The following is a 72089-nucleotide window of genomic DNA, read 5'->3' on the forward strand; positions in this document are numbered from 1 at the left end:
GTCCAGTGGATACATGTTATATATGACGGCAATGTGCCTGCTAGAGCCTGCAAACGATCACTTTTCCAAATGCTAACTGCTGTTAGCTCCCAGTAGCCTCTGTGGCTGCTGTCATTTCCTGTCCCTTAAGTTTCGTTTTACTTACATTAGGACACCAGGGAACTAGTTTATCTTGGAGAAATAGGATATAATATGAGATCTTTAAGGTTTAAAGTTGAAATATGTGAACAAGGAAATGAAGTTATATTAAAAGCCAGGTTAAAGAATTGTGATACTCTCTGCAGATTTCCACACACTGATGTTGCCAGATAGTTTTCATTTGCAGGCCTCAAACTCTCTGTTTATGTTTTATTTGTCTGCACTGTGTGCGCTCTTACCTGACAAATCCATCCATAAACTGCATCTGGTCCAAAAGTCATCGCATCTTCACTCGAACCTCGTCGGTTCACCTGATCTCCAGCAACTCCCTGTTGATAAACATCGCCGTCACATACGATTAGATTCTGTTTTTCACTTCCAAGGCCATCAACAACCTCGCCCCTCAGTACCTCCTCGCCGACCTCCTCCACAATAACACACCTACCCGTTCTCTAAGGTCTACTTCTTCCATCCAACTCTCAACTCTGGCTCCCACCGGCCCGTTTCACCACCACGGGGTCGAGAGCCTTCGGCCGTCTTCGGCGTCTCGTCTCTGGAACAACTTACCACATGACATCAGAAACTTTGATTCTCTCACCTCTTCAGACAGATGATTCACTCTCATAGACTTGGTTCATAGTTCATTTACTTTATTCTCTCATCTTCAGTTTGTTTTTATGATGTTTCTTGTGTTTTATTGTCATTTTGTACTGTTTTCATATTGTTTCTCATAGGAAATAAATGGAGATAAGTAAAAAATTATCACAACCTTTGGAGCCTCACGGTGTCGTCATACTTTAACATATTTTGATATCTCTAACGGTTTTTAAACAATCACAGTTTAGATTTTGGGACGTTTTCAGATTTTATAATGAAACAATCTCTCAACAAACTCTTCTCCTGCACACAATTTACAACCTACACAGATATCTTTTTTTGCATAAAAATTTTGTTGTGGTTGTTGTCTAACCATGTGTGTTGTTTTCACTTCATATGACTATACATATTTTCTTAAAATCACCTAAAATTGTTCTGACCAAACCTTCCACTGAATCCCATTTAAAAAATGAAAAAGAGGGTTATTTATCTGTCAATTTACATTAGTTTTTCACAAATTTAAATGTGGGAGTTCCTGAAAGCCTCATGGTGTTACCAAACCAAACATTTAATCTGTATCATCAACCATTCATGAAATATGACAACTTTAAAACACTTGTTGTCTAAATATTTCAAGTTTTAAATGTTCAATCCACACAAATGTTACTCCAGTGATACTCATTTACCAGCTCAAGTGCAGTATTACTCACATAATCATTGTTGGTGGTTATCTAACGTCAAGGTTCCCAACCTGGTGTCCAAGAGATGGCATGGGAGGCGCAGATCTTTGTCTGTTCTGAGGTTTAGAGCTTATTAAAGTAAAGTCATTAATTTATCCAGATTAAATGTAGAAAATCCCAATCACACCATCTGTAGAATAATCAGAACGTGGTAGTAGCCAAATTAAAATCCATGTTTTGGTCCACCACACTTTATTACCAACACACCTGTGACCTCTGAACTTCTGTGACAATTACTTGCGTGAGCTAGTCCCGCCAGGTCAGTAGCAGCTATTCTTGATCACGTTCCTGTTGTCTGAAAGCAAAAAACAACAAAATATCACGTCTCAGAAATGTAAAAGTAGCAGAGACTCACCACTATCAAAAAAGAACAAACAACAAAGCAATTACATTGATTTTGATTTTAGGGAATCCATATACACTGTGAGAATAGGAACAAAAACCTACAACTGCTGTTTATTTTTTGTAAATAAACGTTTCTAATTATTCACGTTGTTCTTTTGGTGTGTGTGCATTGACAGGGGGAGGCCATGGTTTCAAGGGGAAAAAAAGGTTGTGGAACCACTGATGTAATGTTTTTTTTATAGCCCGTCATCGTCGCCATGTCGTCGCCCTCTCGCCGCGTGAGAATTCTCGCAGCAGCCACACTTTCACTTTCAACTGTTGCCAACACATGCAAATGAACCAAATAAGTTTGATGTTCATAAAGAATAAAACAGGTAGCGGGACAGTAATGTGTGTGGGAAGGGTTTCTGCAGGAACACAGTACAACGTCAGGCGTATGATTGATTTTGATAACTATGTCATTACAAGACAGTATTCGGCCACAGTAGAACATAAATAACCTTCCAGGATTTAGACTCAAATGTAGCAAATTTACACACAGGAAACTTTCAGTTTACTTTTCAGTTTTCAGTTTCAGTTAAAGTGGACATATTATATCCTATTTCTCCAAGTTAAACTAGTTCCCTGGTGTCCTAATGAACATGTCTGTGACATGCTTTGGTCAAAATACCATAAGGATGAAGCACCACAGCAGTTCAATCACCCTGGCAAAACAGCCCTTTTCAGAACACTCTGTTTAGTAGTATCTCTTTAGGTCCACCTTAAAGGTCCACCTTAAAAAAAAAAGCAAAACTAAACTTAAGGAACAGGAAATGACATCAGCCACAGAGGCTACTGGGAGCTAACAGCAGTTAGCATTTGGAAAAGCGATCATTTGCAGGCTCTTGCAGGCACATTGCCGTCTTATGTATCCACTGGACAGATAAATCCTCTGAGGCTGGAAGTTTGTGTAGAACTCTGTGCTGCACTGCGGAGCCAAGAATAGAACTTTTACGCGACCTCCGGTTTTCAAATACCGTTTTATCTCCTGTACTTAGACTGAGGAGGACCACAAAACATGACTGAGTCATTTTTTCACACCGACTGATAGGACCACCAGAGTCCCAAATATATATATATAATATATAAGTATTTAAATGATTAAAAAGTTGATTTTGCATTATACGTCCCCTTTTAAAAACACTAAATGCACCAGTTGTTGCTGTTTCACATATTTTACACGTTATGTTATGTATTTTGCTTTTTTGTGAACAGGGCAAAAAAAAAAAAAAAAAAAAACGCTTTGGGCAATAGATTTCCTGCTAAACAGACAGGAAAGAAAGCTCATGTCACTAAGTAACTGCTCCGGGATATTTTCTGTCTTTCCCGTCTGAGCATGTGGACTAAAACCAGTGACGGGGAAAGTAAGAGGAACTCAGTTGCTACATTAACGCACATCTGTACAGTGAAGTTCACCGACGGTCTCGCCAGATGGAATCAGAGCCCAACGCTGCCAGAAGCAGGCAGGAGTTTTGACGTCTTGCTCAAGGACAAATCAGCATGGTTGTAAACATTGTGTGCAATATGAAAGAGTGACTGAATACGGCTTCATCATAAAGACTGGAGGAAGTTTTTTGAAACTTTTAAATATAAAGAAAGACAAAGTAAATGCAACTTTTAAAATGACTTGTGGTTGCTAAAAATGATTATTAAATGATTTATAGGTAGACTTTAAAAAAAACAGATGATGCATTGTTCAGCTAGGATCCATAAATGCTTGGTTATGAGTTGCTTTGAACTGCTGGTGTTTTGTGGGCTGACTCAGAGTGTTCTTCATCTTCTATTTCATAAGTATGTTTTTTTTTGTTGTTGTTGTAGTTGTGTAAGTTGTAGCACTGTGTCTGTCTTGGCCAATTTTAAACCAATGCAACTGCCTTTGGAAGGCGCTGCAAGGATGCATTAGCAAGAAAATAGTATAAATATTAATGTAAATGTTTGCATACGTTTGATTCCTGCATAAAACACTTAGGTTTGTAGTCGTTATGCATTTAATCAGTGATATCAGTGCTGACCCTCTTCTTGAACTGGATACACGGATACAATCTGCAGTTAAATGTGTGTTTTAATCATTTGTTTATCCAATGTTTAATCTGTTTTATCTTTTATTCTAACCCTAACCTTTCTTGAGCACCATATTCTTGCTTTATGTCTCAACTGTTGCATTAGTTCTTTACTATTTTCCCACATTAAAAACATTGACATCAATGGCTGAATATTTCTTACAAAAGTTGTAAAAGTTGTATCTTCCGACCCACGAGCTATATACCCATTTTTATCACCTCTCTCACGGTTCTTTTCCTTCCAGTCGAGCTGCGCCTCATCTAACCTTTTTTTTTTAAATGTACATGGTTGACCTTTTAATACCCCAATGTTCCTTCAAGGTCGTCGAGGTCCGTAGACCAGCTGCTCTTAGTTGTCCTGGGTACACGCACGACTGACCTCTTTCAGCTGTCCCGGCCCCCACTTTATCTTCTTTTTACTCCTTGGATTTTAATTTGGAACGAGACGGTTGTGTTTACATCTTATTGTGTCTGTGCTGTTATTAAAAAGTGCTATATAAAGCTATTAGCAATTTCCAATCATTTCTGCTACTGAGTAAAGGTTGAGGAGTACGAAGACACATTATTATAACAACATTAATTGTATTTTTCTGTCTTGTCTGCAATTCTGTTAGCTCAGCAAACGGCACCGCGAAAGGCAAGTGGGAGGAGCCACAGATGACGAGGAGGTGCGTAAGTACGTAAACATAAAAGTCAGACATGATCAACTGCATTATCGGTAATACGCTCATTTGCGAGGTTGCATCAACGCGCCCACGTGTGGATTACATCAACATAGTCGAGAGCAGCCATCGAGGAGAAGCACGCTATAATCACGACGCCGCAACTCACTGAACTGCTTAATAAAATGACTTACAGTCGTTTTTCACTTCATTGAACAATGCCATTTCGCAGGCACAGATATACACACACACACACATAGTAGTCCGTCCCTGTGGTGCAGCGGTACATGCGGCTTACACGCAGCAGCTCTGGATTACTCGTGACTGCGAAACAGTCGGGGAGCGCAATCTACAAACGACACACAAAGAACGAGTCAGATGCTTCCACCTCGGCAGAGGTATCAGTGAAGTGTGATGCCGATGATCGGCGAGTGACGGGATGCACTAGACGTGGGGAAATGCTGACGGCACTTCTACAAGTTGAGCCTTAAATTGTCTTCTGCATACTTGGACAAAATTCTGTTTGAAGCAATTAACTATGAGCTGCTCATCCCAGCGTTGGCAGCTACAGTATATCCTTCCCAATTTCAGTGGCTCGAGAAAATGTTGCAGAGACTTTTCCCCGTCAAAGACGTTTGTAATCAAGTGATTTATAGTATACAAAGGACCTTAGAAGAGACTTTAAAAAAATATATATTTTAACTTCTTCTCTGTCGTCTCTGTTAATTTTACTATCTCAAGAAAAAGGACATGTCTTACATCACCATTACTGAAATGGATCATATGAATCCTTCCACAGATTTGAAAATCGGTGTCATGTGCAGAGGGAATGTCGAGAGTTTGTGCACGCCTGTGTGTTCGTGCACATAATATGTGTGTATGCACGACATGAACCCCTTCCTATATAATGCACTTGGTGGCAAAATGGGTGGATTCTTCTTCCTCTGGTTTCCGACAGAAAGATGACAAGATTATTATCAGCTCTGGGACACTGTCAGCAGCAGCAGCAGCACCAGGGATAATAACCTACCTACTGAGCCTAGCTTAGTCCTGAGAGGCAGCCGCTGGTGAGGTACAGCGCACGAGAACTACACTTCAGTGACACGTCTGTCGAGAAACGCAGAGAGAGGAAACTCGCCTCCCGCGGATGCAAGGAGCTATCTTCAACCTTTTACCGTATGCTGCAGCCTCACCTAGAGTGGTGTCATGCCACTGGGTTTATAACTCCTGCAACTTGTGCATAGGAGGTGGTACAAAAACATCAGTCAATTGGAGGGAGCATGGCTTGACTCCTCCTGGTCCCCTTTTGTGTTCTGTACAGGGGCTGGTGAGCAGGAGGTTGACAGTTGCCTGAGGCAATAGGGGTGAATTGTAATGTGGATTTTTTTTTTTTTTTTTTTTGTCCTGTGGTGTGGTAGTGGGCTTATAAATAAAAAAAGACACACAGCTGCTATTTACAGATATCTTCCTTCGCTTGAGTGTGCAACAGAGCCACACCAAGTGGAATACCAATTTTCCTTTACCAAAGTGTAAGTGGTGGATTTAAAGATTGGGTGACAGCTCTCCAGTGTGTAGTTATACTGCCTCCTTGTGGACAGTCAGTGAAAATCACCACTGGCTACATACAGTAACTCTTGAATGCTCAGCCTTTCATTATAGAAACAATGGAGAGGGGCTGTCCGTGCCTTTGTGCCATAAATTATGAATTCAGAATACCATCTATGATCCAGGTCTAATCTCCGAACATAATGTTCCGGCGGCTGGACTGAGAATATTGCACCTTACTTATGCCCATTGTGTTCTAATTAAATGCACGTTGGCCATAATAATATATAACGGTAATTATCATGCACGTGTAGAGGACATTACATTTCCGAGAAGCTTATAAGTGTGAGCTTTGATATGGGCGACGGGCAGAAAGCATCAAAACACACACACATCTTCTCAAAGTGTCCTTTCACTTGGTGGAGTGAAGCAAAGCCTCCACACGTGTGAGCCCCTCAGCAGCAGCAGCATTAACTGAAGACAGAAATGCAAAGTCTAATTAGACTTAATTAATTTACTCAGTCAGTAGCCAATTTTGAGGCACTTGAATCTGATTAGTTCAGTTTTTTTGTGAGACTTTCTTCTCTTATCCACCAGACCCAGCTGCAAGAGTGTGAGTTTCTTTTTTACTTTTTTGCTTTAGTGAAGCATTTTGTGACATTGACTTCCTCCAAAAAAAATCACAACCTTAAGACACGAATCGCCGCCTGAGTCAAAGGTGTTCGCTCAGATTAGCACTTCCATCTGTCGGGACATCAGATTAATCAAATCCACACACCTCAGGTGTCAGCTGTTACCACTAAAAGATGCCAATCACTGGGAGAGGAGCGTGGGACGGAAAGCAGGTTTCAAATAAATCTATACTGTATTGTCGCTGCCAATCAGGGACACATACACGTTGCCTCGGTATAATTAAACGACTATTTTTCCCATCTCCTAATTTCAATAAATGCTTGTGTGTGTACTACACGATCACGATGGGAAATAATTTAATTATCACACGATCAGACTTTTAATTATATTAACATATTTTATCACGTTTTGTACTCATCCAGAGGGATATTTAACTCTGGCAGATAATTACTTTACATAACGCACGCACACACATAGACACACACACACTATAAAATGAATGAGAAAATAATCTCACTGACCTGCACCAGAAGGACATCTATAAACATCTGGGGCCTGAAGGATTGACCGTAAACCCACAGTAAGTTAATTTACTTGAACGTGTGTTGCAGCTGTAAAGAGAATAAAAATGACTAGGGATATAAAAACAAAGCAATAAAAAAAAACTTAAAGACAAAAAGTTTATGATAGAAAATGTTTGGATTTACATTTATTTTATGTATTCAGACACAATTAAAAAATAAACATCTATATACATATCATAAAAATGGAAATAGCAGCAACATGTCTAAGATAATAACTATTCAATGGAACCCACACTCTCCCGCAGCCACTCCACGTTGTGTTTAGGTGTTGTTAATGTCCCCGGACGGGGGGGAGTGGGTCTCGCGAAAGAACCACGGGAGGCAGAAGAGTTGATATTTGCTCAGCACACTCTCAGTCTTATTGTTTTAACTGTTTTATTGAACACTAAAAGTGTGGGAAAAGTTTAATACATGAACAATTACAAAAGACACAGATATTTCCAAAAATGTGACAAATGAGACCTCGTCTGTACCTTCTGTACTAAAACCTCTCTAATTTTGTTCTGCTTCACTTGATCAAAGTCAAACTTTGCAGAGATGATGTTCACATGTTGTACTTTGATTTGATTGAAGTTTAGAGATTCATCTGCATAATTCCAAAGAGATACTCATCCTGATATGGCCTCTTTTTTTTCTAGGCAAACCTGAATTCTTTGTGTGACATCTTCATTAACTCTTCACCAGTAACACGTGCACTGATATTTACACGTATTAGCAAATCCTACAAGTGTTCTTTTTGCTATGACACCCAGAATATTCAAATAGACATTGTGGTTGCAGAGATATACTCATTTCATTTGTGTGCAACTTTCGAGCAGAGACCTACAAAATAGGCTCAGGGCTTAAAGGATTCAGCGATGGTTGTTCATTTTGACCTAATACATTTTTAAAATGGCATCTTTTGCTGGGTTTTTAATGACACAATACTTGAATGAATACTGAATGTTGCACCTGGCAAATACTCCATGTGACAAAAAAAAAAAAAAAAACTCAAACCAAGCATGAAAAACTAAGGATGAAAAGAAAAACTAACTAAAACTAATGAAAAATCCCAAACCATTCTAACCTCGTTCTTGTGTGAGTCGGACAATACCAGGGTATTTTCAGCTGTTCAGCAGCTGGTTTTAAGGTCTAACATTGACACAATAAAACAGGCTTTTTTGAAGCTTTCCACAAAGGTCGCTTATAGCACGAGGTTGCAAAGCAAGATCTCAACCTCTCGATCTCACACGATGGTTCAGTAGACCCTCCTTTCTAATTTCCCCCCGCAGTCGTCTATAGTGCTAAAATGTGCCTTTGATTGATTGTGTCAATTACAGGAAGGCTTAAAGGGACAGGAGGGGACTGTGTTACTCTCTCAAATGACTGTCAATGGATGTGATAGATTATTTTTAAAGCTCCTTTTAAGTCGGTCTGCAATATGTGTCCTTGTATCAGCTGAGACCGTATTACCGGAGCTGCAGCTGTCAAAGAAATCTGTTTATCTTAGCTTAACGTGGTTTTCAAAGACCAAAAAAAAGAAAAAAAATTCAAACACAAACGTACGACGAGTGACTGTGGAGGATGACGCAGGAGGAGACTTTATGAGCACTTTCTCAAAGAGCGTGTCATATAAAGCCAAAAACTACTGCTTGCAATAAAGAGGTGTGAGTCACTCATCCAGATAAATTAAGCTTGTATAAATGTGGGTTTTAAAGATTTATATTAGGAACAACTCACGACTCGTGGCTGGGAACCTTCCTTTTGAGGTTTTTGGTCCAACATTGACGCGAGTGCGTGTCATCATTTCTGCAAATCGTATGCCACAAATCTCCAGCTCCACAACATCCCAAAGATCTTGTTGAATTCAGATCGCTTTCACGACCAGGAGAAGCAGTTAAACTATGGTAAATAATGCTGCATTCCAGAGCCCATCCAAACAAGTTGGACGTGGGACTTATCCTACCTCCAACGAGAAAAAGTGCACTGGAATGCCTGTCGAAGTGGGACCTCCTACTCGCAAAGTTGGGGCTGATCGACCTACCCCGACTTCACCAAAATGACCTCAGAGAATAATGGCGGCTCCCATGGAGTCACATGAATAGGCTATAAACTTTACTTTTCTGCGTGTAGAGTTGTTTTAGACAGAGCAATTTTATCACAACTTGTGGCGTGAAATTATGTAGTTGTTGTTATCCGTTAGCATGAAGATATGTAGGGCTACGGTAAAAGTATACTCATGACGTTATATGTATGGCTTTTACATATACGGCTTGCTTGTTTATGTAAGTAGACTGAATTGCTGACAGTCAAAATGCCTCTTCACACATAAATCTAAAGCGCCGATCGTCCATGTTTTCTAACATTCGACTTCAATTGCTTGAAGTAGGAGCTAGAACAATTCAGGTAGGATAAGTCCCATTTGTTTGGATGGGCTCTGGAACGCAGCATAAGCCTTTTCCCACGGCAGCCATTTTGACAAGTCACAGAAGGAAATCACAGGTGGAAACGATCAAACGAACGATGGCCGCGTTCCATTTAGCTCCTTCAGTCTCAGCATGCTGGTTCACTGTTGCACTGTCCTTACTTAGATTAACTGAACAGAGCCTTTTGTTCCTGTGACCAGTATCACATGGGCTCCTCTTATACAAAACCATAAAAATACACAAGGTCAACACCAGTAATAATTAATGGAAGATTAGTTCAGAAAGCCAAAATGGGCTCCATCAGCTTTGGTTTGAATCCCAGTTTCACCAGCACTCCGGCCTCCACCCACTGTCCAGAGACAATCAGATCACAGTTACAACAGCATGTGAGTGTGAATCTCACTGGGGGTTTGTCCTTTAAATAGGTTGGACCTTGAATGATGGATGGATTGATGGGAAAAAAACAACCTAAAAATACTGACACTATCTCGACACAAGGCATGTGAGGTCTGTGGAATCACACTGTTAAGACCAAATTCTGACACCTTCAGCAAAAGTCAGGCTTTATCAAACCAGGCTGTGTGTGTTTTTTTCCTCCCGGTCTTTAACTGTCCACATTTGTTGAGTGTGTGTTTAGTGGAGCCTCCGCTGACAGGAGTGGAACACAATCTTCTGCTGTTAGAGGGCCATCCAAACGAAGTTTTGACATGCACCCTGAAATGCTTTTTTTTTTCTGCTCACAACAGTTTTAGATTGGTCTTCAGAGGAACCTTAAGAGACTCTGTCAGCTCCAAATAACATGACTTCTGTCCACTGAATATTTTGTTTTGTTTCACCTTAGTAAATTCAAGAGTGGAAAAAAAACAAAGATTAGCAACTAAAGATACAAGTGGGTTAGGGTGTGACTATGAATAAGTAAGCGTATCAGTGTCATTCACTGCACATATTTATTTACAACACATCATTTGTACATTTACTGCTCAGAAAGATGCAGCAGAGTGTTGCATTCAGGGCACAGTTAAACCTCTCCCAAAAAAAGGTACAAAATCTGGAAAACTAAATAATTTGGTGTAAACTTTTTTTTTTTTTTTTTTTAATCAAGGCAATATCATCAAAAGTTGAACTGAAAGAAAAAGGTCAACTCTCAGACGCAAGTAAACATCTTACACAGTCACCACGTGACCCCATGTGGTTACAAAAATATGTATTTTGAAAATATCCTCATAAATACTGTGGTACAAATGATGCAATATTCATGTACTGTAAAGCTTATAATTCCAGATACATAACAGAGTAAGTGTCGCCTTAACTCTTTCACTTGTGTGGCAAAGAACTCAAAACTTCAAATGTGTTTGGATGCTCATTATGAAGCACCGCAAGTTTCCGAACACATTTCCCACTCGTCATTCAAAACCCCGAACGTCTGAATTTTAATTAGTCCACATTTTGAACAAGCTGACAAGAAGCGAGAGTTCAAACTGAGGCCTCTTGTTCACAACTAGCAATTAAGAGGCAATAAAGTGGCTTAATTATGTTAAACTGCCAACCCAAAATTTACTAAATATTCTTTCAATTATTATTCTTTGAAAAATCATGTTCACCTTTCAAAGCCGTTAATACTAAACAAATATATATATATATTTATTTTTTGCTGTTTTCTTTTGCTTCTTTGTTTTTTCTCTTTAATGTTTTATGGCTGAAAAATTATTTATATATATATACTACAGGCAGAATAAATCAAAGCACCAGAGTGCAAAACACACTCAGCCCACCACCACCACAAACGAACAACAACAACAACAACAACAAAAACAAAAAAATAGTGCTACATTTTAACTGCTTGTATTCTCCACCATAAACAAAGCTTTGGTCAAATGGCAAGTAGGCAAACCAAAGAATATTTTTTTATCTTAAATTTCAAAACATTTCACAGAAATAGTGCTTTACATTTGTGGGGTGCAAAAAACAAACAAAAACAAAACAGAAAATCTGTGCTTGGCGCCAGGCAAAAAATGATGATGATGATTCGGAGAACAATCCTCAGGCAACAAACTTGTTCTTGGTTGTGGATCCGCTCTTTGTGGCCGTGTCGGCGTGCGACTGGTATCCGATGATCGCCTTCGGCGGCACGCCTAATCTCTCCTTATACACACGCCTAGACAGGAAAAAAAACACGAGATTAACATGTGCTACATATTAGCACGGAATCTAAAAATGTGGAATTCAATAAATAAATAAATACGTTACGGTGAAATACTAATCTGGAACAAACACAAAAGCGACACATTTTAACCGTTTAACACAGAGGGCGTCGCAGACAACGCGTTTGCGTAAACATGATTTAAGTTAGCGGAATTATGCGACAATTTGTGCCATCGGCAAAAGTTGCAAGTCAAAGCCAACATAAGTTTATCGCTGTAATTTCACTCTCGCTGTTGCAGGAAGCCGACAAATCAGTTGGAAATAAAACACCTGTACATATTTTTTTTTGTTGTTTTTTGTTTTTTGACATTGAGAAAAAAACTCAAACAAATGGTATTTAATGTACGGCTGCGACTAACGATTATTTTTGTTGTCGACTAACCAATCGATTATTTTTTCTATTAGTTGATTAATCACCATTATCTTCACACGTGTGCTTTAATTACAAGACATTTATCACAGTTAAATACCCAAAACAAATGATCACAGATTTCTTACAGCTTAAATATCAAATGAATATGCTCCAAATCACACAGTTGATGTGAAAGAGGTTTACAATTCATTATAAACGACAGGGTCTGCCAAATCATGCCAAAGCAGCTTCGCCTGTAATTTTGTACGCATTAATGTAAGTGAACGAGCGTTCGCTAAGCTAGCATCTGCCATGATTTTCCGACTGATAAACGTACAACACAAACGAATTATGTACTTGAATCATAGGCCGATGGCTAATTAATAAATGGTATCAACGTTATTTGTGAACTCACTTCTGTTTCGCTGGTTTATTTTCAGTGAAACGTTCCGAAACTTTAGGAACTTTGAGTCATCTGAGTTTTTGAGCCTCTTCGTCTGTTTCAGCCAAAAATGTGTGCGTCGTTCTTCTCCGCTTCCTTGCGGAACGTGAACAGCGAGCAATACTGCCCCCAGCACTCCCTGTAGCTAGCTCTGGATAGCTCGAGTGCGTTTTTGGTCGTGTTTGTTTGAACTGCAGTTACCAAAAATAAGACAATTTGTTTTTCTTTATTTTAAATTGTTAATACACTAATTGTAGCATGCAGTAAACTGTAAATAACGGCCAGATATCAAAAGTTATTCTGGAAAAATTGGCAAAGGCAATTTTCTGGCCCTTTTATGGTTTTAAGTGTTAAAGGGTTAGTACCTGGGGATAAAAATCTTTACCCGTCATAATAAATCTATTCCTTTTCCACCTTGAAATGTATGAACAGATGCCATATACACACAACACTATAGACCCAAACAACAAAATTGATCTTTGCAGGATGGGAAAATGAAGCATTAGAGCCAATATTCTACATTATTATTACTGTTATGGTGTCATCTGCATGTGTTCACCTGATTGTTCTAGAGAGCGCTCATTAATTCAGCAAGCCATATTTTATTTAGCGTAACTTCATGTCGTTTACATTACGGTTGACGGCTGCTAATGTTGCATCAGTAACTGAATCATCCTGCTCTCACCCTATGTGCGTAATGGCCTCTTTGTTTTCGAAGTCTGTGGTCCATATCGCTATTTTATCTCCTTTGGCTCGTACGTTGATGACGGCCCCGCAAACGTCGTCGCTGTGGTCGTCAAACGCCTCACCCACGAGACACAAAAGCTGCAGGAATAAGAAAGCAGCTCATTCATTTACAAGGTCTCTTCATTGTAGAGCACTTTTTTTTGTTAATAGCTGGTGATCTCTTCACAACAGACATTCTGACTTGGCACAGCTGGGAACGAACAGGTGCTACCAAGAACATTTAACAATGGCGCCATTCCTTTCAAGCGTCCCAGTGAGCCATCACACTGTGGCAGTGAGCCAGCAAACACACACACACACACACAATACCACAACCCTGAAACCAAACCAGCCAAATGGAACCCAGCCATCTTTCTTTTTTAACACCTGTGCTGCACCGTGTTGTGATGTGTCAAAAAGTCTTTGTCCTACAGATAAAGTAACAATGGCAAAGTCAAAGTCACTCATACACAATGGGACCATGCATACCGTCTCCAACCAGAACCGGTCCAGGTCGGCTCTGCGCTGCTGTTTGGACAGCGTTATCAGCCAACGGCCGCCTCGTCGGTTCCGCTCATCCTCCCACATGGGCTCGATTCCGTCCTGTGGCAAGGACATTTTACAACGTATGGACAAAATACATGTTGATATTTACAACACTGTGAGTAAACAAGTATCTGTAATGGGAAAAAAATGTCAGTTGCCATTTATGCAAGGATACATGCAAATAATAGTTCAGTTCCATCATTAATACTAGAAAAACAAACTTTAATTTAATAATTTAACAGGTGGAGTCAATACTTAATAAACCACATAGTGAATAAGAAACATAGCATAGATTCAATGCATGTTGATTGACTTTGACATCTTACTATGCAGTTCAACCGGTATGGACACGTTCTCCATTTCAAGAAGCATTTGTAAACAAAGGGAAACATTCTAAAATGAAGGGGAAAAAAGGTTACTACACAATATATAATCAGTACACAGGAGTGCCTTAGAGGCCTATTAAGAGCAGAAACTTGTCTTAATACCCACTTTTATTCATTGGCTTTCAACCCAGCATGAGACTCTGCTCTGGTTTTAGTTTTTAACATTGTTATTGTTCAATTGCTTTTATGTTTTATGTCTTACGTTCTATTCTTATTTATGCGCAGCACTTTGTTCCTGCTGTGGCTGTTTTTAAAGCACTTTATAAATAAAGTTGAGTTGAGAATGAAGTTTATGTTATGTTAGGTTGATGCATAAATGTTATTTAAACATCCAGAAACAGGAAATGAGTAGATGGTAGAAAGAAGGTTCTAATGTAATTGTAAAGTGGATTTTATAGATTTAGTTGTCACTGAGGCCATGGGAATTTGTTGCTTTGTAATAGGTTGTTCTTTCCTAATAGACTAGATTTGTAATACATCATAGTATACTTACATATTTGATTCTTAACAAGTGGACCTTTACATTATAGGTAAAAACAAATTGACACCATTAAAATATATGTACATATATATCCTTACCTTAAACAGTGAGTAGTCACAGCCAGACATCAGGTTACTTGATAGCTGAATATGGTTGTATAACCTGGGAAGGAAGAAAGAAACAAGTTCAACAATACGAGCTTTGATAAAAAACATGGTGGAATATGACTTTTAACCTCACACATGATCACACAGTAATATTGTCTGCTACAAAAGGTCTCATCATAAATACTAGGGCAGCAGGTTATTAGAGATAACTTTGCTGCATAGATACAAGTGTTTGTTAATGTTCAGTAAACAATAGGCTGAATTATAAATATATATAACGGAAACACGAACTAGGTTATAAGCTATTATTTATTGCCAAGCGCAAACAGCTTTATAAGCCAGATGAAAAGGAAGTGATGATGGGTAGGTGTGTAAAGAATAATAAAGTCTGGTTGGCCGACATTCACGCACGTGTACCCTTTATTTAATTTTTAGTTGCACAGTATAGCCGATCATAACCATTCGATTACTTTATTAGTACTTTAATGTCATGTATAATAAAGTTTGGGAGAAAAAGTTCTGTTTTTAAGATGAAGAACTGGGCAGGAAAAAATGAGAGGAGGGAAATGATGAAGAAGAAAGGCGCTGAAAAAACCACAATGACCTGAAATAAAACAAGCGTTGCACCAAGTGAATAGCAGAGGAAATACTGAACCTGTTTAATTAACGGTAGTGTGAGAGTTGAGATGTCAGGCACTGCACAGTGTTCGCTGCAGGGGGCGCAAGGCTTGGTACTAACAGCAGGAGCACGCTGCTGTCGACTCAATATGGACGGGGCGGCGCGTTTATCGCAGTTCAAGCGTTTGTTTGCAATATGTATGTTGATATCGCAAGGATGATAGATTTACGCCATATTGCGCAGCCGTATACTCCGTACATTATCACACAGCTCTTAGTGCAGTCATGTGGAATAATATATACACACTCACGCCCAGAAGTCTTCCACCGTGTCAAATTTAGAGATGAGACGAAGGTTGGCCTGCCATGTTTTGCTTTTATCGTTCTTGAAAAACCAAAGAGCCCACCTGCAAATCAGAGAGGAGTTACTTCAGACGACAGCTGAACGTTCTGCCTACAGATATGTTTCGCCAGAAGACATGCAGCTTTTCTGTGCATCGGTCTAATGTACTTCATAAGATGCTTGTTTACTTTTATCTGGATTACAGCATTACCAAATAAGGGCCAACTGTGTGTTACCTGGCACACGACGTTTAACAAAATATATGACTATTAGTACCCATATTAAACGAGTGTTGAAAACTGAGCTGTGGTCTTACTTGTTTTGTAGTGGGTGCTTGATGTATGCTTCAGGATTCATAACCTTTTGAATAGATGTTTCACATTTTTCCTTCTCAGGATTGACAGGAAGAGAAGTTGACACCTGAAGAACAAAAGCGCATCAAAATAAGACCTTTCTAAAAATAAAAAAAATAATGTTTTCTGTCTTTTCTACCATCTGTGACGGCAGCTGTTGTTCGTTTGAACATTTTACACTTTAAGTCATGATCTGAATCTTTGTGATTGTATGTGTGACAGCGTGGGTTGTAGACTGGGGGGGGGGGGAGTTCAAGTTGTTAAGCAGACTGGCACAGCAGGAGTGTTGCAGAATTATTTTTGAAGCTCTTGATCTATACACATCTCAGTTACTTGCACAGTTCGACACACTTGTGCATAGATTAGATCTCTATTTATGCGAGTCGAGATGGTTAATAATATAGTATATAATCAAGTATATAAGTAAGTATATACTTGTTACAACTGGTTTCTACATAACGAGTCCTCCTTAATTTTTGGAAAACGATGTAGTGTAGTTAATCCCGCCTTTCGCCTTACATGTGTGTTACATTAATTCATGAATCAATGAATTAATGTAGTCTAGTTTGTCAACAGCCATGAGCCTGCAAGACTTGTTTATTTTTGAATCTTGCGTCATCAACATTCCCACAGTGCACACAGGAAATTATCCATTCTACACGAAGGCCAACACATGCACAACATGGTGCTGAGCAGCCGACTACTGCAGAACACACAAGGTTTTTTCATGCGGAGACAAACATTCTTGTGTTTGTCACCGCATGGTTCAGGTATCTCAGCCCTTTTTTTTTTTTTTAAAACAACAAAGCAGGTTAGTGATATTTTCCTCCTCAATATAAAAACATTTTAACAATACTGATCAGTAAAGAGGGCTAGTGTGCTAAATGACACAATTTTTTTTTTGTTTGTTTTGTTTATAAAAGGTGTTTGTATATACTAGGTTGTGGGGGGTCGCCCTGGGCACCATACAGGCTATATCCGCCACTGTTAACGTCCGTCTCATGTTCACCGACAGTAAACACTGTTATGTTAACTCCAAATGATGTCATTTCAGAAAATCAGACCTCGTAAAGTGGACTTCATAAAATAAAGTTATGTCCTCGTTGTGCGCGACATGGAACGCAAACGTTTATCAGACAAATTCGGACTTCATTCATCCGAACACCAGCGTTCATCAGGGACAGAGACAGTCAGGTGCACACACTCGGTCAACAATGCTTCGCTTAGCCATCGTCTCCATCTCTGTGTGAAGTAAACTTCAGCTACAGTCGCTGCAATGTACCATCAATGTTTATAAAACTTAAGGAAGAAGCGGATAACATTTATCTTCTATGTTGATATAGTAATGTTTTTAGCTAGCATGGCACGTCTCCTGTTCCCTGCAGAACACTATTTGACGTGAAAGTTTACACAAAAAAACACACCGACGCTGACTGTTTTTCATTCAAACGTGTCAATATTTGTACGTTATTGTGTTTGAGTTTGAATGTTGGAGTCACTCACCACAAGAGCCGTCGCCATCTTCAAGGAATCATTCAGTTTGTTTTTGGGCGTGAGTTAAAATAGCTGATTGGGCCATCTGGTGCTGCTCAGCGCGCATGCGCAGAAAGACAACAGGTTAAAAAGTTGTGCTGTGAATATTCCACCTGTTATTATTTGTCATGAATTACGTTGCTTTGAGTTCCTGCATTTGACAAACAAACACAAACTTAAATAAAAGTACATCATCTGCTAAATTCACTTTAAAGTATCAACACTTTCAAAACAAAAGCAGTAAAAAAGATCCCATGAGACAATGTTAGCATTTAGCATAATGTTATCATGATGTCATTTGAACAATTCAACCTCTTTTATAATTCATGTTTCCAAAACAAATGTTCATGTTTCACATAACTTTTAAGATCAATCTTTATATTATAAAGATTGATCTTAAAAATTATGGGAACTAATGTAGGAACAGTGATAGTCCAGATAAGATTATATATACACATACGTATATATATATGTATGCAACAACTTCAAATATTTGACTGTGTTATTGCTATTAATTTTTACTCAGGATGAAGCTGTGATACTAATAAATAAATAAATAAATATACAGTGTACTTGTATATATATCCACCTTTCTATCGCTCAAACTAAGCTGAAGAGTACTTTAGAGTACTTCAGAGTACTGTGTGCTGTAGTATTGCTGTATGGTTCGTGTAAAAAAAATTGTTTCCTTTATAAAAGCATCACCGTACATTAAATGTACAACAACAACGAAAAGCTTGGAGCAAATGCATTTTCCCAAAAAAGTTTAATAACATTGTTTTTCTTCCAAACAGGTATTCTGCTGCTCATAGAAAAGATGTTCTAATAATAAATGTTATGTTTGGAACAAGTGCAGAAAAAAGTATCAAGTGCTGCAACTAAGGAGGGAAGATTGTTTGAAGGCTGGATGTGAAGGACGTCAATGCTGTAGGCACTTCAAAAGGTCAGCACTGTGCGGATACTGCAGTAATAGAAAAAAATAAATGTTATTTTTGGTAGATAAAAGAACTGCGAGAGACAATGACAGCAGAGTAAGACGATCAAATAACTGTCCTCCTCACCTCTTTCCTGCATGCATGAGGTCAAATCCTTCATTGATTTGCTCAAAGGGCAAAGTGTGGGTAACAAACTCATCCACCTTCAGCTTCTTGTTCATATAGTCGTCCACCAGTTTAGGAACACTCTCCACACTCTTCCAGCCTGCGGGTGAATATAAACAGTAATTGGAACTTGAATATAAATTCATTTTCATTTAGCCAACACTAAACAGTATCAATAATCTAAACAAAAGCCTAAGGCAATGAGATTATTCCCCTGAAATCTATATTAATAGCTGGTCACATTTTGTAGAACTAAAACCACCAGAAATAATACCAAACTGAATTTATATTTTTATAATATTTGCACCATTTATATCCTGAACCTAAAGCTCATTTTTGCTGACAACCTCAGGGCAAGGACAAGTCTATGCCTACACTTGTCTTTCAGCCAAATAAAAAGAAAAGTTTTAGCTCCATTTTAAATTCAGCAAAATGGAAGTAAACACAAAAAAAAGGCCCAAGTGCCCATTGATTTTTACATCAGCCTAGAACTGCCTCCTGCCTCAGCTTATATTATGCAAAGGGGTGTTGAACTCGCTGGCATTGGCACCTGCTACCAGATCACATTAAGCCCTTAATAACAAAACTCACTAACAGAGTCACTCACCACCAAAGGCTGTCCCCCTCCACACACGGCCCGTCACCAGCTGGAACGGCCTGGTCGAGATCTCTTGTCCAGCTCCGGCTACGCCAATGATGACACTTTCACCCCATCCTTTGTGGCACGCCTCCAGAGCAGCTCTCTGAAATAATGATCAAGTCATTTTCGGTTTTCTTTGCTCTGCCAACTTGGGAGTGGATGCTGCTTGTGCCATCTTTCAATTACACAGAAACAAATGCACATCTGCTCTGGCTCTGTGGCACTACGGGCACCAATTATGATGATACATGGACACTAACAACATTTTACATGTTGCCTCTTGTTGTATTTAATATTTCTTTGTGTGTGTAGAAGCTGTTACAAATTAATTGCCCCCCCGTGGAATTAATAAATGATTTGATGTTTTGCAAATAACACCAAAAATTAATCTCACCATGATTTGCACATTTCCAATGCACTCAAAGGAATAGTCCACGCCTCCGTCAGTCATCTCCACCAGCACCTCCTGGATGGGTTTGCTGTGGTCTTTGGGGTTAACAAACTCGGTGGCGCCAAACTCCTTTGCCTTCTCAAACTTAGAAGGATTGATGTCCACGCCAATGATCCTGGTTGCCCCAGCAACCTTGCAACCCATAATAACAGCCAAGCCGACAGCTCCGAGGCCAAATATGGCACACGTGGAACCAGGCTCAACCTGAGCGTGCATGACAGAAGAGTGGGAACATGAGAAGTGGAAACGATTACCTAATGAACTCACAACAAAGATCATGTTTATGTCAAGACATCTAAGTCTTTGGCAACATATTCACATATTCAAGCCTGCATGATTTGTATTGAGGACACATTCTAGAGAAAAAACTTGGAATTAAAATCTCTTTGAATCTGAAATTTTAATCCCGATTAAGTTATAAAATATAAAATGCTTCGACATTTTTCAGTGGTGTCATCTTTCTTCAGAGACAGATGTTTTTTACAAAACCAAGGAGGCATTATAGTCTCATAGTTTGGCCAACAGCCTGTGTTATCCTTACCTTGGCAGTGTTGAGAGCAGCACCGTAACCTGTAGAAATGCCACATCCAAGAAGGCACACTTTGTCCAGCGGTGCGCTCTCGTTCACCTTGGCCAGAGAGATATCGGCCACCACGGTGTACTCAGAGAAGGTGCTGGTGCCCATAAAGTGAAACACTTTCTTTCCCTTGCAAGTGAAGCGTGAGGTCTTGTCAGGGAGCAAACCCTGGCCTTGGGTCACTCTTTAATGTGGAGGCACAGCAGGGAAAAAAAAAACATTTAAAGATTAAATACTTTTGCAGTGTAGCTTGATGTAGGGCAGACAGAAATTTAAAAGCTGTGAGACCGACTAATGAGCCACAGAGGAATAAGGTTTAACATTTCAGTCTCATCAGTCTTTACTAAAGATTAAAATGTGTCAGAAGAAGTTACCTTATTTTCTGGCAAAGGTTGGTCTTAGGATTTTTGCAGAATTTGCATTCGCCACACTGTGGCACATACAATGGAATCACAGTATCACCTTTAACAAAAGAGAATAGATTAAAATCAGTCAAATAGTACTTATTGGGCACATAACATATTTCAGTATTATGGCTGGTGGGGCTTCCTACCTGGCTTGAATTTGGTGACACCTTCACCAACACTCTCAACCGTCCCAGCACCCTCGTGGCCCAAGATGGCAGGAAAAAGTCCCTCAGGGTCACTGCCGCTAAGAGTGTAGGCATCTGTGTGACACACTCCAGTGGCAAAAAGCTGAAAGGCAGAGAGTTTTTCGTAAGTTTATAGATAAGTATAAATGTTTTAATGAGTCTAAAAATCAGAAAACATGTAATCTGAGTAAGTAGAAGTAATCTGATTATTGCCAATTGTGAGAATAAAACCATTAACCATTCTCTATGATCTCTTCTTACAGCAGCAGTGTAGGGGTGACAGCATACGGTTGTTGACCCCCTCTCCCCTGGTGTGAACAGTCACACACCTACACTTGTCTCTCTTTACAAAATGTATTCTTGAAATGGACATTTGCAATCAGCTATGATCTTGCTCCCAATGCATATGATATTAAACTTAGTACAAGTCTGTATCAAAACATTCCATGATTTCTAGATTTAATTATGTACAAAGAACACACACACTGCTACTGTAATGGCACTACAGTGCAATACCATAAAACCATGATGTGGTCATGAAGGCAAGGACATAACATGACAGCCAGTGGTTTTAAGATACCTTGATACGGACTTCATTGGCATTAGGTGGCGCAACCTCCACCTCTTCGATGGAAAGAGGCTTCCCGGGTTCCCAGGCAACAGCAGCCTTGCACTTGATCACCTAGAAGAAGAAAAGCAGAGGATTATTAACTAACTGCAGCCGGTCTTTCCACCCATACTAGTTGTTCAGTAACCTAGTTGGAAGCATCCCAAAGCTTACGTAAGTGCTGCAAACGTTCACTGCTAAACGTGAAACGCAATGTTTACGCAGCTAAATAGGAAAAGACGTAGCAGCCATTTCCTTTCACTAAAGTGTATACATGTTGTCCGTGACATAACGTTAGGGGCACGTGAACAGCAACCTGCAAACACCAGCTGTGACCAGATTTAACTGAACACGGATTCGTTATACTTTAGGTTTTTTCACAGCATGCGAGTGGTTTTACATTAGTTCCAAGAACCTTGAGAGTTATTAACACTATAAAGAAGCTGGAATGTACAAATGCACGAAGAGGCAACACATTTTAGCTGTGTTATTGAATATTCAGAAGGAAACCTGCTCACTTTTCCTGCTGTCTCCATGTTCTTCCACCGTGCACGAGAGGACAGGGGAGGCGCGCGGCCGTAAAGGAGTCACAGTCCGGACCAATCAGAGAGCAGAACGAGAGTGACGCAGCGGAAACAGGAAATGTTGATTCTATATGAAAATAAACAGTACATGTCTATACACATTTACCAGACCACCTGTCATTAAAACTAGATACATAAATGTTTTTCGAAATACTTCTGTACAGGGATGCAAGTAAATAAATCTTAATCAATAAATAATGTGCTTTACTATATTTTTATGTTCATCTATGTGTAAATGTGTATAATTCAATAATAATAATAATAATTCAGCATTGAATATATAGTTTCAGGTTAACAGCTTTCACATTCTGGTGTATTAACCATTACAGAAACATATTGACAGATTTTGACAATTACTTAATCAACCAACTTGTTTTTTCTATATAAAAGTATAGGATATCTCATATATGAACTCTCCAAAAATGTATTTATAATGCATCCTCACCCTAAATCTGAAATACCAGCAAAAGTTTTTTTTATATACATTACCGTGCAAAGAAAGTTTCAACTTCCATGTTACACCTTTACATGGAACGCTCATTGCCAAACTTGGTGTTTGAGATTTACTACTATAAATTTAAAGTCATCGAGAAATTAATCCAGCGAACAAATGTGGAAATTTGATTTCTTATTCTGAGCAACATATTGCAGCACATGTATACCAGAGAATTTAAGAAAGACACAGTTACAAAACACCTTTTAATCAAGGCATTTAACAAAAATGTGATTTTACAAATGATGAGCATTAAAAAATGTTTTAACTAACATTGAATAAAGTCTGCATAACTACACATCAGATAGGAGTAATGCACAGAAATGTGTGAATGTGTCCCCTGAATTGTTTCCTTCCAAAAACACAAAGCATCTGTCAAGGCTTAACGCAATGAGCACAGGATTAATGGCATTCCTGTTTGTAAAGAGAGGCTAAATTCATTCATTACAGGCAGAATAGGTCCCTGTTATGTTACACATTTTAAATAACAAGCACAATAGTAAATTGCACCTTCAAAACTGGTACAAAAATAAAATGAGAAGTCAAGTTCTACAAAGAAGAGGCAAAGTCCATATTCTGGGTCCAACAGGCGAGTCACTGGCATGGAAGTGTCCCAGTGATTCTGCTGGGTGAGGTATGGACAGAAATGAAAAAAATCCACCAGTTCATCACTGCCAGATCATCTCCCACCTACAAGTTGACAAGAAAAAAATGAATTAACCTTTATAAACTTACTACACAACAACATCGATAAACCAGGAAAAAAGTATAATGAGGAAAAATAACCCAAAAAACAACCAACCTCTGAATCCACGTCCACCACCACCTCCTCTGCCTCTGAAACCACCACCGCGTCCACCACCTCCAAAGCCGCCGCCACCACGGCCACCGCCTCCAAATCCTCCACCGCGTCCGCCACCTCCAAATCCTCCACCGCGTCCGCCACCACCTCTGCCACCTCGAAATCCACCTGGGGGAAAAAGCAGAATAGATTTAATTACAACATTCAGGTTTTAATTTTTACACTAAAGCCACAGCAACAATGGGTGACAGATAAGCCAGATTTTGGTGCCTTACCTCCACGACCACCACCTCTTCCTCCACCTCGGCCTCTTGGTGGCCCCTTCTCTCCTGGAGGCCTAGGGAGGAATCTCTGCAGTGGGAGCAGCTTCATTGGATCGATATAAAACTAAAAAAGAAAACAGTGTAAATAAAAAATTAGTAGACACAGAGGAACATTGCCGTTTAATATTCAAATGCACTACAGGTTATTTAAATGTGTACCTTCTGTAGTTTCTTGAATGAAGATGCCTTCATATTGTCAGAAAGTTTGACTGAAAAATACTACAGGGATGGGTTAAGGAATGATAGTTATTATATTTAACTTACAGAGGTTTATTTGATCCTGAAGTTCACAGTAAAACATTTTTTAAAGAAATCGGTGACAAAGGATACAAAGTCCCGGAGCTGGCCGAATATCTCGTCCACCTTCCCAATCTGCTCCTTGTTTTCCAAGTACACAGGGGCATTGAAGTAGGGAACTTTGCTTTCTTCCGTTGTACACTTGCACACAATTTCATCTTCACATGGATGCATGAACTCCCCCAGTGCTGCAGAGTAGAGATTGAGACACATTTAGTTTTGTATCATAGTGTGTAGTCATTACAGAAAAAGTTAGATGTTGTCTTTTCTTCAGTGGAGTTTAGGAAGTGGTTGAGAGCCTTGTCTCACATTTTGTGTCACTGTTGCAACATCAAAACAGAAATGACGATGGGATCTTTGAAAACTCACCAAGAACTTATCAAAATGAAATCAGATAAAAACCACAGGATTAAGACTAAAGCTCTATACATACATCACTGCCCTGCTTCATATACGATATACTTCCGTCCATGTGTCCCATTTTTAAACCACACTTTGGTGCACTTATCTTGTCACACGAAGATAACGCATGCAGAAACCTCACAGTGGTTGTCACATTAAAAATAATGTGAAAATATAAACTGTGTCACTTTTAAGTATCACAGACAACAGACTAACTGCCTAACCTTTGTACAATCACTAATTGCCTAATATATTAAGTTAAAACCCACATTAACATAAATGTTATTTAGGAGGAAATGCCACCATGACATCAACAGGTAAAACAATTTTAAAAAATCTTGGTTGTTGCAGTGTTTGTACAACTTATGTTGAATATCCATGTGTGTTCATATCATTCAGTGATGTCATAAGAAAATGTCTGCTTTTATTTATGGAAGTGTTCAATTGCTACAGTCTTGTTGCCCATTGTGCTGCATAGGGTCACCACACCTTGGTTGACAACAAATTCTAGAACTTTGCAGGGCCGATTCCCTCAAATTCAAGGACTGAATGTGTGGACACGTCTTAAAATAGGAGGAAAAATTGTAAGAGCCGCTTCGCCCATGGCGTCCACTTTTAATGATATGCAACACGCTCTGCATCTGGCCATGAGATTGTTCCTTGAGATCTTGGTCAAGCCTGTCTTTTAAATATTTGTTGTGAGGCAGAAAGTCCGACTCAATGTTTGTTTAGCATATGCATAGATAGATCAAGCAAGCAATGCAGCAGGAGACATTTACCTAAAAAAAACTTCCTGAACAAAATTCAAGTACTTTCAATGACCCGTGTCTATTTAGAGCTATTTTCAAAACTCTCAAGGGCCTTGCACTTATTTTCTTCCAGATTCACAAACTTTCAAGTATTTTGAAAAGGACCCTGGCACACTAAACACACTGGCAACCTCTGCCAAGTAGGTTAAGTTTTTGGACACCTTTTTCTGTTTGAGAGCAGCATAACCTGACAAATAAAGGACATGTTTGTCCTGCAGAAGTGGGTTATGGCACAACGAAGGAACATTGGTTAACCTTTCAAAATAGGGGGAGCAGTGACTCAATTTAAAATGTGGCTATTTTTGTCATCCAGACTCAATCGTATACTATTTCAAAACATCAAACCAAATTTCCTGTATGTAAAAATTTCTTGGCAAATAATCTGGTGCTGCTTAATCCACACAACCTTACAAACAACTTTCAATTGATTTACTTATCACCCAATCACTTGCGTCTCGGATACATATTAACTTCTGTTTCCAACACAATAAGTTTGTGAATTGAACTTACCAACGACATATTCTGGAGGACCGTAGTCTTGCTGTCTGAAGCCCCCTCTTCCACCACCACCACCACGTCCAAATCCTCCACCGCCTCGGCTAAAGCCTCCTCCGCCTCGGCTAAAGCCTCCTCCGCCTCGGTTAAATCCCCCACCTCTGCTGCCACCTCGTCCTCCACCTCCTCTGAAAGACATGTCCTCTTCAAAGATCTCTGTGGCAAAAAAAAGACGACGTTAAACAACCGAGTAGTTACAGGAGCACTACATAGCATCGTGCTAGCACGCTAGCTCAGACAGTCTTTCAAACTACAAACAAAACCAGTCTACTTTCCTCGCACAGATGCGCTAACCACTTACTCCCAAATTAGATCTAAATATTGCAATAAAAACAAGAATGGAGTGATAAAAAAAAGAAAGGGAAAAGGCACACGCAACTCTTACCGACACACAGCTACTATTTACCCCGAGATACCACCACGCGATGACAACACGTGTGATTACAGGCTGCCGTAAAGCGATTCACTATTGTCGGAAAATGTCGGAAATACGCAACCCTGCACATTTAAAGGAACAGTAGTGCTAATTTTCGGTCATCAGCCAGATGGAGCTGCTGAAGGTATTTCTATACACTTAAAAGTTACGTTATTGCACAGATTTGTGTTTGTAATGAATTAGTTTGCAATGGCATTTTATTCCACGAAAGCGCATGATTTCATCTCATAATTTCGACTTTTTATCTCATAATTTTGACTTTTTACTCATATATATCTCGTATATACATCATAATTTCGATATTACAAGACACATCGTATCTGTCAGTTAAAGGGAATTTGTGGACGTCAGCCAATAATAGTTCAAGTGAACTGATGGAAACCCGTTTGTTATCATGCATCAATGGCTTTAGGCGTGTCGTTCCTGTGACGGAGCTGCGAACGTGGGTGGATCCGGTCCACGGTGATATAAATGAGTCATACACACACATTAAGCCGTGGAAGGAAAACAAAAACAGGACGCCGAATTTTTTTTCTCTGCTATCCAGAAGTAAAATACCCCCGAAAGTTGCTGTTTTTTTTGGGTCACACTTAGTCAAATTAAGTCGCATAAGTGCACGAAAATGTCCACGGAAGGTCAGGTAAGTGGAATATAAGACTGTTCTACTCTATATTCGCTGTTTTAGCAAGTTATTGTACATTTTAAACGGAACCGTGACCTCGCCCCGAGGGAACATTCGGTGTAAACACACCGGTGACTCATCACAGCTGACAAACGATGACTTTTGTCCCTGTTCTCCTCTTCCAGGTGATCAAGTGTAAGGCAGCTGTTGCATGGGGACATGGCAAACCTCTGCTCATCGAAGACGTGGATGTTGCTCCACCTCAGGCCCACGAAGTCAGAGTCAAGGTGTCATTAAATTTTCCTCTACTCAAGAAAAAGGCACCACTATTTCGTCTAAAAATACTTGTTTAAAATTTACTCAAAGTAAAAGTTACTTAGTTCCTTTTTTTAAACAAAACAAGGCTGGGGTTTTTTCTTGTGTCATGCAAAAAGCAGATATGCAAAATCAACAAATATCCAGATAATATCTGTTGGGGAAGCGAGCATAGAAGTCAAGGATGTAGCAGCTATTTCCAGCCTACTGTTTTAGTCATTAGTCATATCAGCAGACCTTTGTCCATATCCAATAATTAATTTGAAAGCCAATATCTGCTGATAACTATATCGTGCTGATAATAATTGTGCGCCCCTAGTAATCATTCACTACCAGTCAAACGTTTGGACACACCTTTCCATTTACATTGTGTATGTATGAGTGTGTGTGGGTGTATGTATGTATATATATATATATATACACATATATATGTGTGTATGTATATGTATATATATATATATGTATGTATATATATATGGATGTATATGTGTGTGTGTAAGTTGCTTACTTACAACTTACTTAAAATAAAATACAAGCTGCCAAAATAAAATGATTATAGGGCTGAGTATAGTGGTGTATATACTCAAATAACATTATATCACACAATATTTATCTAACCAAGGTTCGACATTCAAAACCCCTTATTTATTTATTTATTTGACATTTAAATAACGACATTGACTAACTTTGAAAACAATTGCTAGTTTTTGCCTTGATTATATAAGTGAGATATTCACACCCGGTCAAACATATACATATTATGCATACGTCTTACATCTGTTGTCTGCTCTAAATGTGCAAATAATACTTTTGGTTTATGGCTAAATAATGAAAAGAAAAACACACAACAGCAATACAACTTTGTACAGCTAGAGAGTGATCCTTTTTGTGTAGCACAGTCATGGGTTTGTGAAAATAAAGTCAAGCCTAAGGGGTGTGACATATTTGACCCAGTTCTCCCAGTATGAAGCAAATGCATCCAATCTATGGTTAACAAATGCAGTTATCCTCTCTATTTTATAAATGTCCATCCATAGATTTAAAGTTGGGCTCAGTTGTGATAACCATTTCCTGGTTATACTCTTCTTACAGGCCACCGGCAAGATATCTATTAAATGTTTATCTCCTTTCGTCCGAAAAACATAGCCTTACTGTGGAGGGCTATTTCACAGTTGAAGATATCCTGTAGGGCATTATGTATCTCTCTCCAATTGCTCCATTTCACTTCCTCTTTTCTTCTGTTGTCACATAAACACAGATTGCTGCCACAGGCGTGTGCCACACAGACTGGGAATACCTGCACGGGAGAGGGAAAATGATGAAGGCCAGATCGTTCCCGTTGATTCTCGGCCATGAAGCTGCTGGAGAAGTGGAGAGCGTTGGTCCAGGGGTCACCAAATTCTCACCAGGTAAATTAAAAACTTAAAAAAGAAATACACATGTGGTAGGATTAATTTCTCCCTTTCATGCACCGATGTCTGTTTTTTCTTTTGCTGACATTTTCAGGTGATAAAGTTATTCCTCTTTTTCTGCCCCAGTGTGGGGAATGTGAGCGATGTCAGAACCCCAACACAAACCAGTGCAGGAAAAACTGGTAACTTAACTCTGTTTGCACGCACACCAGTGCCCCACAATATGTAATACTTCACATTGTCCCTGTTTTTTTTTGTTTTTTTTATTATTTTGGCTTTTAGGGCAAACGCTCAACTGGGTGTTTTGGCTGATGGCAGAAGCAGGATTTCTCACCAGGGGCAGCAATTGTACCAGTTCATGGGTGTGGGTTCTTTCTCCCAGTACACTGTGGTCCCTGACACCTCACTTGCAAAGATAAGAAGCGATGCACCGCTGGAGAAGGTTTGTCTGCTGGGCTGTGGAGTGTCCACTGGTTATGGCGCAGCTCTTAAAACAGGCAAGGTAAGAAATGACAGACATGCATTTCACTTGCATTCAAATATTAACTCTCACCACTAGAGGGCAGACATTTGTCATGTGGAAGCTTATAATGCAGGGGTCTCAATCTCAAATGACCTAAGAGGGCCACTGAGCATCTAGGCTGGACAGTCAGGGGCAGGGTAATTTAAATTTAAATAAAAATATGAAATAAAAAAAAAGAGAAATCCAATTTTTTGTGGAAAAGGTAACTTTTCAGTATACGGGTGAGTTTTTTTCTGATGATATTTCACATAGTTTCAAAATAAAAGCTTTTTTGTTGATATGGAACCATATATAGTTTACAATAAAAAATAATTTATGATGGAAAATTAATCTTAATATGGAAAAAAAACATACAGAAATAACTTATTAAGTGGCGGGCCACATGAAATCAGTTGGAGGGCCACATGTGGCCCTGGGGCTGCGAGTTTGAGACCTCTGTGTAAATGCATCATAATACAGCCATATGCAAACAGTCTTGCTTATATTAATATAATACCTTTATTTACTCTTTGAAGGAAATTTTTTTTAGGTGTACTCAATATTCACCATTTTCTGCAATCACTACCCCCTGACTGTAGTTATCTATTTTCCCCACTAGATGTCAGCACATGACCTGAACACCATACTGTGTCAGGCAGAGGTCTCAACTCACAATTTGCGGATACTGAATATCAAGTAATAATGTGTCATTTTTGCATTTTGCATTATAAAATATGTTTGTATTGTGTACTATTTATCATTCCATATAAAAACAAACACTTTTATTTATTTATTTTTTTAAATTATGTGAAACATCATCATAAATATTATTTGTATACCTTTTCTCAAATTAGACATTCGGTGGCCCCCAGGTCATTTGAGTTTGAGGCTCACTGGTGTATGGGTATTTAAAAACAACGTAAAAGTTTAGGTTTTCAACCTAAAAATTAGGTTTGTTCAAGTAAGAGAATGTGAAATATGAAGGATAAAACCTTTAAAATATTGAATAATCTGACTGATCGGATTAAACAATGTGATATTATGAATTAAACGTAATTATCAGCAATGGAACCCAAGAAGACCAAAGGTCATGTGTGTAATTTACAGCTTTCATTTGACTTCCAGGTTGAGAAAGATTCCACGTGTGCCGTGTTTGGGCTCGGAGCAGTCGGACTGGCAGCCGTCATGGGCTGCCATGCTGCCGGGGCAAAAAGGATCATCGCCGTCGACATCAACCCGGACAAGTTCGCTAAAGCTCGAGCATTTGGAGCCACAGACTGTGTCAACCCCAAAGATGACTGCAAGCCCATCCAGGAGGTGTTGATCAACATGACAGGCGGAGGGGTGGACTATGCTCTGGAGTGTGTTGGACAACCAGCTGTCATGGTGGGTGCGGGTTCATTTATTCACATTTGCTGTCCGTGAATATGTAATTGTATTTGGTAAAATAAAAAAAATAAAAAAACGTCATCATGTTATTATGTGTCCTAGAGTTCTGCATTCGAGTCGACAATTGATGGCTGCGGCACCTGTGTGATCGCCGGGTGGACGGATATGGATGTTTTGACAATTGAGATTGAACAGCTCCTGCTGGGACGCACCTTGAAGGGGACTTACTTTGGAGGTAAAGTTTAAATAAGTCACCTCATGTGGCATTATAATTCACATCATGTAGGGCTTCAATGATTATTTGATGATTAATCTATTTTTGTTCTGCTTTCTTTGTGCCTTATATCAAAGTAATCATTAAAATTCAATTATTTTGGTTTGTGGACAAAACAAGACATTCAAGAATATCATCATTCCCAGGTTGGGTTAACACTAATCCACATTTTTCAACATTTTACGGACTGAAGAAGTACTCGATTAACTAATAAATATCTAATTGTTACTAAATATATTTGCAATATGAAAGGGAATGGTCAGTTTTTGGACATAACTATTCTCATTTTTCAAACAAAGATGTTTTCTTCAGTCTGTGTGTAGGTCAGGACAATATTTAATCTAAAATGGTCATTTGACACACATTTTGGCTTTAAAAACTATCATTTAAATTAATTGCTCAGCCCTAAGCCCTAAAATGCATCAGCAATGATTTATGGTATTTGGTGTGAGAAAACAATTTGGACATGCCATTTATTTATCCGGTTATTATGATTAGAAACTTATCTATATTTTTAAAACTAAAAGTAGTATGCAAATCCAGTTTAAAATTCATGAGCAATAATGAAAAGAAAAAGAAAAAGAAAGTGTAAATTTCAACATCTCATTATGGCCATCGTCTTGTTGATCGTCTTTTAAAGGGTGGAAAAGTGTGCAGGATGTTCCCAAACTAGTGGACGACTACATGAACCAGAAGCTGAAGCTGGACGAGTTCATCACCCACACTCTGCCGCTGGATCATATCAATTCAGCCTTTGACTTTATGAATAGTGGGAAAAGGTAAGAACAAGTGAAATCACCATATGAGGAGTTTTCTTTTGGAAGTTTTCTTTCTTTAAGTTGGACTTCCAGAGTGGATATGTACTGTATGTATTTATAATTCTGTGACTTCAGTTATTCTGATTTATTTTATTTTATCTCTCAGCATCCGGACAGTCATCAGTCTGTGGTCCCCATCCGAAGGACCCCCTGAAATTAGGTCCCCTATTGGCCCAATGAATGATGAGTTTCCGACTGATGTAGGCTGCAAGGGCTTAAATAAACGTGAATGAGATGTCGCGTTCCGCTCTGTAATAAATGTGTTTGGTGAGTGAGTTTGGACAACAACAAGAGTGGATGTCATTGTAATGCAAAGATGTGAATAAATTGCGGTCACTGGTTTGTCACAAACCTGCCATGATCTGTGGGTCATTTCCTAAGGCCCTAATGTGGTTATAATGGCCACTAGAGGGCCTTCACACACAGCTTTTAAGCCCTCACTGATTAACCATGAACATCATGAACCAAGGTCTGTGAGTGTGTGAGGGTGGACAATGAGACGAGGCAGAGAAGACGCAAAAAAAGAGGAGACGGCAGGAATATCATTTCACTAACTGTAGTAATAAAAAACCCTGCTGTGTATTTGTGGTATTCGCCACTAGATGGCAGTGTTGCCACAGAAACACTTGTGTCCTTAAATAAAGCCAACATTATAAAGGCATTGCTACTAATATCATACATCCATTTTTCTATCTTGCTGACCACACAATCAGCACAGGAAGTTTGTGCACTGAATTAATGTGATACAGATTATATATATATATATATGTAAACAAGACATAAATCTATATCTGTTTTATTTTGCCTACTCAGGTATTTTTGATATAGTTCAAGCTGGAATGAAATGAACTTTGTATAGAAGATAAAAGACACAGGACACAAACAGCTGATGTCAGCAGCCACGTTGAAGTATCTCCTTCATGTGGTGCCGGCCCGCAGGATTTTGTCCTTGGTAATGTTATATATTGATTTAATGGGCCTAAAATAACAGTTGAGGTCTGTTGGAACATAAAGACAAGAGGTTGCCTTGTGGAGGTTGTTTTCAGACCTGAAATAGCTGCCAAAGGAATTTGTTTTATTGAAGTTCCACTCAAATGCCCTCGACAGTTTCCCCCTGCTTTTCCTAATTTATTTTAATAAATCGGTGCTCTTTTTCCTCTAATGTTGGTCTCTGCTTGACCCCACCACCATCATCACTCTCCTCCCAAAGAATCTGAAAGTATAGGAAGCAGAATAACGAGAAAGACGATACAAAGCAAAGGGAAGACGAGATTTGACAGGTGGTTATGTGACTGGTCACTGCATCTTTACATGATGGATTTATAAGGGTCTTTTGGGGACACGTGTAAGAGTGTCTGGCTCATCTAATTTATAAGAAAGCGATCCAAAGTGACGACCATAAGTCTCCTGTCCTTTTTCGCCCCCTCCCTCTTCTTTGCAATTGAACTCTACAACCTCTGGAATTGTCACAGCGTCGTGCAACCGATACAGGGAGGACAAGCGATATGAATTACAACCACTGCATTGTACACACGTCAGGAAGTGGCCACGTCGTACGCTCATCTGTGCTGCGTTTCTGCAGATATCCCCGGGGATGGGAAGACAAAAACAGAGCATATTTACAATTATATCAGTGGCGTAACTTTGCTGCTACAACTTTGCAGACACGAGCCGTCGTGAGGACAAACAACGGAAATGCCACATGACTTAAATGTCATCGGAAATATAAGAGCATGTCTGATAAATAATAATAATAATAATAATAAAAAGAGGAAAACTGCTGCCTTGCCTTTGACAATATTTATTAAGATGTATTCCTGTGTGACAATGGCATGATGAACCTGAGGTGACAGTAACATATGGGTGGGAAACAAAGAGTGTTTTAATCTTCAAAAACTGAAAAGACAAACTCCACCTATTTACCAACAAGTCCTCCAACTGATATGGCCGCCTCTTGGTGCCTCTGCATCAGATTTACTAAGTGTGATGACACCAATTATCAGTAAGTTAAACAATAACAATGAATCTGTGTGCCTATAAATCTATCTATATATATATGCCTGTAACTATATAGATCTATATACTTAATCCAAAATTTACTTGAGCTTAGGTTTCATTCAGTCTGACAGAAAAAACAAGGTTTTTTGATTACCTTCATATGGTTCGACGACTTCCTGTTGTCTTCCTTTGAGGGGTCACATGACTTGACATGTGCTTCCTGTTTTATATGCTATATATAGAAGGTAGAACACAGGAAGTGGTTGAAACATGTCAAGGCAATCAAAAAGCCTTATTTTATCTCTGTCTGACCAAAGAAACTTAAACTCTATATACCACGTGTACCATAGATCTAGATCGTATTTTCTTTGAACAAGAGTTGTCTGAAAAAATAATTACTTAATAATTACTGCTCATCAGTACTAGATGTCCATTTATGCCCATTTAAGATACATTTAGCTTTAATTTAAGGCGATTTTTATGTGAAATTACATGTTGAACTTTAAATATACTGAATATGTCTCCGCAAGTTGTACAAACACTTTTAATTTGACAGTTTTATACACACTGTTTATTAGTTGGGCCTATAAAACCTGTCGTCTGCAGCTCATAATAAGTTTTTCTTTTCTCTACTTTTGCTTTTACATTAGACATTTGCGTCAGTGTCACGTGAATGGGAATAAAACAGAAGGCCTGTAACTATGTATATAGCAAAATTAAAGGCTCTTTTAATCGTGAGCCTATTGCAGGGTCAGGTAACGTTGGTTTAAATGAACATCATAATCACAAGATTAATCAGTCACAGGAAACTACAGTGTGAACACGTGAAGAGAAATGAATGTGAGGAAAAGCCCATGTGAAAGAGACATCATCAGTTAGTCAGAGAGAGATAAAGCAAGAGATAGAGCGATGGATACACTGTACTGTACAGCCCCAATGGCTATGGAAGAATGGCCCACTTAAGTCGCTAAAGACTGTCAGTGTGAGGCCCCTGTTTTATCCACAAATCCAGGCCATTACACGGCTAATGTCAGGCATTGCCTGTGACATCCCCAGCCTTTCTTTTGACACAGTTCGCTTTAGCTTCCGTGTCAGTGGAACACACTCGCGTCCTGCAGTTGAGGACAGCGCATTATGCAGTAATACATGACTTTAAAACACCAAAAAAACAACAACAAGAATGCATGTTATATTATAAATGGCTTTAACCCTGTAAAGCCCAAACCATTAAATAGTTGACAGAAAATTATTTGAAACTGGAGCCTCTATTGGTCCTTCTGAACAAACAATTATTATAATTTTTTTTTTCAAATATCAATTTACATACAGGAGTTTTCATTTGTATCATATTTGATACAGCGGGTCACAATGCTCAAATATTTTTTTTTTTCTTGAACAAAAACTACACAAACAAAGACATAACATTTCAGTTATTTTTACTCATTTTGTGGTTCACAACCTTTTTATTTTGATTGACGGTCGCTTGAAAACAGTTGTTCAGACAAAAATGCACTGCATTTCTCACAGTATACATGGGCAAGGTACATGGGCAAAGGTGTCAGGTTTCTCTGTTGGGTTTCCCATCATTTTATACATCGGGTTTTTCAGGGAAAAAATTGTCAAACTGCTCATGTGGAGGGCTCAAAAACTCATGTATCACATATGATATGTTTGGCTTTATAGGGTTAAGAAAGGGGCTCACACATCCATTGTGATTGACGCTTCCAAAACGCAAAAAAAGGACAGCACTTTAAATGTAAAATGTACAGTAAAACAGGACACTTTACACGTCACACACACTACAGTGTGATACCAAACCACTACGCCACAAGACGGTGAACACATCATCCTCTCGCTGAGTCACGCGAGGCCATGTGTGGAGTATTTTGTAATCTGCCGCTCACACATCATTGTGTCAGTGTTTTATAGTTAAGTTGCGACAGAAATACTCAACAAAGCGTCGGATCAGACAGACCCATACATGGCTATTACCAAAGAGACACACAAGTACAAACACACACACACACACATAAAGAGTTATATGCGTGACAGCTCTAAGCTTTTGTTGTGTTTTGTCTGACAGCGGCAGTAAAGTAGTAATTGAGAGATTAACGCAAAGGTGCTATCATGGCACTCCTTTGTTTGTTTGTTTCTCTCCCTTATTGGTCACACAGAATGTGTGGGGAGGAGTCACACACACACACACACACACACACACACACACACACACACACACACACACACACACACACAAACACACACACACACACAGTGCAGAGATTGTTGGAAGTCCTGATTTATTTTGCCTTATTTTGAGTTTGTCTACGAAGAGAATGCGTTGATTTGACCGCAGATACTCTGCGCGTAAATAATCTCGTTTTTAATCGTCGCAGTAGGACAACAACTTTGTCTCAAATCATTTGGGTCTGACAGAACTCATCCAACACATACTTGGACCGAGCCTGATCCCCCGTCTGCCACAAACCTATTTTCTTTCTTTCTTTCTTTCTTTTTTTTCATGTGCCAACACTGAGTCAACAGAATCATTTCATGTGGTTATGATGGGGGAGATATTTCTCTCAGACCCAGCGTGTTTACCCCCTAATCCCTGAGAAGAAGTTCACAAGCATGAGGAAAGTACTGGGAGATTTATGTATCTCCCCTAACCTGCTCACTTTGCATCTCCCCCCGTTTTACACAGCTACACGGGGCTCGGGTATCGTTCGTGGGAACGTTTATGAGAGTTAAGTTGTGAGAATGTAGTTGCTGGTTTCTGCTGTGGCACAATCTTCAGTAGTGTATACAAAAAACTCTGATGTTTAAAAGTCAATAGAACTATCCGAAATTCTCATTCTAATAATAACTTATGTCATTTGTCATAAGAATAAGGATGATCATGCTATAGGCCCATGGTTCCCAAACTGTGGTACAGTTACTGTTCTACTACAAGGGTTTATGATCGGAGTGGAGTGTGTAGAAAATGAAATAAATAGCAAAAAAATTCACCCTATCGCTTGCTCCATCTTAATCTAATTTCATTATACCACTGTCTGAAGTTTATGTGAGGAAGAGGAGGATGATGAGAGAGCAAATGATCTGACTGGGAATAAATCTGCCTCCTGTGAAAAGTCCGTAGTCGACTTTGCTCGGTCTATATTTACACCACTGTATTTTAACGTTGGTGATAATTACTGTGTTACTTTAAGAGCTCCATATTTTCTCAGGTGGTACTTTATTGGTGTAAAACGTTTCAGAACTATGGACCCAAATGTGTGTCGTTGTAACCATTAGTTAGGTCAGTATAATAATGTAAAACTATCATGTACTTATTAAATTTCAAACACTATATTGACTATATTTTAAGTCAAAAGTAAAAAATCACTCACTTCCAGTTGACAATTATGTGTTTTTGATTTTAAAGGGCCTTTTTTTTTTTCAGATAAGCGTGTCATGTGATCCCAATTTCAAAACAACAGAGGAAGAAAAAAATAAATCATCAAAGTCACTTCCTTCAAAGAAAATAAAAGCCTAAAAGCCCCCACACTGCTCTTCACTGTGTTTCTGTAAATTATAAGATGTGTTATTAGTACAAGATCTGCAGAAAGAAAATACATAATTTTAAAACTAGTCAAATGAAATCCAACACTTTAAGAGAATGAGAATTAAACACAGCAGCATCACAAGGATTTTAATAGTATATAATAGTATTATTATAGAGTATTTTGGGGGGAAAAAATGGGTGAAACAGCCCTTTAACAACATTCATTAAAAAAGGACAACTATTGGGTTAACATGTAACCCAGTACAGTATATTTCTACCATATTGCAACAGTACTGAGGTACTGTATATGAACATATTTTTATAATAATGATAATTAATTGAATTGAATAAAAAAATATGTTTTTTGAAAAGTATTCCCTCCTGAATGACTGTAATTAGTATATATTATTGAAATTATTTACATTCATCCCCGTCTTAGTTGAAATATGGTATTTTCCAGCTTGCTTGGCTTCATGTGTCCTCAAGGTTGTGGTATAGGTCAAGAAAAATCAAAAATCAGTGTGTGGTGTGTGAGTCATAGTTGCTATGCTATATATCACCATGGTAAAGAACATCATTCTGTTTTTTTGTTTTTTTTTCCTGTTTTGCTTTGACAACTCACTGTTGTCCAAAGATGAGACTCCCAAATCACTGCTCACTGGCAGGCGGCCAGGCCACAAAAGGATTGGGCCAATCCCAAAAACTACACATCTAACTGAACACAGTTGAAACGCTTTACTTTAGCTGGTAATTGTGGTGAATAGAGGAGAAACCTGAAATGATCTATTGTAGGTGCCTGGGCCCATTACTCATTCTCAAACATCCCACAGTTTTCAATTATACATTGGCAGGCAGAGCACTGTGAGTCATGGCGAATTTACATTTAAGTATATTTTAAGTATATAGCTGGCTGTGGGACGCGCTGGATGTTGAGGAGTGATTAAATTATTCTGCTCTGGTTCGGTGTTGTCTTTCTACATAATCAGCAAAAAGAACTTTAAGTTCATCGTAATGTGTGTATCTGTTTTAAATAACACTCTTAAAGATAATGAAGTTTTAATTCATTTACCAAACATCTGTTGGGAAGGATTTGTTCACCAATTCAAAATCATATACGGGCATCCTATGGTTAGGAGGAAATAAAGTGGTTTAAGTTATTGGTGTGTGTGTGCAAGAATAACTAACTCTAAATTAGTTATTACATTATGCACAAATTTTGCTCAGGTCAAGATTTACAGCAGATTTGAGTCACGATAGTTTGCCATCTTTAAAAAGTGTGTTCCCTCAAGAAAGTTAGGAAAACACTGTATATATAATACTATACTATACTTATTTGTTACCTCTTGTGTTTTCCGCCAGATTTTGAGCAGCGTAACTCAAAAACTGACAGATGGAATTTGATGAAAGATTCTGGGGATACAGGATTTGGCCGAATGAAGAAATGATTAGCTTTGGGTGGAGATGTGGACACAGACTCAGATTCAGGATTCAAAACGAAAAAAAAAAGATTAATCTTGTGAAAAAAGGAATTGTAGGAATCTGAGTATCCTATAGTTTTTCACAAATCAATCAGTTTTCCTCAGTAGGATTTACAACCTGTTGTAGAAGTACTAGTGCCAGGACTGGCTGCTGCACCAGACCCATAACCCGGCTCAAACTGCAGCACAAGAGAGCAACTTTCATGTCACCATACTGCCTTAGTGTTGCTAAATTGTGTTATTTTCCATTTTGTGATCCAAGTATCCATATTCAAAAGCACACTCCCACCCCTCCCTGTGATCTTTTAGTAAAGTTCACATTGTAAGGTCAACTTTGCTGCCAGCAAAACACACACACACATATATATATAAAAAACTTCAGCAATGGATTTAACATCAAATATTTAATCCTACACGAGGGGCATTTGGACATGGCCAATATTCCTGCAGTCTCACACAGCGAGAGCCAACAGCTCACCTCGGCATCATTGCTTTACCCAAAAAAATCTGTCGCCCGCCCGCCTGCCCCCCGTCATCTCAGCGAGACTCTCTGTGTGCTTCATGTTTGCCTATACTTCCCAAATCCCTGAGAGCAAACAGGAGCATGGGCAGATTAGCTTAATATCATCCTTGGCACAAAACACACAAAAATTAAATGTCATCCATGTCCCAGGGTATAGTCAAAATAGGAAAGTCAAACTCGGGCTGTCCTTTCAGAGAGAGCGCTAAGGGCAATATGACATTTCTATACAAAAATAATTACACAAGCTATCTATCTATCTATCTATCTATCTATCTATCTATCTATCTATCTATCTATCTATCTATCTATCTATCTGTCTATCTATCTATCAGCTTAAAGTTATCTATCTGCTAGCTTAAAGTTATCTATCTATCTATCTATCTATCTATCTATCTATCTATCTATCTATCTATCTATCTATCTATCTATCTATCTATCTATCTATCTATCTATCTATCTGCTAGCTTAAAGTTATCTATCAGTTAGCTTAATCCATCTATCTATCTATCTATCTATCTATCTATCTATCTATCTATCTATCTATCAGCTTAAAGTTATCTATCTGCTAGCTTAAAGTTATCTATCTATCTATCTATCTATCTATCTATCTATCTATCTATCTATCTATCTATCTATCTATCTATCTATCTATCTATCTATCTATCTATCTATCTGTCTATCTATCTATCAGCTTAAAGTTATCTATCTGCTAGCTCAAAGTTATCTATCAGTTAGCTTAATCTATCTATCTATTATCTATCTATCTATCTATCTATCTATCTATCTATCTATCTATCTATCTATCTATCTGTCTATCTGTCTGTCTGTCTGTCTGTCTGTCTGTCTGTCTGTCTGTCTGTCTGTCTGTCTATCTATCTATCAGCTTAAAGTTATCTATCTATCTATCTATCTATCTATCTATCTATCTATCTATCTATCTATCTATCTATCTATCTATCTATCTGTCTATCTGTCTATCTATCTATCTATCTATCTATCTATCTATCTATCTATCTATCTATCTATCTGTCTGTCTATCTATCTATCTATCTATCTATCAGCTTAAAGTTATCTATCTGCTAGCTTAAAGTTATCTATCTATCTATCTATCTATCTATCTATCTATCTATCTATCTATCTATCTATCTATCTATCTATCTATCTATCTATCTATCTATCTGTCTATCTATCTATCAGCTTAAAGTTATCTATCTGCTAGCTCAAAGTTATCTATCAGTTAGCTTAATCTATCTATCTATCTATCTATCTATCTATCTATCTATCTATCTATCTATCTATCTATCTATCTATCTATCTATCTATCTATCTATCTATCTATCTATCTATCTATCTATCTATCTATCTAAAACGGATTTAAATCAATAACCTGGCAACCTTTTTTTTTCTTATTTGATGGCATGGGAGTCTTGAAGAATCGGCAAATGACTGCAAATGTGAGCTAAAGCTAATAAGCAGGCCACCGCTAATCTCTTAAACAAACCTTCCCTCTATGTGGCCTTCTTTCTTGCATTATAAATAATGTATATTTTGCCAGCACCCTTCACAAACAGCGTGCACACACACACACACACACACACACACACACACACACACACACACACACACACACACCCTCAGTGTGTCTTTTGACTTCTGAGTTGCCAGTCGAGTTCAATCTGGTCTTCAAACACTTCTTATTCTCTGCCCTTCCTCCCTCCCCAACCTTATTGGTTTACTTTAATTAGTGCTATTGAAGGCAGGGGCAAGTGAGGAGGGGCGGTGGTGGCAGTGGTGATGAGTATATGGAGGGTTGGAGGGTTGGGGGGGTAGTTGTGGCGGTGTAAATACTGAAAACAAACAAGAGAACTGAATAGGAGGATGGTGGCGGGCGCAGTCCCGATGCCCCTGCGCAGACGGAAGGGGACACATGGTGTAAGCAAACACTCATAATTGCATTAGATTCCCCTGGCACATGGGTAATCTAGCCTCCACACAACACACCCCCCCCCCCATCCCAGAACACAACGGGACACATCTTCTCCTCATCGCACTTGTTTCTCTCTCACTCTCAATCCTTCAAAAAAAAAATTATTCACGAAAAGGTCCACTGCGCCGTCGCTAATCACAATATAGACGTCTGATTAGCATTTAGGAAGTGATATATGTAGTGTGGGTGATGGTGTTCAAGTGCTGGTGAGAAAGCAGCAGGAGTGTGTGTTTGAATACATGCATGCATCATTCAGTGTGTGTGTGTGTGTGCGTGCCATTAAACAGTTGTCCTGTTTGATATTTCATTCCTCAGCCCACATGTCTAGAGAGTATGAGCAAACACATTTGCTTGAATGGCGTGTTCCCTGAGCAAACTCGGAAAATCTGGCCTCGATTTGAATATCAGCGACAGTCCAGGATAATTGGGACGGGATGTTCTGCTCCTTATTGAGATGTCCAGTGTTAGAGAATGGCATAAAGTGACTTTTTTTTGGATTTGTTGGTGCCATTTAAAAAAAAAAAAAAATCAGTCACCCTGTTGTCTTCAGTGATGCCTACTGCTTGTGTGTCTCTTCTCTCTATTGAATATTGTACGGTCTCTGCCTGTCACTATGTAAAGTGCTCTAGAGATAATGTATGTTGTGATTTGGCGGTACACAAATAGAATCTGATTTTCATTTCATTTGGAGTGGAACAGCATCTGCTGCTGCTGCTGTAAAAACAGAAAACTCCACTAGGTGGTGATGTGATATCCACAATCAACCAAGATCCACACGAGCACATTATAAATACTCCAATCTAATACTATCAAATCTTTTTTAAAACATTTGTCTACGACGGCAAACACGCAGAACTTTTTTTTAAAAAGAGTTAGTACAACAGCAAAAGAGAGGACCAGATTGCCATGTTTACTTACCAAAAAAAACCCACTATATTTTGTCTTTTATTTAAATGCTTATGTCCTCTGCATTGTGCAATCACAGTTCTGAGACAATTATCACACATCTTCCCCCGCATCGAATTGCCGTTCTCAATCAGAGTAGAAGTCCCAAACAGAACCAGCGACAAACGCCTACAAATCCTGAAATACAGAATTACATCAACAGATAAAATCCCTTTAGAATAAACTCTGATATGTTTGATAGAGAAAACACTGCCAATTCAGTATTAATGGACAAATCCATTGCCACCGAGGCCAAGTCAGGTCACCGTACAAGAGAGGGACGATTGAGGGAAAAGTCTCTGATCTCTGCTGGTATTTAGTGGATATGTGAGGCTTTGAACAAAAGCCACAGTGCCAGAGGGTTTACATTTGTGTGGCCTCTGGGCCAGTGTAACAGAAAATAAACAATGCTTCCCAGCGATTAGGACTTTATTAAGGCACACACAGTCCCCAACCTGGACAGAGAAGTGGGTCTATAGCAACAACACTACGTTTTCTACTTGGATCACGTTGAAATTGAATATATAGACGACGTTCCGTCACGTGCTGTGTTTTCATTCACGGGTTATAAGCGCCACACAAGATGTCTTCATCACGCCGAGCGATTGCAGCGGTGTTATTAACTCCGCCGTGCACACAATTAGCTTCTATTTGCCATCCCTGTAATCACTACCACTCGGATTAAGAACCCACGACCAGCGCAAAATGCTCCGTCTCTAATGACTGACAAACAAACAACCAAGAGAGGAGAGGGGTAGAGAGCACCGGGGGTGTGTGGGGGGGGGGGGGGACACCCACCAAGTTGCTTTCAAAAGTAATATCCCTTAAGCCCTGGACACCCCAACAAAGTCTGTCATGTCTAACCTGGCTCCTCACCTGTTTGGAAACAGCCAAATAACCCAGGGTAATCCCTCATCCCTGGGGCACTGGAAGCAGATTTACCCACCCCAGAGCTCCGTCCTGCCCCGACAAGTTATAGCGTACTGGAAATGGGGCCTTTGGAACACCCACAGCCACCACTTTATATATGTTTTTTAAGGGAATTAAGCTTAACTGGCGTTCTTGAAACGACTTTAAATTAAGCATATCACGAGCAACAAATGATAAAGTTTGAGAGGCTGGTGTGTGTGCACGGAGAGGGAGTGATCTTTGAAATATATATGTGCAATAAAGAACAACTCTTTTAAGAGAGTAAAGTATAATTAGTATATCACAGATCTCTGCTTTTACATGGCAACGTACGTCATTATTGGACTAATTTACCACTAATTTGAGGGTGGCATGGTTGGGGTGAAGAAGAAAATATGGCTTTAGGCAAAGATGGTGAGCCATTTGTTTGATTGTCCATAGAAATCATGAAAGCCATTTCTGTTTAATGTTTGGAAATATAGTGGGAGAGAATTGTTTACGAGCCATTTCTGCAGGTATGTATTCAATGGTTGGGCTTGTGTACTGTATAATCTCACACGTTTTCTTTCCTTGCAGTACACTTGCAGCTCCACTTGGGGGAGCAGTGCTGCACAAAATGTGTGTCACTGTGCATATGAGCTTCAGAAACTATCACTGGCAGAGGAAAATCCATACATAGATTAAACAATGAGGCGTTTTAATATTCAGGTGTCAATCTAATATGCAGCAATATAAACCTGCAGCTTGTAATATCCAGAATAAATTGTTTATTTGTCACTAAATTAGCAAATACGTTGACATTTTTGAGCAGTTGTGACATGTTTGACAGCCACAGATGAGTACAAATAGAAAAATATGTGATCATCTCTTTTTACTACTACTACTTATTAATGTAATGCCTTTTTTGTACATACTTTTATATAAAATTATAAAATGTAGACAGTATTTTAAGCATTCCTCCGGATGATATAAGAATAATATGGTAATATGTACAATTCAAGCACTGATTATCATTAGGTTTGATCTAGTGTGTGATTTAATAACAGCATTTATTTAAGTATTTACCTTGACATATTTCTCCTATATTATAGAGGTCATACAATATACTAATAAGTAAGGTAAAACATATTAACGGATAGAGCTTTACACACACATTCATCTCCTTAACAACAGCAGTCATTTTTTTTTTTTTTTTAATTCTCTTAATAACATATTAGCACATTTTTTTTCTGGTTTTACACAAACAAATCTAATTAAATGTGTTATGTTTCCAAATTCTCTCTTAACCCTTTAAGGTACTACTCAACCATTTGGTCGACCACACTTTAAGTCACGATATCTAATTGAAAAATGCATCAAGTTGAACTCACTAACACTAAATGAATGTGACTTGTTCTGAATGTTGTACTTTATGAATTATGCAAACCAGGTTTATTATGAACAGACTTGTCAACCGTTTGGTAGAGGCCTGTATCTGAAGTACTGTAGGGTCTAATTAAAAAAAATAAAATAAATATATATATCTATATATATATATATAGATATATATATATCTATATACCGTATATATATATATATTGACTGTCGTTATTGTTATAAAGAAATACAATAAAATAATAAAAAATGCAAATAAATGCTTTTTTCTTGGTGCGTACCTTAAAGGGTTAAAAATGTAGTTTCATGTCAATAATGTTTGCTGTATTTTTTTGTATTTTGTTGAATAGAAATACGACATGAACATGTGTTGAGACAGCAGGTCAGAGTTAAAGTGTCACAGCGCTGTAAAGCTCTCAGATTCCTTCGTCTTCCTTCTTATCTGTCGACTGTAACCACATTAATCATGTGGTGGCTGCCTCCAGCGTTTTTTTAATATCATCCAAAACCTTCATGTTCACAATTTGTCCTAATGGCATGCCTGTGCTCGGATAAGAAAGGAAAATTAGTGCAGCATTAAACGGAGTCTGTTCAATTTGATACAGTAGACGCTATTTATCTTGATTAACGCGACGCGATTGTGGGCTCCTTCGTAATGTGTTTTTTTTGTGTGTGTGTGTGTGAATGTGTGTGCGTCTCTGCACAACACAACTAAAGCAGATCATTTTCGCTGCATCTCAACTTTATTCTGCTCGTGCAATGTTGGTTTCCCTTTTCAAGGCTCCTGTCCTTGCTCTCCAGTTCTTTTGGACATTTGTTTGTTTATATCTGAATCCCTAAAATCCCCCCTTTTTTCCTTCGGCAAAGAGTAAAACAACTTATTAAGTTATAAACAATAATTTCCCTGGAGAATCTCCCCCGATGGCTCTTTTTTTTTTTTTTTTTGCCAAGATGTTTCCTTCGCACCAACGGTATTTCTTTGCGCCTTAATTAACAGAATGAAGATTTACTGTCCTGCAGCCACATCACTCAGAGGACACACTTGAAGCTTTACAGTTGTCCAAATGAAAATGTGTTTAAAGTGGGATCCAGAAAGTCGAAGCTTAATTAAAAAAAGAGTTCACTGCCAAAAGTCTTTCTGCTGTAACATTTTTTGAAAACTGAAGATTTCACGCATGTCTGTGTCTGAGGTGTGTGTGTGTGTGTGTGTGTGTGTGTGTGTGTGTGTGTTGTATTTATTTAAAACCACATTTGTCAGGGTGTCATTGTCATTTTTTGCTCAATTCTTCATAACCCTAAAATATTTGTTCTGTTTTAATTTGACACGTTCGTACCTCAATATATAAAATCTGCATTCAGAGTTTTGAGTATATTCTATACAGTCTTCAGCAAAATATATTTTTGAATGTGCCAATTAATATTAATTATGCTTGTAGTTTCAAGATGAAGCATATGGCAGTTAATGGAAAATTTGAGAGCTGCATATAGATGTGCATATGTAGAAAATTGGCAAATTATTATATATTGTTATTTGGTTTTAGACAGAGTGGTGTGGCTTTTTTTTTGGCTAATATACTATAAGAATTGAATGTTCCCTAAATAAACAAAATATAGAAAGAAAAATAAGGCATAAGTGAATATTTCACAGACTTAAATGGTCACGACTGGAAGGTCTCGTCCTCGAGTTGAGATTATGCAGGTTTTGTTTTGCTGCAATGCAAAATTATCCCACAAAGATAGTTAAACTCAATCCACAATATAAATTGCATATTATAAAGTTTCAGATGCTTTTACTGCATTTTTCTATTACAGTATAATTTTTTAAAAGTGAGAACTTTATTTTGTGCACATTATTTACTAAATCTTAAGCCAAACAGATCCGTTTTAGACTTAGCCTATGAATAGAATAAGCCTATATTACCTGATGTGAATTACATGATGTCAGGTGAAGATGTGCTTAAAAACTACTCAATGGAAAACACGTCATAAAATTTTATGTATGGGTGCAAAGAGAGCGCCATAAATCTTAGACCTCCTTTACTCCTGTAGGTGGAGGACACGTCTCAGGACCTCACAACGGGTGTGTGGATTCATTAAGGATATTTTTTTTCCATTTATAGAAAGAGGGCCAGAAAAAGTGCAGTCAAAATCACAAAAGCACTACACAAAAAGACAGTAGGCAAATCTTATTTTTAGGGAAAAACTCTTATTGTTTCAAGCTCCCTGTGTGTGCACATGGGTTTTCTTTCTGGTTTCCTCAAGTCCGAAAAAATGCAGTGCTGAATTGGACACTCTAAATTGACCCTACGTGAATGTGAGAGTGTGTGTTGGTCTCTGTGTGTTGGCCCTGCAGGACTGGTGACCTGTCCACGATGTACCCCCACCTTTCACCCTATACGTCAGCTAGGATTATCTCGAGCGACCCTCATGTGGAGGATAAAGCGGTAGAAAATGAATGAATGACATGGACAAGGAGCTACACAAACATAGGTAAATATGGTAAAATAAAAAAATAAATAAAATGTAGCTTCACAAAGTGGAGTTTCAAGATAAAAAGGAATAAAAATGTGAATTGTGTCTGCAAAATCCTGGTTATTCACATGAAATCATGTTATTTCATGGAAAGTACAGCAACAGCCCTAATGCCTGTTTTCTACATGTACACAGTTTCTGTGCAAACAGAAGATTTTGTGCGTGTTCGTACCTACACCGGGGGGGTTTCCAACGATCTTTTACCTTTTTCTTCACATGTGGTTACACAGAGAGAGCAACAGGGGCTTAACTTTCAAAGAACTGAGTCTGAGTATTATGTATAATTAGGATAATCTGAGGGGTTTACAGTTTAAAAAAAAAAAAAAAGATTCCCTTTAGTGTTTCTCATATTGTCATGTGGAGGTGGCGTCTGAGTCAACAGGCAACAACTCGATCAATTACATTCCCAGTTCATCTAAAGCTGCGCTAAGACAACGGAGCAATTTAAAGATTTTGGAGATTTAAACAGAGGCTCACAGTCGGGGTGTTTCAGGTAATCTAGCGACTACGACATAAATCACAGTCAAGCATTCTGCGTCTGTTAATTGCACTAAGTGGTAATATAGCACAATGGATCAAAGGCTGACTGGAATTACAACATAAACAGACATCATCTGATAGAAATGTAGCTGGCTTAACACTGACAATTATGTATTTTTATTTTATTTACTTTTTTTCGTGACTCCCATTACATTATATTTCAGCACTAATGCAAGTTGGCTAACTCTGATCTCTGTACACTCGTCCACACCAATCTCAATTTTGTGAATACAACCATAAATTCTATGATTGGTTGACCTTAGGAGACCTTACACCACCCACTTGTTAGCAGAAGCTATGTAACGTCAGAGTGCATCATGAAAACACGTCTTTATTTGTTAAATAGTGTTTTTTTCCAGTCTTGATGATCATTTAACAGAACAGAAATGATCAAACAGGCTCTGTCAAGCAATACTATCACACCATGACTAGTATTTGTGTGCATACACCTTTTTTTGAGCAGTAGAATTCATTTTTTTTGGGGGGGGGGGGGGGGAATTCAGTGTGTTTTCAGTCACACTCCAGCCTGTATTGTCCACACACATATCTCTGTGATAGCTGTCACGGTTGCTTGGTGATTTGCCATTTGCAGGCCTTACTGCTGACGAAACATGGCGCCACACTCACTCACTCAGTCACCGCTATTTCAGCGTGCAAGAATATACAACTGTCAGAGCGACAGCCCTGCACTCAGCTGCTGATTGAGGGATCACAAGCAAAACGGGGAACGTTGCCAGTTTCCAAAAAGGTGCAGCAATTCAGATAAATGGCTGCCGGGCTCCTTCGCATTAACGGAGACATGTTGCCCAATAAGGAGAAAGTAGGTAAAGGAGAAAAAGTTGCTCCCCGAAAGACGTAAATAAAAAAAAAGAAGTAGAGCAGGATCCTCCTTGACGACAGGTAAAAGACGCAGCTGACACAAACTGTCACCCAGCTCCCAGGGCGCGCCGGAGATAAAGATCTGCAGAGTGCCATTTTGGCACAGGGCGCACGCTTGAGCAGCAGAATGAGGGCATCCACGAAAAGCCCTGGAATGCTGAGAGGGGGGAAATATGTACGGCTATAATTAAGTCAACTCAGGAAAAATGTTAATGGCTATCGACATGTTCCTCACACTCTAAGCAACGCAAAGCCGACCTGCTTGTGAGGTTTTCTGTCATCAGCCAAACGCTTTGCCAGAAAAGGCCTAGCTGTACCGTACACCTGCCAGGTTTCTTTTCTTTTGTTGTTGTTTTCATGACATGATCTTTTCTCAAATGTTAAAGATCTTTGTTTTCCATTTTTTGGGGGGGGGGGCATTCAACTAGTGGCCAAACACTTAACTTTCAAATAGCTTAGCGGATGACTGAGCTCTGGCTTATGACCAGCCATTGTTGCTCGGTACATTTGAGCATTTGTTTGTTAACTGCCTCACTCTTTCAACACGCCACTTCATCAACCGTAGATCCCTCTGAAGAACAATAGCATTGCTGACGTCCCTCTCTTCGCCAGCCCCCGGTGGACTAAGTGACCCTTGTGTCACTCCAACAGAGATTAAATGACACAGTGGAGGCTGCAGGGTACGCAGCCTCCTTCATGCAACACGCACATTTCTGGCGTCTCGTTGTGCTGTATAGTAGGTGTGTCACATTTTCTCCTGGAGCTGATGTTTATCGTGAACATGTTTCACATGAGCTGTGCCTGTTACAACATCCTCGCAGTTGGAAATTCTTGTGTGACGGGATGATTTTCCAGAAGGATTCCATGACGGTCTGCTGTTGTTGTTGAAGGAGGAAGACGACGCATCCCACCTGTGTGTGTGTGTGTGTGTGTGTGCGTGTGCAGGTACATGAAGATATTTGTGTGTTATACTATTTCAAGCACTGATAATGTTGAGTATTTTTTTTACATGTTAAAATAAATTAATGTGAAATAGAGGTGTAATAAATTATGTAAAAGTGTCAGCCTGGTAAATGGCAGTTACAGGACCCCAAAATGTATGGGGCGCCGTGCAGGTCACAATTCCTTTTTTTTACCTCACACATACACAATTTTGCCTCTCACATTCACTACATTTGGCTCTCACATACACAATTTTACCGCTCACATACAATTTGTTTTTACCTCTCACATACTCTCTTTTACTTTGCACAATTTTTTGTATGTGCAAAGTAAAAGAGAGTATGTAAGAGGTAAAACTGTGTATGTAAGAGCCAAAAATAGTGAATGTGAGAAGTAAAATTGTGTACGTGAGAGGTAAAATTGTGTATGTGCGAGGTAAATAAGGAATTATGGCCTACACGGCCCCCCATAAAAATGTGTCAATTAAATATATTTGTTTAATACGGAAACTGTGTATTTTAGCTTTTATTAGCCGTGTGTATTGAAAACAGTAGACTTTTCGCTAACACTTTATAAAAAAATACACACTGTAATATTGAAATCATTACTTATAACTCATGAATACTCATTAGTATGTAGTTCATAAACACAGTTATAAATGTTGTACTCATCATACTATATACTAATGAGTATTTGTGCGTTATAAGTGATGAATTCAATATTTATTCATGTTTAACTAATGCTTAATAGTGTGTACTACTGCATTATAAAGTGTTACTGACTTGGCTAACTTTTCCTGCCTACATGTTAAATGAGTTTTCTAACCATTACAGAGAAGGGCTATAGGGTAAAATACTAAGTTCAAAAATATAGGTAAGTAATGCGACATGACATGAGCTAATTCTTCCTGTTTTGTGTGTTTTCTTTGACATTATTTCCTGTGACACACACTCGAAATAGCACCAGCCATCATCCTGTGAGATTCCACAGTCGGCGACGACTGTAGTAAACTTTGGACTTACGACAAATGTGTCACTTTTAAATGAATTGCCGATGCCAAACATACAGCTATGGTAATGTTTGGCTCCTGTTGACTGAAACAAAATGGCTCCTCGCACTCCCTCACAGTAAATACAGAAAAGAAACCCTCAAAACAAAACAGTCGAGAGGATAACCATTGATCCCCATCTAAGCCACGCTCAATCACACTTAAACGGGGCGGCTCTTCCTACCAGAAGAACCAGCACAAACCTTTAAGTCTGCAGCTAATGCCCGGTTTAGTCCTCTCTCTCTCACGCGCGCGCTTTCTTTCCCCGTCTCGAAATCGCGACGCTACAACTTAACACGAGGCGAGCTCCTGCTGTGCGGCAGGGAGGTGCTACGAAGGCCTGACTCCACACAGTCGCCCCCTTTTGCCTTTGCTCTCCATTTTGTTGTCGCTATTCTTTGTCTCACCCCCGCCCCCCTCCCCCCACCAACTCCAATTTCTCTTTTTTGCGGGTCACCAAACCCTGGGACAAAGTGTGTCTGCCCCACCTCCTGGTTCTCAGTTGCCAACACCGAGACCACACCAGCACACACAATGTCGGGAGATGACATTTCCTCACCCCCGAGTTGCCCCCCCCCCCCCTGTTCGTCTCCGCTAATCCAATCAGCAAGGCCTGAGTTTTTCTAATAAACTGGTGGTCTCATACTCTGACTTTATCCCTGCAGCTGTGCCGGACCGCTCATTGGCAAGATTAAGGCCTCTGCAGCTCCTCTGATCATGTATTTCAATATGAATGGGACCAATAAGGGGGTGGATTATGGCTTAGTTACTTTGGAAATCCAAGGCCCCCCTTTGATGCCCCCGAGTTTGAACAGCAATGGCAGAACTCCGCCTGGTCGGCATGGCGTGGCGGCATCGCCACCTGGCAGTCAAATGTTTGCTCATATGTGCTCATTAAACAACACCACACTGGCACTGTGGGTACTGACTGCAGGCCCCGATAGCGAGCCTTGGCCGCGACCAGATGGCGCCGTCGCCAGTTTGCCAGGTGGGGATCGTCTTGTGCGACGCCTCGTGGACGGAGAGCTGGGAGTGTGAGGGGGGGAAAGAGGAGTGTGGACGGAGCGCGCTGCCAACTAGGATGAGAGGGAATAAACACACACACTTCGAGTTACCTTTAGTGTCCTACACGACCATTTCCCTTATAAACAAAGTGTGTAGAAGATTACCTTTACGCACATCATCACCTGCAAAACAGGATTTTTTTTCCGCTCAAAACACACGTTCACACACTGAGGTCTGGCCTCATCACGCCACAGCCCTTGTGTGGGCTTTTTCATTAGTTATTGAGGCCTGTGTCTTCTTCTCTGTCGGCCCCTCCTGCCCTCACATCTCGGGGCCCTTTCTGTGTGAAGTGCTCGAGGTGATTAATATTTGTTTTCCCTCCTCTGTGGGAGAGGAAGACCCAGCTGATCCACGGTGACCCCGCTGTAATCCCCAAGCGCGTCCGACCCCAGTCTCCATGTTTCCTTCCCTCTGTTGGCTTTCTCTTTACCCGCCGTGTACCAAAATCAGCTTTTAGAGCCGAGAGTCACGATGGCAAGTTTCTTTGCAAGGGGCACGATCATGAATTTGACACACAACCTTTGAAGAAGAAGTGTTTGTGGACTCAAAATCAGATTTTTTTTTTGGAGAACACTGTTTTGCTTCTGCATCTGTAAAACGTTTTTTTGGACAGTGCGGACAGGTGAAGGAAGTATCTTGCGTAGAGGATATCCTGTATGGATTGGGTTGAGATGAACAGGTTGAGGAGTTTTCAGGCTTTGTTGATGCCATAGGCGGGGGGTGTCTTGAAGGATTGAGTGGCTTGCGGGGTCTATTGAGGACTTGATCCTGTTGACAGATATACAGCTCGCTTTGTGGCCACATGGCTGTGATGGAAATGGCAGGTGCTGTATGTGTAGTCGTCGATAGAAAAAAAAGGAAAAAAATCCTTTCTCGCGTTGTGTTTCAGTGGTTGTAAAAACACAGCTGTTTTCAGCTTTCCGAGGCGGCTGCGTGCTCGGTTTCCAGTTCTCTCTCTAGCTCCTTGTTGCCTTGTTGGCGTCAGCGCTGAACTCGCAAACACAGTCTTATGGTCTTATCTCTTTATAAGAGCTCTGCTTGGTAAAAAAAAAAAAGAAAAAGAAAAATGTAAAGATCAGCATTAACGATCAACACTGCTGGATGAGAGCTCTTAGCGAGTGGCTCAGGACCTGCCTCGGAGTAATTGACAGTAATGGGAAGCTGCTTGTCTGTTTAACACACGAGAGCGTCTTAACACGAGACGACAGAGGAACACTGAAGGAATTATCAGAGATAGAGAATTATATATACATTCATAATTAATATATATGACACTTACTCAAATGAAAATAATTGGATTATAGTGGTTCTGATTGAAAGGTAAAAATAGAAATATTGGATAGCTGATGAGGTGTTTTTTAAATTTCATTATATATATATAAACATACATATATGTATATATATACATACATATATACACATATACATATATGTATCTATATACATACATATATACACATACATATATATGTGTATATATACACATACACATATACACGCATTATATATATATAATATTATATATTATATACATATATAAATATATATACACATATACATATATGTATATATATACATATATATGTATGTATATATATACATATATATGTATGTATATATATACATATATATGTATGTATATATACACATACATATATCTATATATACACATATATATATATATATATATATACACGCACGCACACACACACACACATTGTGCGTGTTTTACAGTTTGTTCTCAGGTCCATTGGGTCTTGTGTTTTTCTTTACATTTTATTTTTACCTCTGATGTACAGCACTTTGTTGCAGCCGTTGTTGTTTTTAAATTGTGAAAAAAAGTTGGATTGGATTGGGATTGATAAGCTTAAAGTTGACATTATTAATAGCACTGAATACAATATGATAATAAGTCTTATTAATATAATAATTAAGATATAATATAATATTTAAGACCACTGTAATTCAACAGTTTAGCTGTTTCTACTAACAAACTCCACATTTTGAACATTTATTCATATATTTATACATATATATATATACACATATATATGTACACACATACATATGTGTGTGTATACATATATACATATATATGTATACACACACATACATATATACATATATATATATAGATATACATAAATAAATAAATAAATATATAAATATATATATGTGTGTGTGTGTGTGTGTGTGTGTGTGTGTGTGTGTGTGTGTGTGTGTGTGTGTGTGTGTGTGTGTGTGTGTGTGTGTGTGTGTGTGTGTGTGAAACATTTATGCAGATTAACTGATGCTGGTCTCTGACATGTTCCAGCCAGCGCTGCACTGTGTGGGAGTGTGTTCAGATGCAGAAGCAAAGGTTTTAGCGCTCTATTAAGTTGTCTAATGAGCGGCGCCAGGTGTCACAACTCCTCCACAAATGACTTTTCTCTGCTGCCAGTCAGTCAGTTTTTTTTTTTACCCTGTTTACTTACACTGTCATCTCCAAAGACGACCCATTTTCAACATTTCTGTTTTGAACTTTACATTTTTCTGAACTGTCAGGACTACGTGTTGAATTATAATTATTATTACATATATTATAACAATAGTTTTCTGATAGTGAGGTGCACTTAGCTGCTCATCATGTCTTCTGTCCGATAAAGAGTAAGAGTCCAAATGTACAGAAAACAAAAATGAAGGAGGATAATGTTATATGTACAAAACATATCATAGAAATTGTGTTGTTGATTTTATTTTATGCTGTTTGCTTAGAAGATTGCTCAAACCATTGTGAGAAATTGAAACTCTTTTTGATCGAAAAGCAACACTGGTTCAGACGGGGAGATTGCTCAAATGTAAGAAACACAAGTGGCCTTTTCATATATAGAGAGTATATAGAGTGTCTGCGAAAGACTGGTATTGAACAGGCTTTTGTCTTTGAAGATTTATGACAAATGTCGCAGTACAATAAGCTTAAAATCCTCATTGACCAACAAACCAGCACGGCCACACCAAAGAATCACGAGCAACAGAGGTATCGACATCTGCCAGCGAAAAAAACAGATCACACATCATTCTGTGTGGATTCAACGCTGTGACATACTAGTTCCACTATTTGATCGACAAAACCCCGATTCCAGAGCCGTGATCTACGCCGGCCGCCGCGGAGCGCCCGCTGTCACTTTTCAAACATTAGGCGATGGCATCCCTGCTCCTCGCTCTGATGAATGACACTGCGGTGGTGCCGCGTCTCACCGCGAGGCCATTTGCGGGGAGATAAGAGAGACTTCCTGGATTAGGGAGGTGGTTGAGGTACATCTCCAGAGAGCCTGTTTGTTTGGGTAAGACATCTCCTTCATTACTGCAAGACTGTGGGAGGCTGGGAAGCCAACGTGTCTCTAAGATAGCACCGGACTGCTGCCAGAATGTACTTAACCAGAGTGAAAATGCAACCCACTTACCCCCCGATGCCTCTGATATATTATCGTGAAGTTTGTGACATTACTTTTAGATGCAGAAATGAGCATTTTTAACTATTTCACAAATCTATAACTATGTGCTTTAACTATATAGCAGGTAACATCGGTATCTTACATGTGTCAGTTTTAACATCATGCCTGCTATATGAAATCTTGATATCTTGGAGTTGTCTTGGGTTGTTCTGGGTTACTTTGCATGAATTAATAAAAAACAATAACAACTACTGCATATATAAGGTCACACGATGTTAAACTGCATAATCTCAGTGGTGTAGGACCAGCACCAACTGTAGTGGATAAATGAAATATTTATTTTCGCCAAAATTTGTCATGTATTCTCCATATTTCTTTCTTCAACCTGCACAAAACACAGCTGAACATTTTCACTCTAACTCTACTCTATTTTTACTTTCATTAGTAAGTAGGGGATTTTCTTACAGCCAGCAGCTTTTGTTCCTTGTCATACCCCCCTCCTCTAATATATATCTTCTGTCTAATACTAATAGTATCCATTTCAATTTCCCAGTGCTCAAGAAAACAGGTGTTTTTTTCTTTTTTGTCTGTATTAATGCACAAAGGCATCTGATTTATCCTCCATACGAGGGTATCGTGGGGTCTGCATGGAGCCAGTCCCAGCTGGGTACAGCCAGGACAGGTCACCGGTCCATTGCAATTTAGCGTGTCCAGTTAAACTCTGCATGTTTTTTGGACTGTGGAAGGAAACCAGAGAACGTGGAGAAAACACACATGTAAACTGCACACAGAAAGGCATTTTGGTTGTTGCTTGCCATGTGGCCCATTTTCAGATTGCTCCAGTACTTGAATGACTCCACATACTAAGCTGAACCACATGCAGAACTTCTGTCTTCATTACCTGAAATAGGTCTATATGTTTACTTTCAAATTCAGTGATATATTTCATATGTGATAAAAGCGATATGAAAATCCTGCGTCCACATGCATAGTGATCAGTCCAGTGTTGTGTGCTGCAGTGCTGCGCGGGGGCCTCTTGTTGCCCTATAGTGGCGGTGAAGGGGGAATTAGATGTAGTGTTGTCTGAGTCCCTGTTAATCCTCAGCTGATTAGTGGAATTCTCATCAGGGCTTCTTGAGAGCCTGCGAGTGAGAGAAAGTGCACGGAAGAGAGAGAGAGAGAAAGGGAAAATTGGAGAAAGAAGCAGAGCTGAGCATAGACTTCCCCCCACCTCCTTGCCTTCTTACTTTCCTCTGTATCCCACCCCCTCCCTCCTGCAGTGGACCACAGGCCTGCATCTCCTCCGGCCAATAAGATCCAGGGCCCTCAGGTCACCTGGCTCACCAGACTAATCCCGAATCTGCCTTGTAGATTAGCACTTTCCCCACTCACAGCCACTGTAGCCCAAGCCCCGGCAAATCCAGAGGTAAATGTCGGAGCTTCCGGTAAGTGGGTGAGCACAGCGTTGTGCAGTGGATTAAGGAGAAAAGGATAATATTTACAAGCCCATCGCCAGTAGTGATAAGGCTGAGGATAAACAGTAATGGTCCGTCTTTAGCCTTTTTTTTTTTCTCCCCTCCTCACATCAAGGCAAGTGGTTAAATCACTGAATCCCTGTGTATAGTCTCTGACACTGATGAGCTAAATTAGTCAGCTGTGAATTTGTTCATGTCACTCACCGGGCCTTATTCCTGCTTAAATGATTAAAGTGGTAAACAGTTACGGAAGAATAATTCGAACAAAGCGGGCGATGAAGAGGGAATAAAGTGAGGGAGGAAGTGGATTTCTATGTCAGTCAAAGAATCTGTGCGGTGAAACAGTTAGAACACACTTTGAGTTTGGTTCTGACATCAATTTGGGAATCACAATAAGTAGAGTCTCAATGTTAGATTATCATTGTGTACAATAAATGTGCAAGAGCTATGATAAAAATCCTGAATATTTATGATACGCCTTAACAAAAAGGTGAAAATACTCTGAATACTGTTCATTTTGTAATATTACAAAATAAGAGCTGGCTCCTTCATAGACAGTTCAACATTATTATGGGATGTGGATCTGCACGTAAACTGGACTTTAAAAATTAAAGGTCTTTAGCAAACAGGCTTTAAATCAATATGGGATTTTTTCATTTCAAAATAAAATTATAACGTCAATTGCAACTGTATCTATAACACATGTTCTCATGCATGCTAATTAACAGATTTTATAAATAAGTCAAATATCACAATCCGATCCCGTGGATAGTATGGTAAAATACTGCCATTGGAAACTTCACATGCATTGATAGCTCATGCATTTGCCAACAAAACCACCAGTACAAGATGGCTGACACCTCTAAGCTCTATGTCACAGTGCCTCTGTCATCACCCAAGCACATGATGGACTAGTTTATCTCTCTACTGTAGATGGCACTGTTAACTTGCACTTGCTTGGGGGATTTCAGTGTTGCAGGAGTCGACTGGGCCAGAAACAGCCAGCGTCTGCTCCTCATTACTGCCCTGAGCCTCGGGGAGAAATTAATTAAAGTGAGGGGGATAATAATAACGATAATCATAACAAAGATTATCTTTGTCATCACAGTTGTGCTAACAACAGAAACGGGGGGTTTGGAGGGGGAGCGAGTGGCCGAAGCTTTTATCTTACAGAACACTATATGGTGTTTCTGTTTTCTGTCCCGGGTTTTTCAGAGGAGTGGAGTATTAGTGGCGGGTGGTGGGTGGGTGGGTTGGTGGGTGGAGAGAGTTTTGGGATGGGGGAGGTTTCGGGGGTTAGGGCCAGAGTGAAAGGCAAGTGTGTTATTGTAACAGAGCTTATGAGGGAGTCAAGAGGAGGGCAGTGTGCCGATCGCACGCTAGGCTGCATGATTCACAGGAGAGGCCTGAACACGAACCCCTCCTGGACCCCCCACTTCACCTCCCCTGCTTCTGAAAACAACCACTGTCAGCTCGCGTTTTGGGAGTAACACCACAACGTGACGGTGAATCACCTCAGGTCAACTCAGATGTGGACGATTTCCATCCATCGCGGCGTCACTCAGGACGCTAAACAAGTTATACTTTTACTGCTTCTACTTTGAGGGTAAACATAGCTGTAATTCACCTGTAAAAAAACATAAAAAAATAAGGATGGAAAAACTCTTCACACTAATCTCAGATTACAGTTAAATATAGGCGGGGAAAGGTCCTTGAACTTTCACGACCCCATTTTACGAATATTAGACGATCGCTGTGTGACTCTCTCGCTCCAAAGTCTCAACAAATATCATCGCGTGCGATATATAATTACATCACACGTCACATTAGCGGCGTCCCACAGCAGCAGCCACCTCACTCCACGTCTCATGATCTGATCTGAACTGATGAACCTGTAGACAAAAGGGCCCGGCCCTGTCTCGTGACCGCCACTCGAACCTCTTTTCAAGTTGTCTGTTTAAAAAAAAAAAAAAGGATCTGGCTGACCTCATGTGCTGCTGGGATATTACTTTACATCTTCATCAGACCGCACCCTCGGTGTCAGCTCGGTGAACGATTCCAGACTGTTGTGCATGTCGCTGCATCACTTCCTGTGCACTCCGAGTCAAAAGCTGGTCACCAGACACTAATGGAAGACAGGTGTCTGGGATGGGGAGAAAGAAAGAAAGAAAGAAAGACAGAGTCAGGATATAAAGATAAGGCTGGAAAAAAGTAAAGAATTCACTGGAGATTTTTAAAACCTTCTCTAATATCCAAGATCACAGTAATCTATTAGCTTTTAAGGCTGAAAATGGTATTGGTTTCTGCAGCTCATTAATAGTTAATTCCCGTGCAATGGTAATGTAAGACTGCAAATTTGCCCAAGATAGGAATTTCTGATAATCGCGAAAGATAAATGTTCATTGTCCTCTTCACTTCTCCACAATCCAATTAGGATTCAATGCCGAGAAAATAAGATGACTGTATGCTCTGGAGCAAGAGAAAGTTAGCTTAGCAGCTCATTAGCTATTTCCTTGAGCCCTCTTGTAATATTGTCTTACCAAAGTTGGCTTTGGTCTGAATTACTAATCAAGAGCACACATCCGGTGTTTGATGACATTTTTTTACCTATTCCCAAAGCTTTTCCCCTCGCCTGCAAAAATTCATTAGTTTCATCTCAAAAAAGGAAAAGCGGTGGAGACGAGCACCTCCCAGACTTCCCTGTCCTCTATTTGTGGTCGTGTCATTCCTGCAGTTCTTTTCTCAGGGAAACATCAGGACGCTGCTGAAAAAAACAAAAAGAAAGATATACTGTAAGTGTCTTGTCTGACCCGTGGACACACTCAGTTTTGAAATGGATCCCCATGTGGGAATAAGGTGGGAGGAACATTATAGGCAGACTTCCACTGCAAAAAATATCCACGTTACAGCAACTCGATCATCTTAAATTAGCAGCTTCAAAATCATCTCGATGGGTCGGTGACTTGTAATTGGAAGAGTGGAGCTTGATTCATCGCAGAACTAGTGACACTCAGACGCAGCTAAATCAAGACAAGACAAACTGAAGCAGTTAATTGAGAAAACAGGCTGGATTTTCAACCCAAAACCTTTGCTTTTTATCGTCTGTCTAATTTATTTCTTCTCCCTGGCTTCTCCAAGTGCAATCAACAAAAATATAGACACACAAAGAAAAACTTGTAGTTATTGTTCTGTGACAAAACAGAGTAACTATCCAAAAATAACAGTACAACTTTATCAATAAAGTGGCTTTAATTTGCGAGCATTGGGATCAATTTCCAAACAAAAGTGACATAAGTCCACATTTTGGTGTGCCCTTTTATTTACCAGACCAAAAGGAGTGACTGTGTACTGGTCATGCATATTGACCACCACTCTGCCATGCTCCATGACTCTCGTGAGGTGAAATACTCAATCTGAGATTGTAGTCAATAGGAGTGGCCAAGTGACACTGGACTACTGGGTTTGAGCAAAACAAATCATTCCATAAACAAATGTATTTTTTTTTTTTTGTTGTTGTTTAAGCATCCAGTCGACAAATATTGTTTGCTTCATCAACAGCTTTGCCAGCAAATGTTTCATAATGTTGCTTTAATTCAAATCCAGTATATCATGGATTTGGATATGGATAAAACAGTGGATAAAACAGTATTGCATACACACAGGGTTAAAGGGTTTTCTGAAGCTTTAATGAGCATTTATGAGCAGGCATTATTGAGACATAATCATTTACAAACATGTCTTTGTCTCAGCCCACTTCAGATATTAAACTAATACAGAAATTGCCCAAATTCAATGCACTAAAACAAGTGCTTTAGAACGCCTGTGCCATTTTTTGCAGTGTAGGGACAGCAGAATATCCCGGTATGTACATAGCAATTACATCCCAGTGTCCTGTGCAGAATACACATGAAACACACTGAGCAGGGTCACAGCCCAGGGGATCGAGGTTTGCCCATTAAAACATCATCAGACAATGCCGTTTATTTAAAGAGACATATGACTCGGTGCGGCTACTGTTTACACTCCTGCCGCGCTGGAGAGCAAAGATAATACGGTTTGGGAACGCGAGAGAAAATGGAAACTGTAATTTTCGGCGAGCGAAGTTACCACGGGTCAAGAGTTGCGTGCGGAGATGGAGTCTGATTTATTTATCTGCAGAGGGAACTCAGAGAGGATCAGCTGGGAATACATTCAACTTGCTCCCGGGGGCTTTGGTCTCCTTTCACAATGCTTTATGTTCGCCCTGGAAACTATTTTTGGTCTTTTTGAAGCTTATCTTCACAGATTTTATAAACATGGAGGGATAGTTTCTATTTTTTGAGCAAACGCTTGCCGATTTAAATGTTCTTATCTTGTGTATTGAAACCATACACGGCCGTTATTTCCTCCATTGTTATTCCTCACTGTTTGGATCACAATAACAGTAAGACGGCAGACCCTATCTATGCTCCACACACATAATCCCAGATAAATCAATCAACATGGTGCTCTGCTTTGGTGAGTGCCTCCCGTCTGTGCTGTGACGTCACACCGAAAAATCTGAACTCCCATTTTGAAGCCTTGAGATTTGCAATTTAGTCAGTAATCAATTATACTGGTGTCTACTCATAGATGCTGTATGTTTTCCTCTCACTAACTTAAGGTGAGTGGTAAGTAAAGTTTCATATAAATCGAATATTTTGCGCCAATAGCGGATTTTCTCCCCCTAATTGTCCATCCATCCATCCATTATCCACCGCTTTATCCTCCACCAGAGGGTCGCCAGGGGTGCTGTGCCTATCTCAGCAGACATTGGGCGATAGGCGGGGTACATCCTGGACAGTTCGCCAGTCCATCACAGGGCCACATATAGAGACAAATAACCATTCACTCACACACTCACACCTATGGTCAATTTAGATTGATCAATTCACCTAATCCCCATATCGCATGTTTTTGGACTGTGGGAGGAAGCCTGAGAACCCGGAGGAAACCCACGCACACACAGAGAACATGCAAACTCCTTGCAGAAAGGCCCTCGAACCCAGGAACCCGGGTCTTCTTGCTGCAAAGGCAAGAGTGCTAACCACTACACCAACCGTGGGCCCCCCCTAATTGTCCTGTCAGTAAATCAGTAGCTTCAGTTCCTCCCTCATCTCACCTCACAGTTTGTCCGTTCATATAACACACCGTCTGATGTGTGCAGAAAACGTCTTTGTTCTTGAGGAGCACCAGCTGTTTGAGTTGGTGACCTGTCTCTCTGTGTGTGTGTGTGTGTGTGGCGAATGAAAAGCAGGTCTTCTACTCGGCCAATGTCAGAGCATAAAGTACCACTGTGTGTCTTTCTACTAGTGGGCGCGTTAACGGCGGTTAACGTTAACACACGTTAACGCATGATGCGTTTCCATGACCACTGACCGGAAAAAGACGTGCGTGACGCAAAAACAAAAAGTATCTCGGAATGACTTGAAATTTACCATCATAATAGTTGGCATCGCCCTGAACAAGGATGCTTGAAAATATTTGCAAACCTCTTAAGGAATAATTTTCATGAATTTTTGAAATTCAGGAAATGATCCACTTGCCCTGATGCACTTTGACAGTGAGCTGACTTTAGTCTAAAAAAAAAAAAGTATCTCGGAATGACTTGAAATTTACCATCATAATAGTCGGCATCACCTTGAACAAGGATGCGTTGAAAATATTTGCAAACCTTTTGAGGAATAATTTTAATGATTTTTTGAAAATCAGGAAATTATCCATTTGCCCTGATGCACTTTGACAGTGAGCTGACTATCTTCTCGAAAACAAAAAGTATCTCGGAATGACTTGAAATTTACCATCATAATAGTCGGCATCGCCCTGAACAAGAATCCGTTGAAAATATTTGCAAACCTTTTAAGGAACAATTTTCATGATTTTTTGAAATTCAGAAAAATTATACATTTGCCCTGATGCACTTTGACAGGGAGCTGACTTTCTTCTCGAAAACAAAAAGTATCTCGGAATGACTTAAAATTTACCATCATAATAGTCGGAATCACCCTGAACAAGGATACCTTGGAAATATTTGCAAACCGTAAGGAATAATTTTCATGAATTTTTGAAATTCAGGAAATGATCCATTTTCCCTGATGGACTCAAAAAAGTTGCTAGATTTCGTTTCCCTGCTGTCATCACGCATAGCCTCGCCTCTAGTGCGCCAGGGATTTGTGATTGGTTCCCTTTTAAAGGAAGTTGGCCAAAATGTACATATAATACAGATCAGACATTGTAAATAACCACTAATACATTATCAACTGGTCAGACTTCCATATAAAGATGACCTAAATTCGTACATGTTATGATGCACGCTGATCTACATATATGGTAAAGACTGTCTTGTATCCTGTAAAGTGGAATTTTATAGAATAACTTCATCACTATGCTTACCTTATCTTGACATAACCCCTATACACATTCCTGTCCCTAATGCCACATCAATCAGTTGTGTGAGAGGCACTGTGGTAATTTGTTAACCTTTATCCGGTGACCTCTGCTGACCTCCAGCTCACCCTCAGTGTGTGACTGAGAGGACTGGACTGGATTTGGAAGCAGAATTGGTTTTGGTTTGAAATGACTGTGCATTTAATACTATAGTGTTATCATCACATACCATGCATTGACTAAATTAGCAAATATGCAACAGTATGATATCTTATTATCTGGCCAACGTGTGAATTATTCCCTTCATCAAGGCATAATTTTAGTGATAAAATAAAAATGAAATGTTTTTCAATTACAAACCTAAAGCAAAGAAAATGCAGTCCATTTCGTCGCCGGCTTATTATTCAAGGCACAACACTGGCTCTCTGCTCCCAACACTGAGAGCAAATGCTCTATGCCGATGCATATTCATATGTTTAACATACAGACATGCATTCGTAATGACGCGCGAGAGGACAGAATGCAATAAAGCTCATTAATACGTTTTGCCATGCCAGTCAGTCCTCGGCACAAGAAAGCTGCTGCACGGCATCGAATCGAGCTAATTCATTTAGCCAATAAAGAACGACTCGAACGTGAGATGAGAACAGGGGGAAAATGAAATGTAGCTGTTGTTGTGTGCCGTGTTTACTTGCTCAGTGGGGAAATTTGTCGAGTTTTTCTCATTATTGTTTCCTCTGGACGCAGGGTTAGTTGGTGGCAAATAAATTTCCCATTTGGGGATTAATATTTAGCGAATCTAATGCAATTTTTCACAAACACAGCTTTTCCTTTCTTAAGTGTAACTTAACTGTTTGCCATTCATAACTATTAAAACAAAATCTAAGGACATGCATTCATTTTTAATCCCAGTCAATTTACAAAATTAAGGCAAAAAAATTAAGCTTGTGAAAAAACATAATGTTGGTTTGTATGATTACAGGATTACATCCAAGGTCCCACGATCATCAATTTCAAATGTAGTGGAATTCCTTGCTTAATATGCATTGTTCTACTATTTCCTTGTGTGTAAATCTATACTTGATTATTGCATATGAGGATATTTAACCACCTGACTATAAAATAAGTCAAATATTGCAAAGGAAGACACAAGCCAGCCCTGCACAGAAGCCATGAGTTGTAAAGTGGAGTTAATGGACCACAAATACAGGGCTTTGTTGAGAATCCCAGGCTTCATAAAAGCCCCTCAAGTATTTTACATGGATTCACTAAAAGCACATAGTAAAGTGGCAGCTTACGGGGTGAAAACTGTAAGGTAACAACATATTTATTTGACTGCCAGAGATAGAGCGCGAGACTCTGTCTGCACCTCTATCAGAAATAGGATGATGGACTCTTATTCACGGGAGTAGCCAGTGCATTTTAGGAACTTAACCGTCTCTAATCTTCATGCATGTCCTGTCACTTTAAGTTTGAAGATTTAACACGAACCAGCTCCTGCTGTTTCGGGGCTAGACAACCAGACGTCTTGTCCGGCCAGAGTGAGCTGACATCAGTAATGGCCGAGGCCTTTTGTTTATAAATTATTAATGATTTTCTTCCCTCCCTGTCATTTTGGACAGGCTGCGAGACGAGCCGATGCCTCTTCTGTTTGCGTGGCAGCGTGCTCCTCAAACAGATTGCAATTTATTCCTCTGCAGTTTGTCCATCAAGGCTAACTCTGACAACATAATCCCGAGCTAATCCGCCATGTTCAGTTTTTCGTGTTGGCTCTCATGCAAAGTGCTCTGCCAAATCCCGCTACCTGTCAGCCTGGCCTTGCAATGGGGAGCCCAGATGAGCTGCCAGCCCTGCCGCAGTGGCTCCCGTGGGTGGGTGGGAGAGAGAGAGAGAGAGATGGAGGGAGGGAGGTGGGGGAGGCATGGTGCCTGGGTAGACTTAACCCCTGCCTCCCTCCCTGTAATCCACTGTAAACAGCCAGAGCCTTAGAAGGGCTAACTGCACTAATCAAGCCCCAAGCTTGCCTAGTCACTATCATACACAGTGCCCTAAGAACTACAGATCTGAGCAGCTACTGCGGCGTGTGTGCTGGGTATGAGCATGTGTGTGTGTGTGTGGAGTGGAGTGGAGGGACCCACTGACAGCTCGCAATCAAGCAACGGAAGCAGAAAGTGCCAACATGAAGTAGAGATGGGTGTCAAACATGCATAGAAACATATACTCACATTTTCCTGAAGCATCTACTTTCTGGCTTGAGACAGTGACTCATTATTCTCTTCAAGCCTTTAAAGAGAAAAAAAAGAAACACATTTAAATTTCCCTCACACTATCTCGCAGTCTCACTGACAGTGACCCAAAAAGGAAAAAAAATAAATAAAAAAAAACATAAAAGGCTTGATTGTAGTTGAAAGAAAAGGAAAAGGGAAAGTAAGCCTACTCCCAACACCGTCCACGAAAACAAAGCTTCCTGAAACTTCTAAGTGGACGTGACAAAACACGTGCGGGGAAACTTTAATAACCACTTGGGTGTTTTTCTATTATTTTTCCCATGTAGTGAGCAGATTCAGTGGAGTGTCAGCGGTGAGTGGAAGGGGGCGCTCAGGTTGTAGCTGTCAGCAAAGAGAATTAAAGAGTCAGTGGTCCACTTTGTCATTGTCCATCAAGCCTTATCAGCAGGTGAAAAAACAAACATCGGTAAATTGACCAGTTTGTTCTTGTGTGTAACAAATTAAGCAGAGATCCTACAACGATTGATTCAACTATGCAAAAATATACGTATGATCTGATCTGAGACTGTGGGAAAACTCTGGACAAACATGTTCACCACCTTTGTGCTTCAGATAAATGTAGCCTCGGTCGGGGGCAGAAACTACTATAGGAGGAGAGTGTTGAGATGATGGCGAGAGGGTTGGCAGAACCGTCAGGGGAAAATGTGAACATGACATGTAGCTGATAAGAGTCCTCCAGCGGGTTAACACCAAAGCTTGTCACTGGGATTGCCCAGAGAAGCCCTCTCAGGAAGTCCTGGCATCTGCATGAGAGCAAAAGCCCAGGACACTCACACGACAGATGCACACTATAGAACTGGACAATGGTTTAGTCTAAAGCATACGGCACACCTCTGGAGATGATCATGAGTAGAATACACAGGCCAAATATATGAACTTTTTTCCTTAAAGTTTTTCTGAATCATATTTAAGAGTACTACATGATTGTTCATATGATAATTTACAATACTTTTCAGAAAAGACATAACCCAGGTATTCCAAATGCAAACAGACGTGGGTACGCGAAGACCATCGGCACCGGAAACAGACTATTTTCAGAAAACGTGCCACTTTCATGCATTAGACCAGGGGTCACCAACCTTTTTGAGATGAGAGCTACCTTAAGGGTAAAAAATAATATGGAGGGCTACCACATTAACATTTTATTTTTTTTGTTTACCATTTAAATGATTAATATTATGCATTAAACTGCATACACATTCATTCCAGTGCTTACTCCTAACGATAACCAGTTTTTACAAACAATATCAAAGATATTTTACTGAGCGATCATACGGATACATGCAAGTGAGGTGAAGTGAAGTGAGCCCGCGGGCACCGTATTGGCTGCCTGCGGGCTACCAGGTGCCCGCGGGCACCACGTTGGTGACCCCTGCATTAGACTATACCGTTTCGTCCCATTTAGCTTGGTCGCTTTCACACCAGAGGAACCATACAAAAGTAGGGCAGATAAAACGGTCCGAGACCACCCCTTCATGCAGGTCCTGGACTGGTTGATTTGGTGCGCACCAAAGTACAGAGATTATATTCACACCAACGTAACTGACCCGAGGGACCAAACACGTTTGGTGCGCACCAAATGCTGTAGCTGTGAAAGCACCCATAGTCATATAACCTTTGGCCAGTAGGTATAAATATATTAGTTTTGGTAAATAATAGACATTTTGTCATCAAAAGGTTATAACCCACAAGTTGGGGTATATTTCTTATTTCTGAACTTTTGCATTCCTCTCTTACTTTCGTCACCATTTAAAAATAGATGCTACAAAATACTTAAAAAACTATTGCGACCACCACATGAAAGTGAACCTCATATTATATCAGAATTGGGAATAGGGAATTTGAAATATCCTGCGAATAGTTACAGTATGATACCTTTATCTGTAAAACAACAACTGCAGTGCTCTTGTAAATGTGCTTGTTAGTTTGCTGCAACAGGTATCGGAGGCCCCTGAGGTCAGCACGAGGTCAGCCAAACTAAGTGAGTGAGTGCACAGTAAACGTAGGTCAAGAGCTGGGGGTGCCCCTGAGCAAGGTACCCAATCCCCCACTGTTTTCCAGGCACATATGTGCTGCTCCTGTGCCCGGTTTGAGTGTGTTCATTACTGCAGTGTAAAAGATTGATGGGTTAAATGCAGAGGTCAATTTCACAAGTTCACACACACACACACAAAAAAAAATCTGAATTCTAAAACAGACGGATAAGAATTCCTCCATCTGTAGTTTAATATGCAAGCACATACATTCCGCAGCATTGGTCCATATCCAATATTACATCTTGCCCCCAACACACCCCAGAACAAATGCCACAAGACCAGAAAGGACAAAAAAAAAGCAATAAAAAGTGAGTGATGGCCATTGATATTTCAGGCTGAAGAAATCCCACGTCAGGAGACTTTGCCTGGCTTTACATAAACAGGGTAATAAATAGATCGATCACACATAGCGAGGGAGATTCATGTCACATTAAGCGATCGGGACGTTGAACATAGTCCCAGTTATGTCTCATTACTCAGAAGACGTTTCCCTGGGGAGTGTGTGTGTAAGTGTGTGTGTGTGTGAGAGAGAGAGATTGAGAAGAACAGTGCATGGGGCCAACACTGCCACATCAAGAATTCAGGAATACAGACAAAAAGCAGCAGCATTGACTGACTAAATCTGAATAACAATGATCTAATAAACAACAGATAATGTACACAAAATACTAAATTAATATTATAATAATACTGTCTGATCTTTTCTTGTAAATTCAATATACGAGTGCATTGCCCGCAGGCGTGGCTAACAGTCACAACAGCTAGCTACGCTAATGCTAATGGAAAAATGAGAACATTTGCGTTGTGCCTAATGAGGTTGCACAGTGTTTGAATTTTGTTAGCCCTACGCTAATGCTAACCGTAGCCTCGCTAGCTTACCTTTGGAAAAAAGTTTGCCAAGTTAGCTGCAAAGTAGTAGCATGCTAATGCAAAATATGTGCTCGCGTATTGGTGAATGGACACCTCGTCGTTTCAGTATAACACCATGTTCTGCGTACCTCTTCACTCCCACCTACCCGCTGCAGACAGCACAGCTGCTGCTGATGAGCTGCTGTCTGCCTGGTGTAGCGTGATAAATCAGCGAAAAGCTTTATAGATAGATGGGCTATATTCAGGTTTTGAACAAAGATGAAACCAAATCAAATGTTATGCTTTATATGTCCAAATTTAAAGGTCCAGTGTGTAAAAATCTGTGTCATCTTGGGGTGATACTGCAGGTACAGGAACAAATGGAGGACAAAGCACTTCAGGCAACCGTAGTGACCTCTGCAGCCATTGTACACTTATATAAACATGCTAATATGTGGTACATTACATTCCTGCCTATAAATCCTCAAAAATGCTACAAAATACCTTAAGAGCTTGACTAAAACTTGGAAACTCAAACATTAAAGCGTTGCCATTATTATCCTCACAAAACTATCCAGCAATCTGGACAGACATTGGCATCTGGTGAGCCAGGGTGCAGAACAGAGCTATCTCCTCCAGACACGAAAATGCATTGAAGTAATTTATAGACAGTGGTTTCCATCAGGGTAAACTTCACATGACCAGAACACACCAGGCCACTAATTTGAAAAGTTTTTTTTTATCCCTTTTGTGGAGACTGTGTGAGTATTTCTATTTTTAAACAATGTATTTACAATATGATTTCCTGACCGTAATGTGTAAATGCCTTAATCTCTGCATAATACACGCACAATTTCAATGAGCTTTTATTTTCCTGTTGGATGGGCTACTTATCAGTTCAACTTATATCGGATTAAGAGCTCTGAACACACTCCATTCTCAGGTCAAGCAATTTCACAGGCATGATCAGAATTTGAATTTCTGATATACTTGGGTTTATTCCCAGTTAAACCCAATACTCATTTACACAGCCGATTGGCTTTCAATTATTTAAACTCTGTCAACAAGACTTCTTGCTGAAGAAGACCTGGCACTCGGCTTCCTCTCCGCTCGCACACCATGTAACAAAAATCCAAGCACAGTTTGCCAAGTGAAGCTTGTGACCTTAATGGTCTTTTTTGGACATCCAGTGGTATATTGCAGTGCTGGGGATTTCCCGTATGTCACTTCTCCAGAGCCCGAAAGGCTGAGTCCCGCTGCTTTGGATAGCAGTTTGATTTACAGTGGAGAGGGAGATGGCTGGTGTCGCGGGTGGGATTCTGCCATAAGCCATCAATGGAAGTGGTCAGAGAGAGAGAGTGTGAGATAGAGTTTACAGTTCTGAGAAGGGCTCTGGGGTGTAAAAGGTTGTGCACGCAGGTGACATTTTCAGCCCCAGTCTCATTTAGTCCTGGTCCGCTGGCCTCTTGTGAATGGCGACGGCAATCCAAGGATCCGAGCGGGCATTAGCAGGTCGTCAATCGTGGCCCCCTCCTGTCTCTTAAATCATAATCTCCAATGACCTGAGAGGTGCTGCATAGTTGTACTTGCAGGAGATCTTATCAATGTAGACATGCAAAACATTAAGTCGATGCTCTCTGAGACAGGGTTAAGGACGTTTAATTTTGGGTGTAGCTCGATATGACCCTATCATGCAGCACTGTGTCTTCTTTCCATTCTGTCATGATGAAAACATGTCATATCGCGCATAGGAAATGCGACATTTTGAAATTTTGAGATGGCTGAAAAAAAATGAAAGTGTCCACATCCACATGTATGGTACGATGGCTGAAGGGGTTTCACATCCACTTTTAGAACCCCTGGTGACTCACTAACAGCTGCTGTAAAACACAAATTCATCAGATAATCCCCCCCCAAAGCCCAGTGGTCAAGCCAAGGAATTCTGGGTCTTGAGCGCTCTCATAAATGAAATACCACCTGCACCAGTAATTTCAAACCTTCAATGGAGTAAAGTTATATTTAGGTAAGAACATGAAGGACCTTGATCCCTTAACAAAATAAAAGCTTGACAGCTAATCTCCGCAACAGAAGTCAATATTGTTGAAGTCTGATGATGTACAATGGGGGGTGGAGCAGCGGGGGCGTGAGGACTGCGGCTAAGACAAACAACCATCAGTTGTGGGTTTTTTTTCAAAGACCAGACAGTGGGCAATTTCAGAAGGATCAGTCCATCTCCCTGCTGTGATGTGACTTTGACAGAGTGCCAATACTCCTGCCATACCACATGTCTGTTCGGTAGAATGGAAACGACGCTATTTGGCTATTTTAGAGACCCCTTAAATCCACATACAGGCCAGAGTGCTTACATGATATGCTGTTATTTTAGTCGGTAAGATTCATACGGCGCAGAGAATGCCGCCATTTATTGACCCGAGCGTTGCATCAATTCTTCATTCGTGTGCCGTTACAGTGGTTTGGGTGCTCATTTAGCACAGCTGTGGCCTTGAGAACAAGCCAATTGACTCGAGTGAGATGTCCCTCTCCAGAATATTGTAATGCACAAGTATTACCGGGGGCTCTGCAGACACGCTAACAAGTGAGCCTCTGGGACACACACTGAATCTTCTCAATTCTCATCCAGAGATTACGGTCAAGTACAGTCAACCCGCTTAGCACTTCATCTTCCGTCGTCTCGTCGTCCGTGCGCAGCCTCACTGGATGCATGCATGTGTGTGTTAAACGGGTTGAGCACAATTCTGTGCCGGTGAGATTTACATGGCACCACCTCCTCCCTCCTGTGAAAAGGAGCACTAGCTAGCACTCACTCACTCCCTCCCTCCACCTCTGCGTTTCCTCAAGGAGTGACCTCCGCCAGACTTTGAACAGATTCCTGTGTACTTTAAACAAGACTCCCATTGCAGTTCCTGCGAGTACAGTAACAGGTTTCCATAGTTTGCCCCGCGCAGTTGCTTGGCAGATGTGTGTTTGAACATGCCTCGATGTATACGACTGTGGAAGAGCGAGTGTCTGTCCATCCCTGACCCCCCCCCCTCCCCCCGGTGTATAACTCACTTGACCTAGACTGACTGTTGACCGTGGATCTGTGCCAGCATGAGAGGCTCCCGATGGCAATGTATCTGCCTTAGCTATAATGGATGGTACACAGAGCACGCTGTCATCTGGCAAATATGCTCTTTGAATGGAACTCAAGTGGGGGGGGGGGGGGGGGGGGGGGGCGCTCTGCAGAGGGGCGGCGGGCAGCGGGACGGGTGAGAGATGGATGGTGCTCAGCCCAGGGTGGAGCCATCAGCCTCAGACTCTCCCCCACAGCTTTATGGAAACTCAAAATATTGCTTGAATTCGGCCGGGGCCTTCAGCACCGCGGTCGATTAGACGCATGGGGCAGAGCGATCAAAACCGATGCCTACTGTGCGCTAAGCTTGGCACGAATTGTAAAAATAAGACGGCGGGGGAAACTCAATGCTAGGTGTTATTATCTGTGAAAATGATGAATGTCTTCTCATGTGGCGAAGGGCAGAAAAGAAGCCAGAATGTGTTACAGCGTTTAATGCGAACACCCAAACCCCACAGCCATGCGCTCAGTTGGACGCCGACCACTTATATCATCTGTTGTTACTTTGATAATGCATATAGAATAATAGCATTTGCGCTGTTTGACGTTGATCGAGAGAAATGAAAGCAGTTTTTGCGAGGGATCAAATTGAAACCACATGGCCGCTATAGAACCTGATACACCGTACAGGTTCCAAGTGCGCCGAGGAGACGCATCCATGATTCTGACAGACTATCACAATGCATAACCCTACTCCAGACAGACTGGAGCTATCAGTGGGAGCCAGCGCTGCAGACCCTTCCACAAACCGGCGTGATGAAGTGTCCTATCGCGAGGTTGTCTCCCAAAATCTAGCCCGACAGCACTTATAGGCAGCCCCCAAAATATGAGCGAGGTGTCTTATCTGCACGCCGTGAGTGTTACTGTTTTG

General features: G+C 40.0%; 4 protein-coding genes across 4 annotated transcripts; 1 reads left to right on the forward strand and 3 right to left on the reverse strand.

The window, feature by feature from the left end:
- Positions 1–11788: 11788 nt before the first annotated feature.
- On the reverse strand, positions 11789–17825 carry LOC310928771 (eukaryotic translation initiation factor 4E-1A-like; the record flags this gene model as incomplete). The annotated part of the gene is made up of 7 exons (XM_083891412.1): positions 11789–11903; positions 13430–13569; positions 13960–14073; positions 14982–15045; positions 15920–16015; positions 16268–16371; positions 17808–17825. 7 exons carry the CDS (start codon positions 17823–17825, stop codon positions 11789–11791), a joined length of 651 nt encoding a protein of 216 aa, XP_083747538.1.
- A 761-nt stretch (positions 17826–18586) lies between these two features.
- On the reverse strand, positions 18587–22415 carry LOC310928489 (alcohol dehydrogenase class-3). Its single transcript, XM_083891043.1, has 9 exons — positions 22323–22415; positions 21778–21879; positions 21159–21300; positions 20980–21067; positions 20570–20789; positions 19972–20232; positions 19545–19680; positions 18899–19037; positions 18587–18798 (listed from the first exon to the last, which is right to left on the reverse strand). The coding sequence occupies exons 1-9, from the start codon at positions 22338–22340 to the stop codon at positions 18774–18776; spliced, it is 1131 nt and encodes a 376-aa protein (XP_083747169.1). The 5' UTR covers positions 22341–22415; the 3' UTR covers positions 18587–18773.
- Positions 22416–23172: 757 nt separating this feature from the next.
- Positions 23173–26208, reverse strand: gar1 (GAR1 homolog, ribonucleoprotein; the record flags this gene model as incomplete). The annotated part of the gene is made up of 6 exons (XM_083890764.1): positions 23173–23571; positions 23684–23851; positions 23959–24070; positions 24166–24225; positions 24337–24491; positions 26025–26208. 6 exons carry the CDS (start codon positions 26206–26208, stop codon positions 23561–23563), a joined length of 690 nt encoding a protein of 229 aa, XP_083746890.1. The 3' UTR covers positions 23173–23560.
- A 799-nt stretch (positions 26209–27007) lies between these two features.
- On the forward strand, positions 27008–31802 carry LOC310928112 (alcohol dehydrogenase class-3-like; the record flags this gene model as incomplete). Its single annotated transcript, XM_083890599.1, has 8 exons — positions 27008–27145; positions 27313–27414; positions 28701–28851; positions 28949–29036; positions 29137–29356; positions 30482–30742; positions 30848–30980; positions 31660–31802. The coding sequence occupies exons 1-8, from the start codon at positions 27128–27130 to the stop codon at positions 31800–31802; spliced, it is 1116 nt and encodes a 371-aa protein (XP_083746725.1). The 5' UTR covers positions 27008–27127.
- Between the last annotated feature and the right edge of the window lie 40287 nt (positions 31803–72089).

The sequence above is a fragment of the Microchirus variegatus genome (assembly GCF_963457635.1).
Source record: "Microchirus variegatus genome assembly, chromosome: 6".
Classification (NCBI taxonomy): domain Eukaryota; kingdom Metazoa; phylum Chordata; class Actinopteri; order Pleuronectiformes; family Soleidae; genus Microchirus; species Microchirus variegatus.

Coding starts and splice junctions, on each gene's coding strand:
- LOC310928489 (XM_083891043.1), bottom strand. Junction 21,068..21,158: donor TGTCACCAAATTCAAGCCAG/GTAGGAAGCCCC, acceptor CTTTTGTTAAAG/GTGATACTGTGATTCCATTG. Junction 19,681..19,971: donor TTGGAAATGTGCAAATCATG/GTGAGATTAATT, acceptor TCATTATTTCAG/AGAGCTGCTCTGGAGGCGTG.